Source organism: Cygnus olor, chromosome 1 (genome assembly GCF_009769625.2).
Source record: "Cygnus olor isolate bCygOlo1 chromosome 1, bCygOlo1.pri.v2, whole genome shotgun sequence".
Lineage (NCBI taxonomy): Eukaryota > Metazoa > Chordata > Aves > Anseriformes > Anatidae > Cygnus > Cygnus olor.
Genome location: NC_049169.1, coordinates 67,748,249 through 67,820,337, shown reverse-complemented (window position 1 = coordinate 67,820,337; position 72,089 = coordinate 67,748,249). Strand labels below are relative to the sequence as shown.

Here is a 72,089-nt window from a genome sequence, read left to right as displayed (position 1 = left end):
AAGTCCAGAGAGGAGTCAAAGTACATAAAGCAAAATGAATTTTAAGACGTTGAGTTTATAATCATTACTGGAAGAGTCCAGTAAAGATAAGCTTTCCTTCTTATAGTACTACTGCTCTGCTGTAGTGGCACAAGAGAATTATATGGCTGGAGACCAGGCTGGGAGGTTTCTTGCTACATTGCCACTTCAAAGACACAAGGAGGCTTGCAGTCAGTTTAAGTGAACTACCGAGAAGACACAGGGCTGATAAAAAATATATAAACAGAAGATGCCAAGGTATTTGTGCAGACAAGAGACTCCTAGAAGTGAACAAGCAAAAATGTTACAGATAATGGAAACTGCATCGCAACTTAAGTAAGGATCCCAAGGAATGCAGAACAATAAGAAGTCCTCTTTTTGGATTCCCTCCTTTTCCCAGTTCTGCACGTATATTCTTCCTGGTCAGATCATCCACTCAGAATCTTTGTCAGCCTTTATTAACTGTTTTTATTTTCAAAAAAGCCACCAATAACAACCTTCCAGGAAGCATCCAGAGAGAGATTTGTACTCATTCTCAAAAAAAAAAAAATTGTCAAGAATTTCTCAACTCTTGAGGACCACAGTCTCCTATTATTCTAGTCCACGTGTGTTACTCAACTTTGCGTGGGCCCAGAAAGCACAGGCTTCTTTGCACAGAGTGAAGAAATAAATATAAGCCCATCTGATTTACCTACTCTTTGTGAGGTGGGGTTTCTAGGTCTGTTCCGTGGGCACTTCCTTGCTAAGCTGCCATAAAAATTAAGAAGCAATTCCTAGCTTCACTCACAACTACCTCTCTCGTATGTGTGCTGCAGCCTTTTATCAGAGCTGTTGCTAGGCTGTGATTTAGCCACAGATGGGAAAGTTTGCTGCTGTTAATGGCAAATCTGTAACAGGGAATCTGTGATGTATCCCATCTCAAAACGCACTTTCACAGACTAGTTAATTACTTCAGCATCACATTGCTGAAATAAAGCTAATGTTGAGGAGAGGGAGGAAGACGTATTAGCGGTTTTGCACTTCTATGACAGACTTTGCAGGTAGAGAAATTGAGAACCCTCTAGCATCTGAAATTTAAATTACATACAGCATTTTAGATGGGTAGAATGTAATTATTGCCAAGCTGGAACTTTGCTAAGTGCATTTAAGTTCTTCAAATGTCAGCTGTGGCTATTAGAGTGCCTGCTACACAGCAGACTGGAAGTTGGAAAATCCAGGTTTGTAGGATGTATTTGGGTAGAATTAAATGAATTTTCAAGTGTCTGTGATTAGCACAGCTGCAAGTGTGAAATCCTTTTATCTATTCGTAAAGCCAAACTGTGCAAGTCTCATCAACTTCATAACAACTACAGTATAGCAATGCTATCTCAGATCTAAACTTTCCTCCTCATTGTCCAGAGCACTAATACCAGCTTTCAGAGCATGACACCGTAACTCAGTGCTGGACAGACAAATCATTTAATTGTGCTATTCAGTTCTGATGATCTTAAACTCAGAATGAGTGTCCTGCTGTTCCATTTCTGAAATTCAGAATGATGAGGCTTGAAACCAAAGAGCATCAGCAGTGCCTGAATGAGAACCAGTCTTATATGTTGCACTTAAAGTTACCTTTGCGATGAGGAGGAAAATGAAACTAGTTTCAGCTTCCACCACTTCATTAGCCCTGGGCTGGTTGCTGGTGCAGGAAAAAGACTCATCAATAATGGCTGTTAGGAAAGAGCTTACTGCCCTGTACTTGTCTATACCCAAATAGGTGAAGTTTTAAAGTCAACTTTGAAAGCACTCCGAAATCATACTGTGAGGTTTTTAAACTCATGTAGATGTAGGTATTCAAGTAAAAGAGTAAAAGTGCTAGGCACTGTTGGTTGAAGCAAGTTCATTTTTTCCTGAGGGTGCTGAACAGCTCCGTAGTGGTATGAACCTTTGGTCGCTGATAATCTTAACTGGGTTCATATCACGGATGGATGTGAATAGGCTCAAAAGCCCCATTGCCCATTATGAATCATCTAAAATTGGAGTTGTGTACACAATGTTTGTATGCATATCACTGATGTGATGTGAACCACATGTAGCTAATAGAGCTGCTTCTGTCTGGCAGTTTGGAGATACTTACAAGAGCTGAAGGCCGACAAGGAGAGGTGCACTCCTGCACAGGTGGTTACCTTTGTGGAGTAACCATCTGAAAGAAAGAATTCAAGTGCTCCATGTAAGCAAGGTATCGATCAGTAATAATCACCTCTCCTAAGCCTCTGTCCTGAGCTGTGGGTAGCCAGCTCCACACTGGCACAAATCACTTACCTGGTAGGAGGACTGTGGGGTGGGATTCTGTCCAAATGACAGATCAGAAGAGGTGGGAAGAGGAAACAAGCACCCCTGCTTTTGGGTCTCTGTTGTCATGCTGCAGGAAATGAAGACTAGAGATTCCTGCCTTAAGCAATTCGGCTCTCCCCAGCTCACAACTCGGAAGAAGTTGTATAATGAATGCGAAGTTAGTACCTGCTGTTCAGAGAGGACTGGGTGCCCACAGAATGCTCATCTGGGATTTAAATTTGTGTGCAAGTTGTGCTTATTTAAGGGTTAAGAGGCAAACTGTGTAGTCAGTGAGTCAAACATCATTGTTTTAAAAAATCGATTATCTGCAATTGCAGGGCCTACCCCAGCAGTACCTTTGCAGTATGCAGAGACTTCCCAGGTAGCACAGCTATTTTTATTAGCAATCTCCCTTCCCCCAGCTCTCTGCACTGTGCCAAGTTTAGAGTCAGCAAAATGACTTGGAACCAGTACATTTTATCCCCAACAGGCCAACCAACCACAATTAAACTGTATTACCATACATTAGGCTTTAAAGGGGTTCCTCTCCTGCAGTATATAAAACTGTAAGGGGAGAGAGAGAGAAGGAAAGGAAAAAAACAAACATTTTGCATGTAATGGGTTAATGTCATCCTCAATGTAAGTCTGTTGACTTCAGTTGGCTAGGGATGAATACAGACAATTCAATATTTAACAATCATTTACAACTTTTGCTTAGTTGGCAAGAAAAGCAACAATTTAAGGTCCAAAGCCTTCCCTGTACTCTTTCTGTCTTCCTGAATCTTTACTTGGTTGCAGTAGTTCTCTGCTAACAGGAATGACACTCTGCAGGGTTGGCTGTTGGGTATTTTCTGCTGCGGTGCAAGATTACTCCTCATGATTTTATGGTGCAGTCGTAGACTTTAATAGTCACCTGGGACAATTATTCAGATACTGTATTGTGCAGTAAGATTGCCTTTGAACAGCTGCAGAAATACTTAGCAGAGACATGCTCCCTAAAGCCCTGGGATGGGAAATAAAAACAAACAAACCACAGCAGCAAGACAAGAGTATGTGTCTTGTTCCATCTTTTAGCTTGCGGAAAAATAAATAAATAAATAAATAAATAAATAAATAATTTGCAAATGATTTAAAAGGTAATTGGGGAGAAGACCATTTTTCATTTAGTGGCCTATATAATGCTATAATGCCCAGTAATAGGCTACAAATTCATATTCAGTCACTACACAAACACAAACCCTCTCTGGGCAACGTTGTGACCCAGCACATGGTGCTTTGCCAGGCAATTCTCATTAAAAAGATGAAGATGTGGTAAGACAGGGATGCAATTATTCTCTCTGGTACTGATGTTCTTTGGTGCAGTCCCATTTACAAAGAACATCACAAAATCATGTGTTCTTCACTCTGGTAGAAATGGGCAATTTTCTTTTGCGTAACTTCAGCCTTGCCATTCTGATGAGTACTATGCCTTAACAAAAATACCATTTCTCTTTCTTTCCTCCAAGCCATGATAACCAGCGTTTGTCTGTTACACTCTGTTGCAACTAATTATTTCTCTGCCATTGCAATTCTAACTAGTCCTTTTGAAAATCTATTGGCCCATATAACCCAGTTGTGACTTAGCTTGATGCTCCATGTTTTAAGTCTCATTCTACAAAGGGATATTCAGCTGCACTGTCTTTTTAGCTTGAAAAAAAGAGTGCTCATACACACATAAAATTTTATGGAATCTTTTAATAGCTTTCATCGTAGCTGTCTGGTCATCAAATCCTGCCTCCAGCTCTGGACTCAGAAGGGATTTGAAAGTACAGCAAAGGGACAGCAGTAGCCTTGCTTAGTTTGGTCTCTGAAAAGTGTCCCTGTTTCTTTTTCCCTGCAGATGGGCAGTTGGTGGGGGCTCAGTAGGCTCTGCTAATCCACTTCTCAACTGTATCATAACCACTTTTTCTTTTAAGACAGAGTTTGAACATTTCCTTAGCATTTTCTTCCAGGATGACCCTGCAGACAAAGTCAAGCTGGGAAAGTGTTTTATACTAAACACAGTGCGTGATATGTTGGGAATTTGGTGGCTTGGTACTGAAAGACTGTTTGTTCACTATTCACTGATGTATGCTTCAGTGAAGTTGTTCTTGATTTATAGCTGGATAAGCAAAATCAGAATCAGACCCTTGCTGCTCATTTCTGCAGGAGCAGGTCTGGGCCTTATATGCTCTTGCGTTCATTATATACCTCGGTCTCACAGCTTTGATTCATAGAGTTCTCTTTAATTTGGTACATGCAGGCTTCCAGACTAGATCACATAGCAGCAGGATAACAATCCTCAGGAGAGCATTTCAGTTAGAGAAATTCATGAAGAGGGTGACTTTGCTGCTTACTTTCAATGACACTTGTGGAATAGGAAAGAGAAGTGAATGAAATGGAATTGCCAGCCTGTTTCCAAATGCGTGCTCTATTATACAGCAGATGACAAATAGCATCCTCAATAACATAGTTCTAGTAGCTATGCCAGTTTTTGCTGGGTTGTTGTTTTCTCCCCTCTGTAATCTTTCTTTTCACATTTAGGGCAAGGTTTTCTTATCTGTGCACAGTGCACATAGGAGCTTTGTACTACTCTCTTATGCCCTTCTGCAGAAAAAGTATTCCACTGGCCTTGTCTGGAGTGGAGGTTAGCAGTAGGAACAGAGCCTCCTTCTGCCATGCAGCAGGGAAAGGCCTTGAGTTCACCCCTTTCCTCTTCCCTTCCCATCTCCTGCACCCTGACCAAGAGGATTGGATTCAGAACAGGAGAGAAGTCACCACATCGTGAGATGGTACAGATCTAGGGCTGGTCACTTCTTCATGGAGCAAAACTGTTTTTCTTCCTGCTGGTTTTCTGAGCCATGGAATATCATATGTACCTCTCCTTACTCAGGAAGGATCACAAAGCAATAACTTTGCTCTTTTTTTCAGCAGTAATGGGCCATCTCCTATTGGCTAAGGCATTTTACTATATATTGAGTACATTGAAGTTTAGGGGAACAAAAAAAGGCCTTGACAGTAGCTATAGTGACTCACCAGTACATATATGTGTATGTATATGTGACTGTAGGAGCTATGCAATAATTGAGAATTGGAAAGCGTTCTTAAAAAAAAAGAAAAAAAAAGAAAAAAAAAGTAACCAGGTTACTACTCCAAGGACAGGAGGATTTTGTCCCTTTCCATGGAAGAATGGCTTCCCACCCTGGTAGCTACAGCAAGAGTATTCAGAACTGAGCTCCTTCTGCTATTTACCCTACCCTCATTTCCACACACACAAATATTTTCAGAGGGCAATATCTGATTATTGCCCTCTAATGGTAGCATGAATGGTCTTCACACTAGAAAATTACTTTCTTGTGAAGCTAAATAAGGGATTTTGGTGAATTATGCGTTGAAGAGATAGTAGGAGAAATGTGATTGACTGTATCCTAAGAAAAGAACAAAGCAAAGATACCTGACATAAATCCTCTTCCTAGTCCATGTCATATTGTCCTGGGAAAAGTATCCCGATTGTGCTGATCGTGAACTAGACTTATAGCTCTGGTGCAGTAAAGAATCTACAAGAAGCTACATACTGAGGATCTCTATATTGTGAGGGAGTGTGGAACACAAAAAGTGAAATGAATTGTAGAGAGCCATTGTGTAGATACTATTAGAGTTGTCCTTTAAATGTAATTTGCCTTCACCGTCCAAAAATACAGGGTAGAATACAGTCAGAGAAGGGATGGGATGTGTGTTAAGACAAGGGAAAATTCTGGTAACATTACTTTAGTATTTCTAGTGAAGTTGCATGACTGCTATCAGATAAACCATGTCTGGGTGGATACATATTTGGGCACTGCAGTCCTATAGAGTCTTGGGTAGTAGCACACCCCGATTTCAGAATTAATTCCTTTGCTTTGTTGAGTTTTCCTTCCATCATCACTGCTTCCTTTAAAAGGTTCTTTATTTTGTGATGCATTTAATTTCCTGTTCACTGGCCCCTCAAGATTCTCTGTGTGTGTGTGCTCATGCTATTACTGTTTGTAATGTTGTGTGCTTGAAAATGGTGTTTGTGGTAACAAAAAATAAATAGGCATATGTGTGCAAATCCAATCATTTACTGCCTTGTCAAAGAAACTCATTTGTTTCTGTTTCATGAGATCAGCTTACTGACAACAATTGTCAAAAACTTATTCAATAGCAGTCATATTCATTCCTTTTACATATTTTCTTCTTGAAACTTTATAGACCATTTGAGCTCAGAGTAATCATCTACCAAACAGATCTTTTCCAACAGAAGTTTTTCAAAACCTCCTTTAACCCTTTTTAGGGACTTAAGGTGTCTATATCATTTTATATTTTGTACTGTACTACTCAGACTCAGCAAGAGACCATGAAGTATAATTATCTTACTCAGTCATGCGCAGTATGGAGCACTGTACATACAGTCACACTGAGACCACTTATACCATAGTTTATGAGATCCAAACAAATAAAGGATGTTTTGAGAATCATAATGTGGTCCACATTGGCCAAATTCAATTTCTAAGGCTTTGTACTGAGTGGGGAGTTACTTGATTAATCAGATAACTAAACCTGAGGTAGGGCAGGTAAATGACAATCTTCCTAAAAGGGCAGATAATATTTAGCATGTTGCTCCCACCTCCCTATTCTAAGGACAGGAGCAGAAAGGCTTGTTATATCCACCTCAACAATGACCTGAATGAACTACAGGAAGAGGTGAGAGAAGAACTAGTCAGTGACAACAACTCAGTTCTTGATCCCTCCTGTGACACCTGACTAAAATACTGGTGCGACAGTCACATACTGTCATTTGCTGGGAAGCGAACTAAGATCCTGAGCTTGTTTCAACAGCCAACTGAACAATTAATTGTCAGACGATGACTTCTGGTCACTAGTCATCCTGATATGCTGATAGCAGGAATAAAGATTTCATGCTCCACTTCTAGCCTGTGGGCTTCTGTTGTGGTTTAGCCCAGCTGGCAGCCAAACACCACACAGCCGTTCGCTCACCCTCCCCCCTCCCTCTCCGGGATGGGGGAGAGAAACGGGAAAGTGAAGCCTGTGAGTTGAGATAAAGACAGTTTATTAAGACAGGGAAAAGAATAACAACAATAATAATAATAATAATAGTATTAATAGTAATAATGTGTACGAAATAAGTGATGCACAATGCAATTGCTCACCACCCGTTGACCGATGCCCAGCCTATCCCCGAGCAGCCGGCCCCCCCCTCCACCCCGGCTAGCCACCCCTATATATTGTTCAGCATGACGTCAGATGGTATGGAATACCCCTTTGGCCAGTTTGGGTCAGCTGTCCTGGGTCTGTCCCCTCCCAGCTCCTGCCGCATCCCTAGCCTGCTCGCTAGCAGGACAGAGCGAGAAGCTGAAAAGTCCTTGGCTTGGTGTAAGCACTGCTCTACAACAATTAAAACATCAGCATGTTATCAGCGCTCTTCTCATCCTAATCCAAAACATAGCACCCTACCAGCTACTAGGAGGAAAATTAACTCTGTCCTACCTGAAACCAGGACAGCTTCATACTCTGTGCAGTAGCTTTCGATCTTTCAGATGGTGATCTGAAGTCTACCAAAGTTAATGAAAAGACCAACTACTTTAGACCTTGTGTTCAGTAAATGTTAAATATCCTTTCCCGTTATGCTCCATATCTAAGCTCAATTAAAAGCTCAAGTTCATGAATCACACAGCGTCCTTCTAGCTCCATGTCTACTAGATGTTGGTGACCCAGAAACCAACAACTGTCTCACCTCAATAGCTCCACTGAAGCCTGTTGCTGAGTACCACATGCAGGTTTTCATGGGGCAGTTTTTCACAGAATCACTGAATGGTTGAGGTTGGAAGGGACCTCCAGAGATCATCCAGTCCAAGCCCCCTGCTCAAGCAGGGTCACCTCGAGCATGTTACACAGGATTGCATACAGGCAGGTTTTGAATATCTCCAAAGAAGGTGACTCCACAACCTCTCTGGGCAGCCAATTCCAGTACTTTGTCACCCAAACTGTAAAGAAGTTCTTCCTCATATGGCAATGAAACCTCCTGTAGTTCAATTTATACCCATTACCCTTTTTCCTATCACTGGCCACCACTGAGAACAGTTTGGCCCCATCCACTTTACATTGTCCCCTCAGGTATTTATAGAGGTTTTACTCACAAGCATGTCTTAGAACACTTGATCTATCCCTAATGAAGGGCAACCTTTTGAAGAGGAAACTTCAGCCATTAAGCTTACTCTAGGACAAAAGCCAAGTTCTATCCTCCCTTGTGCTGAAACCAGCTGCTCTTTGTAGGTAAGGCTGCAGGATTTCCCCTTTAACTTCTTAGACTTGTAATAGAGCTAAGTGACTATCCCTCGTTTGGGGGGATCCTGCTTTCATTTTTCTCAGCTTTTGGCACTGCACTGCATGATGCCCTCAGTCTATTCATTACCTTTCTAGTCTACAGCAGTCAAGGCAAACATAATGTCCAGCGGCATAAATGAACCCTTTTATCTCCCTCATAACCTGATAACCCAAGGGCACATTCTAGCACCATATATTTAAATTATGTGTATGTTCACCATTACTCTTGATCCATGTTTTCTTTTAAATCTTTCATGAAGTTACTTCAGTCATTTAGTTCTGAATTTTCAGGTGCACTCTTTGATTTATAAGCTCTAAAAAGCCTATCTGAAGTTAATACCCACTCTACTTTTGAAGCCAGTTCAGGGACTCTTATCACCTCTACTTACCACTCAGTATTCCCTCTACTCTACTCATGACAAGGCAGATAAATTGATATTAATGCTACATAAGGGAGGTCAAGGGCACATTACAGTTGCCTGATTTGCCTGAATGTGGTCTTTCTGCTACCAGTCTTCCACAGAAGGTCTTGTTAAACTCTATGGACATTCCATTCAATCATGAGCATCAGCACAAGTTTCCTTCCTTTACTAAAATTTATTGAATAAACGAGTCACCTAGAAAGTTTCGTGACCTTTTACTATAAGTTCAGAAACACATAAAATATAATCATTGATTAATGGGCTGATACTCACTTAAAGTCAAGTCTTTTGACTACCATTCTTGCAGAAATAAGCAGCCTTAACACTTCCACAGAAGTGAGATTGTCTAACTAGTAACTGTAAACTAAATGCCTTATCACTACCAGTGTTCTGTAAGTGGATCACAAAGACTTCAATTATTTGTATGCTTTTGAAGAATAAGCCCAGCCACAAGCAGTGGCACCTTCTTTAAACCTGAATTTTCCTTGTGATTAAGAAGATTAATAGGGTGGATGTTGAATGAGTAGGGCCTATCTGGAGGGTACGTCTCACAACTGCAGAGAGTGATAGCAATGGCATGTATTTCCTAAGAACTTTGCCCTACAACAGTTAAAGATAACTTATCAGAATAAACACTAATGGGACAAAGTTTCCATCTAGTAAGTCCATGCCAACCAAGAACCTCAATATGTCTTATAAAGTAACAAATTTAATTTTTGCATTTTTTTTGCATTTTGCAAAAAAAAAAATAAATTGCGTTTTTGTGCAATAGTTTTAACAAGGAATACTGGTCAGCTCACTGTGCAGATTCCTGAGAGAATCAAAGTTTATTATATAACACTGGAAATGAGGAAAATAATATTGTACTGTAGTGTCTTGCAGTATCTTACAGCAGAGTGATGGTTAAATTGGTTTGATTTACATATAGACAAGGATGGAGGACTAGGATAGGTTGTAATGAAACATGGTTTAATTTCTGTATTTTTTGCTGCAATATCAGTGCTTTAAATGTAGCATGTTTTATTAAAAATAGCATGAGTACTATTATTTGATATTTTAACTGGAGCAATAGCTGCATGTTCCAGTTAAGCTAGGTGCTTTAAAAACAAAGTCATACCTGTCACAACAACTACATCGGATATATATGTTTAGCTATGCAATTTCATTAACGTCAGTAATGTGTGTACTGTGCCCAGTTTAAGGCATGGTGATAACTCATTGCAAGATTCAGGCTTAAGTTGGAGCAATAGTAAAAAGTCAGTTCAACAAGCAATAGAGGGGGATGGGAAGATTCAAATTTTATACCCACTACATGCTGAGGATGTATTACATACTGTACAACACAGTGATGATTCCTGTTACATTTGTGGAAAAATCTGAAAGAGACTAAGAGAGATTTGGGTGTAAGGAGTTCAGGTATTTTTGGAAGCTCTCTGTGGTGGCCTTTATGGGGGTGGTAGGGATGAACTTTTCCCACAGTGCTTAACTTCTTTCTTACAACCTGCAGGTATTGGCATAAGCAATTCAGCGTTGTTGACTGTTGTGATTATATTGCAGGTTCCTTGATTCTTGATGTTTTCCTTGAAATTCAAATCCTTCAGGTAGGTGATTCTGTGAGAATTTCTGTTGGTAGTCCTTTGTGCTATGAGAGAGTTAAAAAATGTGACCAAGTGCACCCCTAAAGCTCAAGACAACAGAACACATAGAATCATAGAATCATAGAATCATAGAATATCCTGAGTTGGAAGGGACCCATAAGGATCATCAAGTCCAACTCCTGGCACCGCACAGATCTGCCCAAAAGTTTAGACCATGTGACTAAGTGCACAGTCCAATATCTTCTTCAATTCAGACAGGCTTGGTGCAGTGACTACTTCACTGGGGAGCCTGTTCCAGTGTGCGACCACCCTCTCGGTGAAGAACCTCTTCCTGATGTCCAGCCTAAACTTCCCCTGCCTCAGCTTGACACCGTTCCTGTGGGTCCTGTCACTGGTGATAACAGAGAATAGGTCATCTGCCTCTCCACTCCCTCTTGCGAGGAAGTTGTAGACTGCGATGAGGTCCCCCCTCAGCCTCCTCTTCTCCAGGCTGAACAGGCCCAGTGACCTCAGCCGCTCCTCGTATGTCTTCCCCTCTAGGCCCTTCACCAACACTGACAAACAACTATCTAATTTAAAAAAGGAAAAATCATTAGAAATGTTTTCACTCATAGAGTCTGCTTTTTTAGACCTGTTTTTTGTTTTGTTTTATTTTAATTTGGTTTTCTTCTTGAATCAGTTATTTTGGTTTTAGCTTAGGTTTGGCAACTGTTTCCTCTATTTTTAATTTGACTATCCCTGATTTTTACATTCTCTATTAAAAGAATATTAAAAGACTGCAAATTATGCAAGGCCTACTTTTCTGGTCAGTACAGAGTGTCCTCACATTCCATTGCTCTTAATGGAAATTAATTTTATCAAGCCTACAGACCTTAGAGCAATTTTGTAGATATTAGATACTTAGACATCTGTGGTGTTTTATTATTAATTAAAGAATGAGAAGAAATCTCATGGCTTAAGACCTTGTGCTAGGATTTATGAATTACTTTTTCCTATGTGACCCTTGGCAGGTCATTGAATCTGTCTTTCTGTTTCCCGTCTGAGAAGCAGGCAATAATGATGATTTTCTTCTGCTGCTCTTTGTCCATTATGCCTACTTAAATAGCTCGCTCTTTGGAACAGGCCTTGTTACCTGCTAGTAAAAAGAAATCCCATTCTGAGTTAGGACCTGGAGTTGTAATACAAATAATTAATACCAGCATTAAACAGTCAAAGGTATTACATCCAAGATGCATTTGGCCTGAGGCCCACATAGTTCTTAAAATGATGGATTTTTAATTGATTATTTGGAATGAGACCTTTTCTCAGACTAGCTAAATCACTTAGACCCACGCACACCAGCTATATTTAGAGGTGAGGAGGTGGTAGAGTAATTCTTGAAGTGCTCTGTTTCTAATAACCCGGGTGACTGACAGTCTGTGGGTGCTGCCTCTTTTAAAACAAACATGACTCATAGCCCCCAGGCGGCAAGCACGTGCAGGTTAGAAATTGTACTGAACTGTCCACATTCAAGAAACAATGAAGTCTGGTCATAATAATAAACATTTCATTTATTAATTTTAGGTTATTACAAGTGGGAAAGTATATTAATGGCTTGGCATCTGTAACAAAAAAATGCAAAAGGGCTGTGCAAAATGTGTTAGAGTTTTAAGGTAAGTCTGGAGTAAACAAGGCAAAATTTTCATCCCATACCCATACCCTGATGCTTTCAGAGTGCTGAGATGTAGCTGGCTTATCAGACATTGTAATGAATTCTGTGTAAACTAGATCTTTATAAGAATAACATCATTTCCAGTGTCCAAATCAAACACAAAATGTAAATGGCCTTCTAGACACAATGATATTTAACTCTCATCGAAACAGACCTCCACACATAGAGCTGTTTCCCTGGCACTTCTTGTCCAAAACAATTATTAACACACTTGAATGATCTTTCTCTCTCTCAGAGAGCATACGTGGTGAAATGAAGCCACATCCTCAGAAGCTGCCAGGGAAGTGCAAAGGCGGAAGAGCATACCAAGAGCATACCACCCTGGCCTTTGTCGAAAGCAAAGGAAAAAAAAAAATCCCAGCATGAGAATTCCTCTGTCTTCTTGAAAGATGCTTTACATCACTTGTGCTTCTGGGAACAAAGGGCCCAAGTGATTATTGTTTTGTGTCCTAAGCTCATCACTGACCCCAGCACCCAGCCACAGTGCATTGTTTTCTGTGACTACACTAGTCACAAGGCAAACTCATCTCCAGGAGTTTAAGACAGCACTGACAGGAGCTCCCGCTGATGCAACAACTTTCTTTCTTTATGACCTGCATGCTAAACACACACTTTGGTCTTAACTTCAATAAAAACGCTGGCCAAGTTCAGCAATAGCTGCTTGGTTGTTCCACTAGATTCTCATTGTAGAAGTCAGTATTTCTCTGTCTGTGAAGTCCACGAAAAATAAAGCCAGTTGTAACTCCTTACCTTCTTAAGGTAGTTTCTCTAGAAATTAGATATGGTCCTTCATGTCCCAAATCATGGGCTCCTTTTTAATAGCTAACAAGTTTCATTTCCATGAATTTGCATTCAAGGAGCATGAAGTGACCTTTATGTACAGTTTACCAGTTAGTACAATACATGTTACAACACTGAAAACAAGTTAAGCCCAAGAAAAAATGCAGCAGCTTTGGTTCAGCTTGCTTCCAGCAGCTTGCTTCCTTGTTTCCTTTAGAGCAAACACAATACTGATTTTGTATTTGCCTCCTAGTTCTGTTTCTCAGCATTTCACCCGGTGGCAGGTGAGAGCTAGGAATAAAACCTGCTTAACAGCAAGTCACACACAGCTCTGCAACTGGTAATGAAAACTGCTAATGTTATTGATAATGAAACAAACAAACAAACAAACAAACAATATCTGGTTATTCAATGGTTTTGTACCAGACAAGGAATCTGTGTGTTTTAAAACATCTTCATGCAGACTTAAGGGAGGGAGCCTGGCAGCCCTGGAAACTAAGCGCCAGTATCGTGTAGCAAGGAGTTGATTGTAGAAGCTGTTCAGCGTCCTCACACCTATCTGCAAACATGCCTTCAACTGTGACCCACTTTACTGGGTGGCGTCTTGTGTAGTCCTTTGTCTTTTTAAGAGCTACATGTGTAAGTAACTCAGTGATAATAGTAATCTCTTCTATCAATGCGAATAGACTGCCGAGCTCTGAAACTACCAGCGTGTACTAGATATAAGGTTCATCTGCTTCCTGGGGGTATTGTACTAGCAAAGAGCAGCTTAATAAAGTGACGAGAACACTGAGAATTAGTAATATCTGCAAGCAGTATTGCTTTATGCAGTATCTCTTTAATTGGCCGTATTCCATTCAAGTTATTGCATAAGATTCAGACTCTGCTCTACTTTCAGAAGTTCCTTTATTTCTACACCAGTAAAATTAACTATTTATTGGTAGCTAACCAAGTTAAACTACTTGTTTTCTTTGTCAGTTTGGGCTGGTGAATTTACAGTTGTTAAATATCTGAAATATAAGATTTTATGTCTTTTTAAAACATTTGTTCCACGTAATTAACAACTGCACATGGTTTCATTGTCTGCATAAATGTCCACTCCCTTTTTGTATCTTGTCAAGTTCTTGGCATCCAAAATAAATTAATTTCAAAGTCTAATTATATGCCATGTAAAAAGGTATTGTTTTTATCAGGGTTGGACTTTATTCTTCCCAATGGCATTGAACTGAATTTGTCTTCTGATTCTGTATTACAAGACAGTGAGAAAATAAGCTCTCTATATCTTAGTTACTGATACACATTTTCAGGATTATCCTTTTTATAAAGGACAGCCTTATTATCCTTATTCAAATAAGAGACAACAATTTCAGGGATAGATGCAACAATTAGGAGATGAGTCATGCATACATTTTAAGCAATATCGCTAGATTCTTTTTCTTCCTTAATACTTGCTGCTGTCACTACCAACTTCCAAGAAAGTCTTACATCTACTGTCAGTGACCCACAACTTTACCCTTGCTATAGTGAGCCCTTCTCCTCTGACAACACTGGCTCCAAAGTCCAATAAAAATGTGGAAAGATTCCTATTGATTTCAAAAGCCTGGAATCAGTTCATGGTGGTGTAGAGCAGTTTTAAAGGAACAGGTCTCTTTTTTTTTTTTTTCTTTTTTTTCTTTCTTTTTCTTTCTTTTTCTTTTTCTTTTTCTTTTTCTTTTTCTTTTTCTTTTTCTTTTTCTTTTTCTTTTTCTTTTTCTTTTTCTCTTTCTCTTTCTCTTTCTCTTCTCTTTCTCTTTCTCTTTTTTCTTTCTTTTTTCCTTCAGTCTCTCTGCCCAGGATTTAGTTTTATTAATGTGTGTAATGAGTACTGCACTGGGAGGACAAGGAAAATACAGCTTGATGGCTGATGAATGTTTGAGTCTTTCTCCTTATGAGCAGGACTATGATTTTCCTGTATTGCAGTAAAATGCTTAAAAGCTAATTTAGTCAGGATGTTGCTGGTGGTTAGATGTGGATGCTTGACCACTAAAAACTGAACTGGCAAGCTACACACTCCTTTCTCCTTAAAGTCACTTAAGAGAAGGGGAAATGATTATCTAGAGTGAGCTGTCAACCTTTATGCCAGCTTTCCTCCTGATATGATTTATAAAACAGCTAAGATAACCTCTTGGGGGGAGCTTTGCAATGGAAATAGCAAGTGATTCTTATTCTAATGAACATAACACTGTCACAAGTTTAAAGTTCAAGTATGAGGTATGAAGGTTTGGGGAAAAAAACAGAGCCCGTAAAATATGAATGTGACAGCATATGTGTTCATTGCCTGAACAGTGTATGAAACAGGAGAAATAGGCAAACTTTATATTTCTAATGCGGTTTAAAATATTTTTCAGCCTTTATCCAGCAGAAGTTCCTCAATACTGCTTTTTTTTTTTTTTCTTTTTTTTTTTTTTCTTCACACTCTCCCTTATGGAGACCAGGCATTTTTCTCAGAGCAAGTTTTGCACCCTTTGGTCCCTCAGCATTGCAAAATGTGCTGTCACAATTGGCACTCATTAAATAAGCCTTTGTTGGTAGCTGCAGCCAGCAGGCAGAGGACAGAATGGACTTTAAACTTGTGGAATTTAAACTCCTGGAGAGGGCTTGTCCTCAACAGCATTTAGAAACACCAAATGGGGATTTTTTGGAGAATTTATTTCCTCCCATTCTACTGAAAAACAACAACAACAAAGGAAGAGAAAGAATCCCATTACTGCGTGTCTATCATTGATATCTAGCTTACTTCAGAACTGCTTTAAAAGATGAAAGCAGACTTTTATAGAAACTGTTTCAGGCAATAAACACATATACACAGATATATATATATATATATATATATATACAAATATATATATATATATATATATATAAAGTTTATGAGTCTATGTCAAGTTAACCTGCCCCCGAACTTACTCAATATATTTCTTATGACAAGAGCTGTATGAATACAATTTAGGTAGTTGGTGAACCATAGTATCTGCAGGTTTGCAGAGGCTGATAGCTTTTCACTGTCTGGTCAGTATCTTTCCAGTTCAAGGCTAGAGTTGCGCTAGATCCTCACTACCAGCTGGAGTAGAAAAGTTTGTGCTCAGTGGTGGTGACAGGTGCAGGATGGCCGTGATCGTATAGTGGTCAGTACTCTGCGTTGTGGCCGCAGCAACCTCGGTTCAAATCCGAGTCACGGCAGAAATTTTTTGCATTGTAAGGAGGATCCAGGAAACTCCAGGCCTGTCAGCCTGACCTCAGTGCCAGGAAAGGTGATGGAAGAGGTCATCTTGAATGCAGTCACACAGCCTATGCGGGACAACCGGGGGATCAGGCCCAGCCAGCATGGGTTCATGAAAGGCTCGTGTCCTGCCTGACCCACCTCATCTCCTTCTACGACCAAGCGACCCGGCTGGTGGATGAGGGAGAGGCTGTTGACATAGTCTACCTAGACTTCAGCAAGGCCTTTGATATGGTCTTCCATAGTATTCTCCTGGAGAATCTGGCAGCCCATGCCTTGGACAGGTACGCTCTTTGCTGTGTTAAAAACTGGCTGGGAGGCCGGGCCAAGAGAGTGGTGGTGAACGGAGTGAAATCCAGCTGGCAACCGGTCACCAGAGGTGTTCCCCAGGGGTCGGTGTTGGGTGCCCATCCTCTTTAATATCTTTACTGATGATTTGGATGAAGGAATTGAGTGCACCCTCAGTAAGTTGGCAGACAACACCAAGTTGGGGGGAAGTGTTGATCTGCTGGAGGGTAGGAAGGCCCTGCAGAGGGACCTGGACAGGTTGGGTTGATGGGCAGAGGTCAATGGGATGAAGTTCAACACGGCTAAGTGCTGGGTCCTGCACTTTGGCCACAACAACCATATGCAACACTACAGGCTTGAGGCAGAGTGGCCGGAAAGCTGTGCAGAGGAAAAGGATACGGAAGTACTGGTTGATGCTCACCTTAACATGAGCTGGCAGTGTGCCCAGGTGGCCAAGAAGTCCAACGGCATCCTGGCTTGTATCAGGAATAGTGTGGCCAGCAGGACCAGGGAGGTGATCATCCCCCTGTACTCTGCTGTGGTGAGGCTGCAGCTCGAGTGCTGTCTTCAGCTTTGGGCCCCTCACTACAAGAAGGACATTGAGGCCCTGGAGCATGTCCAGAGAAGGGCTATGAAGCTGGTGAAGGGCCTGGAACAGAAGTCCTATGAGGAGCGACTGAGGGAGCTCGTTTGTTTAGTCTGGGGAAGAGGAGTCTCAGGGGAGACCATATTGCTCTCTACAGCTACCTGAAAGGAAGGTGTGGGGAGCTGGGGGTCAGACTCTTCTCCCAGATAACTGGTGATAGGACCAGAGGGAATGGCCTCAAGTTGCGCCAGGGGAGGTTTAGGTTGGAAATAAGGAGACATTTCTTCTCAGAAAGAGCAGTCAGGCATTGGAACGGGTTGCCCAGGGAGGTGGTGGAGTCACCGTTCCTAGGAGTGTTTAAGGAAAGGTTGGACGTGGTGCTTAGGGACATGGTTTAGTGGGTGACATTGGTGGTAGGGAGATGATTGGGCCAGGTGATCTTGAAGGTCTTTTCCAACCTTAATGATTCTATGATTCAGCTGAGTAGAAAAGTATACTGAGATAAGACTTTAACAAAGCTCTCATTACACTTAGAATAATTTTGTTTATTAGTTAAGTGAAGGTGTATGTCACTTTGAAGTGCTGTATTACTATGAGGCTCACATGTTGTCCTAGCTCCTGGGTGCATTGCCCAGTTGGAAATGGTGTGGTGGTGTCTTGTGGAGTTTTGTGGTGGTTTCTTCCTCAGTGGCCCAGCCATCCCCAGCCAGGTACTGAAGGGGACAACATAATGTGTGACAAACTCCTGCAAAGTGGAAGCATGGAATTTTTCAGTGGGATATCAGCTGAATGCTTATGACCTGGAAGCAATATTGAAAGTACCAGAAATCCAAGAAATCCTTTCTGCTGGCTTCATGTACTTTGCCTGAGTTGTATAGGAGGAGTTCACAGCTAGTGAGAACACATCACTGCCTTGTGCTTGCTTTCTGTGGAGTCCTGCCAGGTTGAAGTTCCATAACTAGTGGCAATATTAATGTGATTTTGCTTTTTTCTCTTTCTTATACATATTCAGTGTGCTTTATTTTATGCAGGGTGTGGAAAGGCTAAGTACTAAATAGTCTGAAGAAGTAAAGAGTTAAAAAAGAGGAAGTGAAGAGCTGTTATGTTCTCCAGAGTGACATATGATAGCAGCTCACTTTCTTGTGTTGTAAAAAAATAGAATATAGTCTACACAACTTAAAAAAAAAAAAAAAATACTTGGACAGTATTTTCTTATGCCTGATATGCTAAAATAGCTAACTAATGGGACAGATAGTCCTAATGGGACAGATAGCCTGATCCACCTGCTGGTTGTTTTGATGTTCTTCAGTAGCCCGATTCTTGGGCACATGAGCATCTACATGGCGTACCTTTACAACCAGGTTCTCTACCCAGGCAGCAATATCTTGCCACAATGCAGCAGCCCAGATGGGTTTGCCCCTGCGTTCCCAGTTGTTCTGCTTCCATTGCTGTAACCACCCCCACATGGCATTTGCTACCATCCATGAATCAGTATAGAGATAGAGAACTGGCCACTTTTCTCATTCAGCAATATCTAAGGCCAGCTGAATGGCTTTCACTTCTGCAAACTGACTCGATTCACCTTCTCCCTCAGCAGCTTCTGCAACTCGTCGTGTAGGACTCCATACAGCAGCTTTCCATCTCCGATGCTTTCCCACAATACGACAGGACCCATCAGTGAACAGGGCATATTTCTTCTCATTTTCTGGGAGCTTGTAGTACAGTGGGGCTTCTTCAGCACGGACCACCTCCTCCTCTGACGATATCCCAAAGTACTTGCCTTCTGGCCAGTCCATAATCACTTCCAGGATTCCTGGGCGACTGGGGTTTCCTATTCGAGCCCGCTGAGTAATCAGTGCAACCCACTTGCTCCATGTAGCATCAGTTGCATGATGTGTAGAGGGGACCCTTCCTTTGAACATCCAACCCAGTACCGGCAGTCGGGGTGCCAGGAGGAGCTGCGCTTCAGTACCGACCACTTCCGAAGCAGATCGAACTCCTTCATATGCTGCCAATATCTACTTTTCGGTTGGAGTAGAGCGGGCCTCAGATCCTCTGTATCCCCGACTCCAAAACCCCAGGGGTCGACCTCGAGTTTCCCCAGGTTCTTTCTGCCAGAGGCTCCAGGTGGGACCATTCTCCCCGGCTGTGGTGTAGAGCACATTCTTTACATCTGGTCCTGTTCGGACTGGCCCAAGGGCTACTGCATGAACTATTTCCTGCTTAATTTGTTCAAAGGCTTGTCGTTGCTCAGGGCCCCATTCAAAAGCATTCTTCTTACGGGTTACTTGGTAGAGCGGGTTTACAATCAGACTGTAATTTGGAATATGCATTCTCCAAAACCCCACGACACCTAGGAAAGTTTGTGTTTCCTTTTTGCTAGTTGGTGGAGACATAGCTGTTATTTTGTTGATCACATCCATTGGGATTTGACGACGTCCATCTTGCCATTTTATTCCTAAAAACTGGATCTCTCGTGCAGGTCCTTTAACTTTATTTTGTTTTATGGCAAAACCGGCCTTCAGAAGGATTTGGACTATTTTCTTCCCTTTCTCAAAAACTTCCTCTGCAGTGTCACCCCACACAATGATGTCATCGATGTACTGCAGGTGTTCAGGAGCCTCCCCCTGCTCCAGCGCAGACTGGATCAGTCCATGGCAAATGGTAGGGCTATGTTTCCACCCCTGGGGCAGCCGATTCCAAGTATATTGGACTCCCCTCCAAGTGAAAGCAAACTGTGGCCTGCACTCTGCTGCTAGAGGGATGGAGAAAAATGCATTAGCAATATCAATTGTGGCATACCACTTGGCTGCCTTTGATTCCAGTTCGTACTGGAGTTCTAGCATGTCCGGCACTGCAGCACTCAGTGGTGGCGTGACTTCGTTCAGGCCACGATAGTCCACTGTTAGTCTCCACTCACCATTAGACTTTCGCACTGGCCATATGGGATTATTAAAAGGTGAATGGCTCTTGCTGATCACTCCTTGGCTCTCCAGTTGACGAATTAGCTCATGGATGGGAATCAGGGAGTCTCAGTTGGTGCGATATTGCCGCCGGTGCACAGTTGTGGTAGCGATTGGCACTTGCTGTTCTTCAACCCTCAGCAACCCCACAACAGAAGGGTCCTCTGAGAGACCGGGCAAGGTAGACAACTGTTTAATGTCCTCTGTCTCTAAGGCAGCTATGCCAAAAGCCCAGCGGAACCCTTTTGGGTCCTTGAAATATCCTCTTCTAAGATAGTCTATGCCAAGGATGCACGGAGCATCCAGGCCAGTCACAATACGGTGCTTTTGCCACTCATTTCCGGTTAGACTCACTTCATAGTCCTTATACAAGAATAACTGGATCTCCAGGAAACCCGCGTGTCCTCTTTGATTTTTTGAGAAAAAGGAACATGAAGAGATCCTATCATACTCCAAATGACAGACACTGCCTCAGAATTAAGAGATTGTTATTTACTCTGGGAACCTGGTTGCATTATGGGATCTACCTGACTGACATTCAGGGAAAAACAGCCAGGAGACGAGCATCCTGTCCCTCAGTGGCAAAAAATGCACACTGAGTAGGAACTATATAGCTTCATATATCTTTTTACAATGACTCCTGAGATACGGTCAGCACAGCTCTGGATTAGGGAATAAAAAAGCTCAGTATCACAGCTTGTAGAGATTTTGGAAAAACATTGGTGAATCATTATTTAGGATTGTAGTTTCTCCTCTGATCTTATTTAAGATTCTTCGTTTACATATGTGTCCCTGCTGTTGATTTACAAGGGGGGCACAAATTCTCTGGATCATAGTTGACCCATCTATAATGTGGGAAATGACATTCCTTTCCTATCTGACAGAAATGTGCCAGACTTAATTAGCAACAGACAATGTTTTGAAAAGTGACTAGTTAGACATATCCTGTGAAAATTGAGGCTCTTGAAGACTATCAGGTTGAACCTCTGGATATACATACACATTTAAAAAATCACAAGTAAATTTTTGAAAAGCAGTTGGCACTCTGATAAGATGCATTTAAAACACTATTACAAATCATAGCAAATATATTAATGGCTACTTTCATACACATGTTCCGAAACATAACTCTTATTCTTCCCCTTATCCAGTGCCAAGGACTTAAAATCCTACCTGGTCTTAGTCAATGTATTCCATTTTCTCCATCTTTCGCAGGGAAGGGCAAACTCTGTCATACCTGCTGAGGCCAACCTGCAAAATCCAGAGGTAAAACACACTGTGACTATGAGCAGAAAAAAGCTGTAAAACTTAAGATTCAGTCTTAGATCTTCTCAGGACTCGACAACTCCATTAAAGCATGCTTGTGTGACTGCCAAAATCTTTCACTGGGAAAAAAAAAATCATCATGATTTCATTACTAAACTGGAAGCAGCAGCCTCTTGCACAGCACACATATGTGCTATACAGCATTTTTCATTATGGATCTCTTGCTTGCTTGGTGACCTGATTTCAACTGGTGTCAGCTCAACACAACACTGTAAACTTCTTTGGATGATTAGAAAACATTCCTCTGCAGTATGCGAATAAACATGAGCTGCAAGTGCTGTGTTGGAGATTATCTTACAAATGTAACATCTCTGCACCTCTGCATATAACGTTGCTATTTTTTCCTCCATCAGCTGCCTGAATATTAACAGTTAGTTGCAATCTCATTAAGCATATGCTCGCCATTTTTTCAGCAAGAAGCATACTTCTTTTCTCTTGGAAGGAGACAGACCTAGTTATACGTGCTATCAATGATAAATAGATGTTAAAAAAAAATCTGAATTCAGTGTTTATTTTGCTGTAGTGAGGTATGGTAATTTGGGAGGCATAAGTTCATTGCATATCTTCCATGGAACCTGAAGCTGAAATTATGGAAAGTTGCTGGCACCAGCAGAGCTTTCCTCATCCCTTGAAACACTTGCCAAATATGCTAAATATGTGGCTGTATTTAGTAACTGTATATTCCTCTGAAATCACAGTTTTATATGCCCAGGAAGGATTGCTGGATCTTCACCTGCATCTTCAGAAGTTTTTATTTGCAAAGAATACACCCCATCCCCTCCCTGCTCCTAACCATGTACCAGACCACATACAGCAGCTACATGTGTTTTTGCTGGTTTTACTACTTCTGACCATCAGAAGGTGATGGGACTCTGGGCACTGGAACACCAAGGAGAAAAACTCCATTTCCCAACTGTCCCAGATAGCACCCATGCAGCCTGCAGTGTGGAAAGGGTTAAAAAAAGTAGAGACAGAGTTAGTCAATATTTTTGAAGTTCTGTTTGTGGCAACTTCGGAAGAAGGCCCAAAAATTTTAAGTTCTCACCGATGGAAGCAGTGTTCCCATCCTGGTGTGCTCCAGCTGTTCCAAACTCCAGATGTTGGCCTGAACCCTGGTAGATGGTTAGAGCAATGTAGGCTCTGGAACATCTGTAATTCCTGACAGATTGAAGGCAGTCCAGCACCAGGCTGCCACAGGAGTGGCAGACATGAAAGCAGGCAAGTTTTGCATGGAGTCTTGCCTGACAAGCATAATTCTGTCAGTTTTTATACTACATAGACAAGTAGTGTAATCATTCAACTTTTAAAGTATTGTTATATTTAAGAAAATTAAATTCTCAGCAGCTTATCTCTTTTTTTTTTTTAACCTCTTTCTTTACCTCTCCATCCTCATCAAAGAAAAGGCAGCAATTCTGGATGTAGAATGGGAGACTTAAGAAAAAGGTAGTGAAAGAAGGAAGAAGGAGTCTGGGAATAGACTGAAGAGGAATAATGATGGAAAGAGGTGGAGAGTGGAACGGAAAGGTGGAAGTCGACTGGATCTCCTTGGTCAGGGAGTCAGTCCTTACGGGTAAACCTTCCCACACCCTGCATAAAATAAAGCTGAGTTTTATAGAAACTCTCATTTCATGCCAGTTATTCCCAGAATAAACGCATCTTGTGCTTTGAGGTTATTAAGAAATTTTATTCTTTAATTAAAGACTATTCACAATGTACACAAAAAAAATCTGAACGTATTCTGCACAGGTCATCCAAAGTTTAGCACTTGCTGCTTCTAAAGTACTTGCCTTAACGTCTTACTGTTTTCTTATGTATGTTTGTAGTGCTTTGTTTGGGCAAAGGGGACTGAAGGGAACTGTGTATCGCAGATAGAGAGATACTGTGGTGGTAAAAATGAAACAGTCTTTACTAAAACTCTGTTTGCAAGATGCTGTGGTACTGGCTCCTTTTGTATATGTGCAGACTGATTTCTTGGGTCACTTCCTGACATATTTTTCTTACAGCCTGATGTCTTACCTCCAAAATTCATGCACACTCTTACACAAGGAGAAAAGCAATCATTTTGGAGATATGACTGTAACGTTACTAAATACTGTAGCCTGTGTGGTTCCTTTGTGCATTGCATTGCACCTAAGTTTCTATTTGACTTTTCCAATTTGGCCAGAGGAACTGGATAAGGAAATTAGGGGATCCTTTTGTTCTTCTTTTCTTGTTAAATCCTGGTGTGATAACCAAAACCTGGTTTGCATTCCTCCACCTTCATTTGTTCAGCCACAAATATAATTACTTGATATACGTCTCAGCAAGAGATTTCATATCTAAAATCTTCAAAAAGTCTGTCAAGGAGAAAGCAAGAGGGAGGAAATCTAAGAAACTGAGATGTGGTTTTAGGTCAATATGTAGTATGAACATGACAAAACTTTACTGAGGCACAAATGCTTGTGTGTCTAATTGTAAAATGTGAGCACCCAATGCCAAATTTATTTCTCTTTGTCATTCTTTTTCATTTTTTTCCCTGTAACAGTATCAATTATTTTTCAATAGTGTCTTGCATCCCACTCTTTCTCATCTCTTTTTCAGTACTACCCTTTTCTCTGCTAAATCATCAAAGGTATTTTTGTTCCTTTACCTATTGTGGCAGAGTCTGTAAACACAATCTTACAGAGAGAATTTCTAAGTGTAAGCATTTGCACTAAAAGCTTTGAATTGCTATCTTTGATAAAGCTATTTGGTCTGATTATACTGTTTTGGAATCACACATTCAAGCACACCTCTCTGGAAAAAAAAGGGGGGGAGGAGGCGTTCAAAATGTACTATACTGCGTACCTCAGGGGATTATTTTTAAATACAGTGTAATCCATGTAAGCAATTGTATTTCTATCCTGAAACACAGAATCAATTAAGAGTGAAAGTTAAAGTCCAGTGTTTAAAAACCAACAACACTTAATCTTAAGGATGTATCAAACATAAAAAGGTTAATAATAATTATTCCGGGTTTCATTCTCCAAATTTGTTTCCATGCTTTGAAGACTGAACAGACAGATATTGCAGGCAGTTCTTGTATCAACCATGACAAGCATTCTGCCTGAGCACTCAATAGCAGGTGTAACAGTCATTGATGGTTATAGTTTATATTTAAGCAGGAGATGGAAAAAAAAAATACAAATACAAATTCAGATCTCAGAGTGGAATTTAAATTGAAGTAATTATACTTTTGGAAATCCAGTGATATCTTTCAACTGCTGTAAGTAGTCAGAAAAGCGTGCATTCAAGTCATCAAATAGCAGAGGTCAGAAGTACAGCCTGCTATGAAGTTACACTATGTATTGGTTTCACCATTTTAGGCGTGGACAGATGTTCCTGTTCCTTTCATAAACCTTTGCAGCTGAAGACATCACTACCCTGGGACAGACATCCCAGCTCCCACCAGTTCCACCAGTGGCAAGGATTGTGTCAGCCTTCTTTAGTCTGTTTCAGTCAATATCAGCCAGGTTACGCAGTAACTGAAGCTGGAAAAGTTAATCCACTATGTTTAGGTTGAAATTTATTGTCAGGTTATTTTTTTCCACCTGCCATATTCAGTGGCAAGACATCCAGAGGAATTAAATCTAGATACTGCCCATACTTATGAGTTAACAAAATTGTCGCAGTCTCATGTATCATCAGTACAAACCACTGAACATACTGTCATAATGTCCACTGATTTTTCAAGAGCACCTTCCTGCTGGAGTTGAGCACACTTTACTGAGAATGCAAGGGTGCCTTTAAAATCATGCATCTGCAATAAAACTGCTTAGACATGTACTTTTTTATTTTTATTTTTTATATACTTTTGATAGCAACATATTTTTTTCCCTCTCTACTAACTTGCTGTCTGGCACCACTCTTCTTTTTCTATGTATTGATGATTTCAAAACAAAGCAACTGACCTTACTTTAATGAAAAAGCATGCTTTGGTTGAAATGATAGCCAAATCACTTTTAGCATATTACAGAAACTAGTGTGTCAGAAATCAGTAGCACACATGCTGCCTTAAAGACAACTCAGGGTGCTTTTTTATAAGCTTCGTTTTATTCCAGCTAACTAATGAAAGCTAGAGAGCAGAGTGAATCCAAGTTTTTCTTCTCCTTTCACCTAGGTACAGTGTACTCAGCCTCCCCACCGAAATCTCTTTGGAGAACTGTAGGAAGAAAGTATTAGATGGATTCAGTGACAGCATTTCAGTATGTCATTTGTGAAACTCATAAACAATCAGCAGATGACTTGGTTTGTGTTGAAATCTGGAGGTTTAGGTGACAAAAGATTGGTGTCTAAGGGCATCCTGTACCTTTCTGTGGGCACCAAGCAACCATAGTTTGGTTGTAAGTGCTTGAGTGCCTCTGACAAGGCAAGCCAGTTCCACGTTGAGGCTCATGCTTGGACCAAGGACATTGCCTTTTGCTGAGGTTCTTGTGTGCTACTGGACTAATTTTTGGAGGCTGTAAAAATCCTAGAGGCCAATATGGAGAGATCTAGGCCTCTGCACAGCCCCTATCTCACTGTGCCATCCAGGCAGAAGATGAGCAGGAAGAAGGCTTCCTGTTAGAATGAATGTATATCTACATCTAACCATACGGGAGTAACATGAAACAATCCTCTCCAGCAAGTGGAGAAACTCCCAATGACCTACCTGTTGCAAATGAGGGATAAGCCTCATTCCCAGTCTCTGAGGGGTTTTAGATATAGAATTTTTATTTGGGCTTATTTTTCTTCACAAGGGCTTCAGAAACACTGGATTAAAAACAGGAAAAACTCAACCCGAATAGTGTTGTCAATAGTATCCTAACAGAGCTTTTCATTTCTTATTTCCATAATTAAAAGTATAGCTGTAGCTACATATTTACCCTTCTTTATGCTGGATTAGATCCTAGCAGTAGTATTTTGTACTAGTTGTAGCTTGTTAATTGTGTGTGCTGGGACTTCAGCCAAAGGTCATGACAATAGTTAAATACAGGTGACATAACCGTGTGCCAAAGAAACTAAGAAATGTGCCTTCTCACTTCAGAAACATGTAGTTTCTACATTAAATACCAAACGTTAGCTTAACGAAGTGCCTGCACTTGGAACACCACATCAGGATCCAAACCTGCCCAGACCTGTTCAGACTCAAGGTTTCAGTTCAGACCTACATCTAGAAGATTAATATTGAAACCGTTAACAAAAAAAATCTGTTTTTGGATCATTCTTGGTACAAAATTTCAACCTGTCTGCCTTTATTTAAACTGTAAAAAATGCAGAAGCAAGAATAAGAGCTATTTTTGAAACACTAATAGTGTATATATCCCCTGATTTGGAGTATAACTTCAATGTCATTAATTTTAGGCAAATTTCTGACAATGGAGGATATTGTACATAGTATGACAGATGTGTCCTTACCAGAGCTGAGCAGAGTGGAAGGATCACCTCCCTTGGCCTGCTGACAATGCTGGCACCTTTTGTAAAAACTGAAAACTCTGTTTTTCCATTTAAAATAATAATAATAAGAAGAAAATATTGTCCCTCACAAGAAGAAGCATTATCAGCTCTGCCAGTTTCTTCCAGACCACACAAGGTGCTACAGACAGGGTCTCTAGTAATTCACACAGTTTTCAGCTTTTTGGACATGCAGCATTGCAGCTGAATAAATAAGTTATGTGATGTTCTTTCCTGTATCAGTTTACAAGGCTGAAATGTGTATGAACAGATGAGGGAAACAAAATAGGTTTCAAGATGGCTATCTATCTGAAACATTCTGTTGTCAACTTCTGTGTGATCATCTGTTCATGAGATTTTCATATGGACAGATGATCTGGGTTTCATATGACCACTGTCCCATCCCATGAAAATCTGTGAGATTCCAAATATTATTTCACAGGCAAAACTGAAAACTTCCAAGTATTTCTTTTCCCTTTGTAAAAGGATGCTCTGCTGGCTCTTAGCATTCAGCTCTCATTTTCTACCATTCTCCAATGTGCCAAACTGTGTTTTTCTCGGATGGTGCTTTCTTGCTCCTGGCTGTTGATCAATTGTTATGATCAATTTTGTTGACATAATTAACTATTCATTGACACAGAGCCTTGAATTTGCCTCTCCTCAGATTACAGGAGAACAACCGTAATCTCTAGGTTACAAAGTCATCTTCCCTACCACTCATAAAGCTTTACTCTTTGTGTAACAGCTCCAGCAGGAGAGGTTAAGAGACTGTCTGGGCAGTGTGGTGTTTGGAAAGCTCTTCAATGAGGTGGGAGATCTGCTGCCAGTCCCCTATTCTGACGAATATTTGCTCCTAAAAAAGATGCTAACACCTTTTAACGGCTTCTCTGAAACCAGTTAGGTTGGATCAGGGACGAATTTAGTGCAGAAATTCTCCCAATATGTACTACTTATACATGTATTTTAGAACACTAACCACAGTCTACTAAATGGACTTGAATATAAATGAACTGTCACTATGGGAGAATAGTTGAAATAATCTTGGATGTACAGATAATATTGTCTCAACTGTGCACACTGCTTTAGAATCTCATTTCAGTCTGTACCTAAAAATCTATATGTCAAAAGAAAATATCCTGAGTGCCATCTTCAAACTATAACATGACACAAAAAAGCCATCTTTCTATATGATAGAGCTACTTCTAATTTTCCCATTAGACCAAACGACATCATAAAGAATATCTGCCAACAACATGATATAAAACTGTACCATGCATCATGAAAAATAATTGCAATTCAATTACTCATGAATTATAAAACCGTCAAATAGGTGTAATAAGACAAGAGCCTTAGAACATATGAAAAACTGCTTAGCATAGATAATTATATATGTTTGAACAAAATCCCCAAAATAAAAGATGTGCAGTTTGAAGGAACAGGGTAATCTTGCCAAAATAATTCTCATTTATAGCAATGGTTTGAGAATCAGCAATTTTAAAACCATTTCCCTGGGAAAAAAAATAAAAAAATAAAAAAGTAAATTAGGAAACCTTTCTCTCCATTCACTTAGGCCATACCCAGCAATGGGACAAGAACTTATTTTCTTGCCTCCATCACCCTCTTCCTCAGATTCTACTTTAGCAAAGTATTCAGTGTTGCTGCTTTGAATCACAGAATGCATGAGGTTGGGAGCACCTCTGGCAATCCTCCAGTCCATCACCCCCGCTCAAATCAAAATCACCTGCAGCAGGTTGCTCAGCACTGTGTCAAGTTGGGTTTTGAGTATCTCCAAGGATGAGGACTCCACAGCCTTTTTGAGCAACCTCTTATAGTATTTGATGACCCCGGAAATTTTTATTTATGTTTAAAATGAGTTTCCTGTAACTCAGTTTGTGTCCTTTACCTCTTGTCCCATCACTAGACACCACTAGAAAAACCATGGCCCCATCTTCTTTACATCCCCCACAACACACATTTATCCACACTGATCAGATCCCCCTGAGCTTTCTCCAAGCTGAATAGCCTCTTTCAAAGAGATATGCTTCGCTCTCTTCATCCATCATCTTCATGACCCTTCATTGGATTCACTCCAGTATGCCCACATCTTGTACTTTCTTGCATTTGCACTTGCTTAAGTACTTAATGATACATCCTGTCCACTCTTTGACTGCCTTTGCAGCTTAGGCTTAGCATTGTTTATTCATAAAAATATTTTGTCTTTCTGTAATGCTCTCTATCTAAGAATAAGAAGGCCACTGTAAGTTTTAGTGAATTAAACCCTTAGCACCTCTGTGAACTAATTCAATGCAATTTCTGTTGTCAAGATGCCAAGATCCCAGCAAACTAACACGGCTTGTGCACAATCAGAGAGGCAATCTGTGGAAAAAAGCTATGGAGGTTTTGCTGGATGTCAATTCTATCCTTTAGCCACACTCCATGTTTGAACAGGGGAAGGAGAAAGAAAAAAAATAGACTAGGGAAGATGTAGGACTCAGGGAGAAATGGCTGCATCACTCTTTCATAGAACAAGCAGAGAACAGTAGGCTTTTTGCAACAACAATGAGAAAGCTTTCTGCATTCCTACGCATTCCTGAGAGAAAGGTTCAATTCACTTTCTTGGGGTGTTACCTTCTGGCAGAACAAAGAAAATTATCTTTCCTACATCCTATTTAATTATGACTACAAAAAGAAAAATAAACAAATATACTTCTTAAAACATAGCCTTCCCATAAATAAAAATTCTCACGCACTTTCTTTTTGCGTGAAAAATTCTTGCACTTTCACAGACAAAAGATGCCATGGAACAAGACAGCAGGAGTTACATCTCTCCTGCAGAAAGGCAGAACTGGGCTTGTGTTCCAAGCTGCATCTGATTAAAGTGTGGAAAGTTTTGCAAGAATAATTACTAAAGGGAGAATAAAGTTGTCCAAGTGTGATGTGATACCATAGTTCCAGAACTCCCCAGATAATTCCTCATATGATCAGAAATTTTAATAACTGGTTACTTCATAGATGTTATTTTTCAGCCTTCAAAGAGTACTTTTACAACATGTAATACATCTTAATGAAATACAAAACAGTTTTATTAGAGTAGATTTGTTAATCTAACAGATTTCACAAATGAACTTTCTCAACCTCCTTATGACTACATTTCAGTTTCTTAATTGACCTTTTACATTGTTGACAGAGCACTTGGGTTTTGTGTGCATTTGTTCTAGTATGTAGTCAAGCAAATATTCAGGCAAATATTAGCCCACACTTTTTCTGATGCTCACAAAGTTCTTCAGAAGCATCAGATCCAGATTTCAGATGCTGTGAACTCCCAAACAAACACTATCATGTTCTGGAATCGGTTCCTGTTCATCCCAGTACTGACTTATGGCTATCTGCGCAGTAGTCCTCCGAGACTGCAGTGACAGGCAGTGCAAAAATCTCTAAAGTGGTTGTCCAAGGTAAGATTTTAAGTAGAAGAAGTTTCATTATCCCCCTGTGAAACAGGATATAATAAACAGGATATTGGCCAACAGGGACACCAACAGGGTTTTTTTGTTAGTTTTTTTTTATTTAAGTTCATATTGGAAGTTGAATCTATTTTTCTGAATTTTTACTTTATGTAGTCCTACTGCCTCTTTTATTAAGGACAAGGGATTGCCAGGTGATTAAACTAAAACTCAATTAAAACCACATCAAGGAATTAGATAACCTATAACTGCTGCAAAAGTGATTAAATAAATAAATCAAGAAAGATCACATTGTTCTATGAAGTAATATATGGTCTTAGTGCTGAGGACATTAACTAATTTATTGATTGTGATCTGTGACTGTCATAACCACCACACCTATAACAGCCACATGCAAAGACAATTCAAACTAAACAACAATGAAAATCACCCAGCTCCTCCTTTCTATGGCATTTATAAGGGTCAACCAATTATTCCTTTTCCTTTGTTTGCTACCCAAAATTAGAATAAATGAAACCACATGAGAACTAAGATACAGTCATCCTAGCTAGTAACTCTGCTGTCTCTAGGGGTTCCCATGATATGATTCACTTTGAATCGCTAACGCCCATGAGAACAGGTAAACTTTACACTTCTAAAGAAAACTATTTTGTAGGAAAACAGGCTATTTAATACTGAAATATCTATAGGAGTAAGAGTATAGTTATCCTAATTCTTTCTATCTGACTCTAAAATATAGTCATATTTTCTTTTTAAAAAATAAAGAATTTTCTTCATGAACAGTTAGATAAGAGTAACTTCATGCAAAAAATAAAAAATAAATCTACCTGCCTCTTAGTCAAAATGTTGTCACTCGTATTTAGATTTAGAGTTTGCTTCACTAGGCTTTGATGGAGAAACTAAACTGAGTTACAAGTGATTTTTAGGTTGGATTTCTGTGCTTGGTTGGTCCAAATGATGATCACATCATCTTCTACAAGTGAGAAGACAGAAGCAATTCTTGGTTGTGCTACAAGCTACAGCCATTTTCATCCCCAGCCGGACTTCTCGGGGAGGGGAAGAAAAGAAAAGAGCAAAAAGAAATTATTTGGTGTCCGAGTTCTAGCTTTAGACTTTTATTAGATTAAAAACATATATATTTTGGAATTATTTTAGGGAGCCATCTTTTGCTACTTAAACCTAGATTTCATAACTTCTACTTTTTGCATTTGAGTCATGGATGCTTTAGAAACGACCTAGGGAAGTAAACCAGAACTTGACAGCAACATTCTGAGATTTTTTTGGAGGTAATCTTGGAATCTGTCTTTATCCATACTGATTATATACTATTGTGCATCTATTTTGGGATGTAGGAGTCCTAATAGATCTGAGGATGTAGAACTTGAGTAGTTATATAGATGGATGGGAAAAAAACAGCAGAAATGGTGTTTCAAAAAGTGCTATCAGTGGTGTTGAGAGCTCTGTTTAGAGAAGCAGGCCTGATTTACCACTGCATTGTATACATTTATGTTTGTGCAAAATGGATGCAAAATACTTCTCATTCATATTTGGGAGTATTTTGAACAAGTGTTAGTGATCTCAATGAACTCCATAAAAAGGAAAAAGTGATCTGGGAAATCTGTAGACTTCTCTGTGGATAAAGTATTATCCACAGAAGCATTAAAAAGCATTATTTCTTTGGCTCTTTCTAATTTCCATTCAAGCTGGTGATTGCTTTTTGTTGAGAGAGTGTGTTGTTTGTGGTCCTGTCCCATATGATGCATTGTAGCACAATATCTGGTTAGAGAAATAGTTTTGGTTTAGGTTACTTTCAGATTGCTTTTTTTTCTTTGGTAATGTATTTAACTTACTGTCTTTTAAAACTTGCTTCTCTAATTTAAATGTAGTAGCATTACTTATTTTTACAATTAACTTTCTTATCTGAATTTCAACCAAATATAACAAATCTAATAGATTAGATATTGTTAACCTTAAAAAAATGTGCTTGCTCTTTCATTTGTTGTCTAATTAAAACACCATCTTATTCTATCCAAATTATTTTCTTGATCTATTATTTGAATTCCACTGAAATGTTAGCTTTCCCATGTATTTAGACCTTTATCTTTAACATATGTATAGAGTTGCACATATTCTATTGAAATCACGTAATTTAACAGGTAATATAATTTGGGGGAAAAATCTTTTTCATCCCCACATGGATTAATTAAATGAATGGATTGAATACCTGAATATTGCTAAATGTAGAAGTTGAAATGTTGATAGAGATCATTTATTTATTTATTTATTTAATGCTCTTTGATCCTATATGTAATAGCACAAATGTGACAGGTGCCCTAAGAAATAGTAGTGGTGAAGTGTGGAATTCAAAGTGAGAGCCTTAACAGTTTGCTAATTGCAGTGGAGGAGAACAGAAGTATACCTGCAACTTAAGCTGCCCTACTCAGTCCACTATGAAAATGTCAAGCATGCCTGGTGCAGACAGCAGAGAGGTTCAAGAGAAACAGCTTTGGGATGATGCTGCTGACAAGGAGCAAAGACTGACGCCCAGTAAACGCAACCGTGCTGGAAATGTGTCTCAGCCTGAGAAGAAACTCCAAGAGGCCATTTGTGTGCTGCTGGTGGAGTTGTGTGAGAGATTCACATTCTTTGGCATTGTCTGCAACATGATCCTCTTTTGCACTGTCAGACTTGGCTATCGCAACTACCAGGCAGCTATTGTCAATATGTGCTTTGTAGGCACCTCCATGTTGACACCAGTGTTGGTTGGCTGGCTTGCCGAATGCCTCGTGGGAAGGACCAAGCTTGTGTGCATCTGCATGTTTCTACACTTCCTAGGTAGGTGACAGCCTGGTGACTATTTAATGTTTTAATAATTGTATTACAGAAATACATTGCTGAACACTGTTTGAAATTTAATAATTTTCTCCAGCCTCATGGCCAACTTTGCTAATAGCTAATTACTTCATTTTTCCTCTGTAAAATGTCTTGTAGCTTTTTGTGTATGTCATTTTGTGAGGCAGTACTTTGAAAAGGACTAGGAAACATTTGCATGTATGGCTTACGGATAGCTGGCACGTGAACTTTACTCCTCTGAATTGGCTTAGCTATTCAGAGCAGAGATGCCCAGCTCTTTCTTAAAATTGGTCATGTTAACAAGCATACGTTGTTATTAGTGTTTGGGGGAAAATGTGAGATTTTAGTCAGTTTGAGAGAGAGGTTGGAAATGGTTTCCCAGCTGTTGGTACCAAGACTTTTATTCTATGGAAAGGTATATGACTGTTGTAGTTGGACTAGTGGGAAAGATGCATTTAAGTACACGTCAGTATAAACAAACATTGCTGTAAGTACAGAGGCTATATCCTCATACATATATTGAAAGCCTGATTTCTGATAGCGTATTCTGAATCTTCCCCACCTGTTTTTCTGAAGATCTTTTGTATAAGAGCACTGCTCAAACTAAGTATGACTCTTCTGTAGCAATTAGTGCATTTCACAGCTGGTGGTTGTTCTGTTGGGTTAAACTGAGCAGATAGAAATTCTTCTTACTTGCACCAATTGTTGAGGATTAGCAGGTGTGACTTCTGCAATAGCCAGCCATGATGTTGTTTAGACATGCAACAAACTAAGGGGAAAAAAAAGTCATTCCTGAAATCATCTTCTCTAGTTTCCTGAATGCCCTTGAGTTGACTGCAATACCATTGTGTAAGCAGCCTGGAAAAATGACTGTTATTATGTTCCATTGTCGTTTTTTTTTTTTTCCCATGGGCATCTGGGTTGGAATCTTCTTCTGCAATTTGTCCTTTCAATACACATCTTGAAGTAGGAGACCAGTGACACTGACAGAATTTGATGGTTTTGGGTGTTGTTTTAAACTGAACTTTTGATGAAAACTTTTTTTGATTGACCATTATATATTTCTGATCTGTTTGATGCAGAGTCATAGTCTTAGTCTCACTAACATTGGTGGCGTTTGTACACTGCTGTATTTTGAATTTAGCCTCCAATTAAGACGCAGAGAATCTGTAGCTGACCAAATCTGAAAGACTTGCTTTGCAGTCTAGAGCTGGTAAATGCAATTCATTGCAGTGGTCCTATAGGTAAAGTCGGGGGGGGGGGAGGAGAAAAATTCCCTGAGGCTGCAACAGAAAACGAGAAAATTCTCTTCCTCCCCCCCACCCCCCCCCCCAAAAAAAAAAAAAAGAAAAACACCTTTGAGAATTTGTTTAAGTTATAGTTCTCATTAAAAGTCTGGGTTTAAAGAAGATACAAAACAGATTTTTGTTCCACAATGAGGGGCTTTTTGGCTGTTCATTTTTTTGTCGGGCAAATTACATGCCTCACCTGGTCCCTTCTGCCAAGTGGAGAGCCACTGCCCTCTACACGCAGGCAATGGAGAAGGCACAATGTGAAGAGATGCGTTTCCAGAGTGAGCTCTTCAATTGATTGAAGGACCTGAATCCTTACAAGCATTTGGGGCAGAAAAGTGCTTTCTCAGAGGCCTTTAGTCATCTTGCCTTTCTATATTTAGTGATACCCAGAAAGGTTCTAGATCTGTGTGGGAGTAAGACCCTTTCTCTTTGCACTCATCTGTTGTCTTTGATTTTTTCATGTCTTTTCAACATAATTGCTTAAAAATTCTAATTTATCAGTCTGATTTTAATCTATTTCAAATAATTTCCTTCCCATTCCAGGCACAGCCCTGCTACCTGTTGTGGCTTTCCCATTTGAAGACATTTACATTGACAGACGACACATTCTTCTTCATACGCTAACAAAAAAAGAGCAGAAAATAGTATTCTACTTTGCACTACTCACAGCTAGCCTGGGAATAGGAGGCATAAGAGCTATAGTTTGTCCGTTAAGTGCATACAACCTTGAGAACTGTGGACCAAAGGAACTTCTTTCTTTTTTCAACTGGTTAGTAACTAAATATTAGCTAAATATCTGTAGAGGATGATACAGCATTGCCTTGAAATTTACTTGCAGACTTACAAGACAGATTCCAAGATGGTGGGTTTTGTTTTGGGATTTCTGTTTAAACTGCAGAAACTTTAGATTTTGGAATAATTTCTAAGAATTTCTGTAAAAAAAAACTTTTGCTATAGTTCTCATTTTGCTAAAAGTGATCATCTATTTTGGCCTCCATCAGAAATCTTCAGTTGGAATTAGGATGAATTGATTTGCCCAAATATTCAGACTTGATAACCTAGCTGCTGTTAGGAAACCAAATGGAATATAACGTTCTACCTTTAACATGTCTATACATTGAGGATATTTTGCTATTACTCACTGACGATGGCAAAATTCAATAATACGTTAAAGCTTGCATCAGAATAAATTTTTAGAAGTGACAGCAGTAGTTCGCTGGTTTATTGGAACTAAGTATTGTTAGTAGCCTCTAACCACTAAAATCAGTGGTAAGGATTTGCTGTATTATTTCAGCTCAGCCACTGTGAAGATTTAGCATGAGAGAAACTATTTGACATTTGTGTTTCATTTGGAGTATTTCATATTTTTTCAGGAAAACTTTGAGAAAAATTTCTGGGAGGTAAAATGCTTCCTAAAAAATCATTTTTTTTTTTTTGTTTCAAATTGACTATTCCTCTCTGTGTGTCAGAGGGGTCACTTTTGGTCATATGTTTGTATTTATTTACCACTTTTGTAGCACTAAACATTCACCTTTACTTTCTGGTAAAAACTGTGGAATGAGGATCAAAGAAGTAGCAGTGGGAACTTCTGGATTCCTGCTTAAAAGCAGGGTGAAACAAGCTCTAAACTGCCCCCTTTTCTTTCCCTTCCCTATGCATGCACGCTTTTAAAATCAAAACTGAGCACATTTGCATATTGACAATATAATGCTGAGGAATCAATGAAGATCATGAATCAGATCTCTCTTCCTTTGCGAATGGCTCTCCTGGCTATTCTTTTTTCCTCCAATTATGTTAATATCAGAGTTTTGAATTAAATTCAAACTTGAGTGAATAAAGCAGCTTTACCAAAGGTGGATGAGACTGTTTAGTTCCTTAGAGCAGATTCTGCCTCCTTGACCTGCCCATAGGAGAGATGGGAAAAAAAAATCCTTCCTTTTTACTCTAAGTTTTAATCCTTAATTAGCAACACCATTTTGATTAAATAAGACTCTGGGGGATTAAGACTGGAGAGCAATCAGTTGTTCTGAAAGATAGCTCTAGAGAATTTAGTGTACTGTGGTCTTAGCCATTCAGAATTTTGTTTAATCAAAATGACATTTCTCAGTGTTGATTGCAAAGGAGACATAATATGAATAAAATGTTCCTTGGGGGAATCCAAATGGGTCAATTCTTGGGGCTTTGGAAATATTAAGAAAGGCATGTGTGCAATTTTAAAAAATAAAATAATTTTTGTGATGACATCCAAGGAAGGGCTACTTGATTGCAATCTCAAGATTTTTTAAATGGGGTTATATTCCTAGTGATCTTAATCTTGTTGTAACCTCTCAGAATATAATCATTTTCCCTTGGTAGCCTGTTTTCTATTGCTAGGTGTTTTTCACAGGATTGAATTTTAAAGTAATAGATGAAAAGAGGTGGTTGCATACTCTTGATGAGCCTATGTTCTTAGACAAGTTCTATTTTTTTAATCAGATTTACTGTGTTAATGATAAAAGAAATAGTGAAGTACAAACTTGTAATTATCTATTGTCTTCATGAATGGAATTAGACGACTGCTTTGCACATCAGGGCCTGGGTCTAACCTCTAGAATGATCTATGGCTGTGGCCACCTAAACAAATCCTGTCTACAGGAGTAGAGAATAAGTGCAAAGGGTACAGTCCAGACTAAGGATAACTTACCAGTGTAGTCTTGTCTTATTGATCTGCTGGAAAAAAAAATAATAATCAGACAATATGGGACCAGTAATATTTCTCTTCTCTCTTTCATTCTACCCGTTCTGTTTATTTTGTTCACCTTGTCTTTGCAGAGAATTCCATAGTGCTTCTGAAAAATTTTACCACCTCCTGAAAAGTTGTAGTACAGAAAAATATATAGCTTGGATACTGGCCCATTCTCATTCTAGGTCTGAGTCTAGATAAATCAAAACTTAAATCGTTAGAGCTCGATGTGCTTAAAAAATAAAAGCAAATAGTATTTCAAGTGGCAGGAATACTTATTCAGAATATATACTTATTCAGTATTCAGAATGAATCCAAACAGTGTTGAAAGTTCAATTTTAGAATGTTTTCAAGGCTTTTTAAAATCTAGATCTATTTTCATTCAGCAAGTTCATAAGATTGTTATATTAAGTAAAAAAAAAAAAAGTTAACAATACTTTTAAAAGTCACCTGGATAATACTACTTAAGTTATCATAACGAATACATTTCCATAAGACATTCTAATAAAATTATTTTCTTCTGAGCATTTCACAATAACATTTCAGTTTGTATCAGTACTGCTTTCTTGAGGAGACCTCAGACTGCAGAAGCTGGGTTCCTTTTAGAACACCTAACCACAAAAATGATGACATATTTGGTACCCTCAAGCCACTAGCAGGCTTTGAGTCTATAGGATCAGATTAGAACAACAGTGAAGTAAAGTTCTCAATGTATATAATGTGGACACTGGGTTCTTGATGCAAGATAATTGGCTCTACAAATCCACTCCTTTTGTCTTGCAAAGCAGATTTTACACCAAGGATTTTCCAAAAGTATGGTGCAATATCTGAAAAGGGGTATCCTCAAAGCAGAAGCTTTTCACAATAACTTAATATTTTAATCAAAGTCCTCCATGGACTTCTAAGGCTGAAGGTGAAAGTCTACTACCAAGTGATTAAACCACTTGCCCAACATTCGTAGTACACAGTTCACTGTTCCAGTCTGCATAATCCAGGCCAATACATCAGAGCTACAAAACAATTCATACCCCAAGCAAGTTACCTGAACATTAGATCACTGGCTATTCTAAATAGATTAAGTCCACCTCCTCCAAGTAGGAGGAAATATTTTATTTCACACCAGAGGAAATAATTGAAGGGTTGCTATATACATTGTTATTTCTCTGTTAAACTTAAAATGTGGTTTCATTATTTTGCATACATAAAGCTTACATTATCAGGTATTAAAAGTGTAGATGGTAAATGCTGATATATTTAATTCTTCTTATCCACAAGGAGATTTCTGGTACCAGACTGATAATTTGTTCAGCTCCACTGCCCTAGTACAGTTAGTTTAATTGTTTACCTCATGGACCTGAAACATTGAAGTGAAATTTGGTGCAGCTTCTGTGTCAATGTGTGATGCTGTCTACAGTTGCTATACTTACTGTGCATTTAGTTTCTTGTTTTAAATTTTATATTCTCTAAAGTCTATAAATTATTCAGTTTCTCCAATTTTGTCTCTTCTCTCTGTGTGTACTAGGTTTTATTGGTTGATTAACTTAAATTCAGCGGTTGTCTTTGTCAGTATCTCTTATATCCAGCAGTCTGTGGCCAGGAACCTTGGTTTCCTTATCCCATTTGTGTCCATACTTATGTCCATGATCACAATTCACATGGTGCGTGGTGAAATGATTTACAAACCCAAAACAGGTAAGAAGCAACTGTCTCTTAGGAAGTATTTTTAGAGATTATTTTCATAGAAGAGATCAACTTACACATATAAACAAGGTCTTCAACAATACCCTGTTTTGGCTGTAGTTACTTGGGTCTCTGTGTAACTGACATCCTCTGTAATGACAGACATGCAGATTCAGTATAGGCTGAAAAAATTGAGAACAGTATCTAGTAAACTTATGTACACCTTCTGCAATGTTGAGACAGGTTCAGAGCAGTTGTCTGTACAGGAGCAGGTACTATATGTGTGCAAGGGAATGGATGCATAAACCAAGTACCTGGGAATATCATAGGGATGGATAAACTAGAAAGATTTAGTCAAAACAAACAGACCCAAAGAAATGCCTTCCCTCTGTGTGCACGCATGCACATTAAAAAATAAAAAATAAAAAAAATCATGATAATATCTGACTCAGGTCTGTACTGTAAAGGCTAGCATCAAATTAGGTAGCTTTTTGTGGAGAATGGTGGTTTTCTGGCTAACTGGGACTCACTAAAGGTTTTACAACCTGAGAAGCTAAAAACATTCTTTAGTATCTATCCCCAGGCTAAACTTTCATATGGACTAAATCTGTAGTAGTTTATCATCTAACTAGTTTAATTTTACTAAGTGAAGTAACATAATCCTGTAGGTAAGTCATTGTATTAGTCATCCATAAATCAAGCAGAATAATTTTTTTTGTCAAGAGATTTTTCCCTATGAATTTTCCCTATGAACGTTGTTCAATTTTTCATGTTTTCCACACTTCTGTAGAATGCCTATTTCTAGACTAACATCTGCAAAGTGTTTATCTCCATTGTCAAAATAAAAGATAATATACTTTGTAACTTCCAGTAAGATGGCTAAATATGAAATTCATCATAACTGTTATTAAAATACGTAGGTGACCTCACAGGATTCTTATATATGCTACCTTTTTTATTTTAAGGTAGCTCTTCAAATATGGATCATGCATTCAATTATGTTTAGCTGTCAAGCATGGACTTCATTTGCATTTCTTCCCACTGCTATAATTTTTAGGACTGGCAGGTGACCAGAGATGAGGAAGAAATGTGCATCTACCATCTAGGGTGCAATATAGGATTCTTTATTGTTATTATAATAAAGTAGCATAGATATTCATGATTACATCAAGGTCAAAGTAGCAGAACATTAGAACCAAGGTCTGAAGTATAATGGAGAAGGAAAAATGCTTTCTCAAAGTTTTAGTATCTATAGAGATGGATATTTTTAAGAAAAGATTAGCAGTACAAGTATAGAGTGTATGATGTTTAACTACTCTGTGTTCTTGAGTAATCTGAGTAATTCACTACTGTGGAGTTCTGTGGGGTTTACTTATTTGCTTTTAAAGAACACGTGAGATACTTATTCTAACTGTATAATTGGCAAAAACCTCTTGATATAGATTAGGTCTATGCATCACTCAAGTTGCTATCTGAAATATAATGTCAAGCAGTTTTATCTTCCTCGTTTACTAGAGGTTATAATCTGCTTAGAACTCCATGCTAAGAAATGCAGCTAAATAATGTATTTGCCAGTTGTAACTCATAAAAGTGATGTTTCTGAGGTATTTGACTGAAATTTCATTAAAGAGGGCCTCAGCTAATCCATTAGGAAAGGCACTGATATGTCAGGATTTTATTTCTATTTTAGCCTTTCTTTCAATGAGAATAAGCAGGGAAGAACTTGTCCTACATATTCCAATCCAAAGGAAAAGAGATGGTCATAACTATATTTGAGACTAGGACAGAGCCATTGCATTGCTTTGTCTGAGAGATCTACTGTGTCTGATTGGGGGTACTCTGAGCATATCCTAATTTCAACTCTGACTGTGTCCAAATATTTGTAGACTGGTAATAGCACTGCATAACTGCATTTAATTCTTTCTTCATGAATGTTCAGCCCATCACACAGGACGAAGCAAGAGATTATCACTCTGACCAAAACCATGTAATTACTATGCCAATAATTTGAGTTGATACAGATTTTTCTGCTACCATTTTTTTCTTACTTCTGAAAATAAATTGGCTTTGATAAGATCCCTAAGTCCCACTTATTTTCTGATTACCTTCTTAGTCAAATCACCCTGGAAGACTAAAGACTTCTTTGTCTTCAGGTTCATTCTTGAAAGGTTCATTTTTGAAATATTCTAGATCCTAAACTCTAGCAACGTTTACCATGAGCAGTAAGAATACTTGCCTAGTACAGTCAGAGAATAAAATCTGTACCCACTTTTTGTTTTGGTAATGCTCTCTATTTCAGATTTTATTCAACAATGTCAACAGTCTACAGGTTAATGCCAAACAGTCAGTTTAAGTATATTTATATTTAATTTCCTTACCTTAGTACTCTTAGTATCTGAAGAACTTACTGTAGGTGTTAGATGGACACTTCTAGAAAATATATTCTCCACCAGAAATAGTAGAGAGACTTTTTTTCTTCTACCATCTTTTTGGTTTACCTTAATGTTTAGACAGCGTGTATTTTTTAAAAAAAAAAAAAAGGTTACTGTAGTGTTTAAACACTTCAGAAAGGCAGACATGCTATAACCCCAACTCTCATGGATGGCCAACTTACCAAAAGTAAATGAATTTGCATCTTTGAGCCCAAAGCTAACAGTTCTGTCCATGTTTTGTTTCTGTTTCTACTGTCTCAGAACCAAGTAAGCAATTCCCAAGCCCAATAACCTGTGGGAAAATCTTAATATGCCAAAAAAATAGATTGGAAACTTTTCCTCTTCCACTGCATGCTACTTGGAAGTCCTGAGATAACATTTCTGGCTTTAAAATGCATCCCTCAAGATTTTCTATCCCATCAGCTCTGTTTAGGACTCCCTTTCCTTCTCATTTTGCTACTGCTGTCTCCTTGCTGGACTCCAGTAGATGTGCAATATTTCATTGTTGTCTTGAATTGAAAACTAACATCATTCAATCAATAGAAAGCAAAAGCAAAGGAGGGTAATACTTTACCTTCCCAACCACAACAACAAATTGCCATGGTGTGTTAAATAACTGCTAGTAAAAAGCACTTTTTTCTGTCTCTGTGGATGCTCAGCTGGATTACTTTTTTTTTCCCTCTTAAGTAGTGAATCAAATGACTTCAAAACAGAATGCTTTTGAACAGATCCAGACTTATTTTCTTCCCCCTTTCCCAAAAGACATAAGGGCAAATATGTTGGATTGTATTTTCTATTCCAAAGTGATTTGTTTGTCTTGTTTATTTTGGCAGCAAATAAAAATAAACCAATGGCTAATATCTCTGTTTTCAGACAGTTCCCTTCTGACGACTTTTGGGGTAATTGCTAGTGCACTGAAAACTTGCTGTGTGCGGTATCGCTACTTTGGTGGAGGTGTAACAAACTGGCTAGATCACGCCAAGGAAAACTATGGTGGTCAGTACAGTGAGATTCAAGTGGAAAGCACAAAGTCACTTGCCAGGCTCTTCCCACTGTTTGCTTTCCAAATTCTATACAGAACGTGTATTATGCAGGTGAGTAAACAGCTTAAAAAAAAAATCAACTTGAAAAAGATTAATGTGTTTAGTACCGTGTTTCCAGGCATGTTTAACTGTTGCTTTGCCAGCTGAACCACTTTGCAGAGTAGTATTAATTGCCTGAGATTATACTTTATTTCCTCTCATCTCATTAAATAAGCAAAATCACCTTGATCAATACTTGTGAAGGAGCTTGTGTGGCTTCTTGCTGCTCATTTATATGCATCCTTATTGGTTGAAACACCTAGTGCTAGGGAGTCTTGTGCTTCTCATACTGCTTTATGTTATCGGAGACTCAGGTTCAGTATTCTTTTAAGAAACTGGGAAATTGTTTTTCAAATGTTCACTCACTTTTGGGGCAAGACATAAATCTTTCTTTGCTGTTTTAGTTGCATATTTCATCTACTGTTTTGGTGGGATTATGCAGCTGGTGTACCTATGCTGGATATGGATGGTTTTCCATTTGTGGAAAGAAACAGTCCTTTCAATGCCTCTCTACCAGGTTATGTGACTCTTTCCACTTTTGAGTGTATGTTATGTAAATGTGTCAGGAAGTTACTTAAGCTGACATGATTCCTTCAGATTAATTTCTGACTGGATGATCCTGGCTAAGCAGGAGTTTGAAGCAGCTTACCTTTTGGCAACTGGCATAACAAATTTGAGCTGGTTTAGCAATTCATTTCTACTTACTCATTTTAAATTGCGTGCATAGGCTGCTTAAGGAAATTTTTACAAATATGTAACACATACTGTTTTATTGACGCTTTCTTGACATCATTCTACATTCCTATCCATCTGCCTCATTCTTTCTTCTTTTCCCCCATCCATGCCAGGAATTTAAAAGAGAGGAGAGGGAAGGAGAGAAAGAAAAAAAAAAAAAAATCCCCCCCCGACACACATGGCTGAAGCGATGCATTAATGACTAGATAAAAAACAAAACCAGGTATCAATAATCAGAGCTGTAATATCCGCGAATATATTTAGAAAAGAGAAGACTATTTGCACTACTGAAAGAGTACTTTCAGCAGAATTTCTGTTACGTCTAAGGCTCTTTCTTAAACTAGGCAATCGATCAATGTTTTTTTCATAAGGATTAATCTTTTTTCAATATTATTAACTTAACAGATTTCATTGCCTGTGATTCATGTTGATGATAATTTAATTCCTATTAATAAGTCAAGTCAATTCTGATTTGCAATAAGAAATAGAAATGAAGAACCAACAAAATTTGGCTCGGTTCTGATTTTTCACAGTTCTGTTGCAATTTATTCATCCTTTTACAATTTCTATCTCTTTTTAGAGGTGAAATATAAGTGAAAATATTTTTATTAAGAACTAGCACTTGAGTAATTCTTTAGCACTGAACAGACTTCCAGTGACCGGGGTTGAATATAGCTGTTGATGGGTAACCCTTCATGAACCGGGTTACGAACTATACTTGAATTTTCTGACAGCTATAAATAATATTCTAACTGTTTTTGGTATTGCCAGTCATGCTGAAATGCCATGCAGGATACTGCAGAAATCTAAAGTGCACTGAAAGCAGAAATGAGAGTAAAGAAATCAGTTCTACATCCCGCTCTGTCATGACTGAATTGCTCGTTACCTCTTTTTCCCATTGGTCTGTAAAATGGAGTGGATTGTAACTGTGTGTTTCACATGGTGAATTAAGCATTGAAATTTCAAGCTTCCTCAAAAAACACAAGCAGAAAAATTGGTTGGTAGAACCAAATGTGGGCTTTTATACATGTGTAAATAAACTCAACAGATCTGTAGCCTCACAGAAGCAGGAAGAGCTATTTGCTCTTTTAAAGTGAGAGACGGTCTTACAAGTCTACCTAACTTCATACCCTGATTGCCGTTTGTGGGTTGCTCATCTTCTGATGATTTGTTTCTGGTTTTGAGTTCCAGAAGTAAAATGAAGCCCTTTGCATATCTGCTATGGCTGTCAGTCACGCTAAGCTGCTTCTAAGACCGTGACCAAATACGTGTAGCTTTTAAAGCCATGTGTTGGTAAGAGTGTCCAAAAATTTCTCTGACCTAGAGCACACAATTAGAAATTCAAAACATCTTTGTATCTTGCTATTCTCAAATGAAAAGGGAATTCTGTTCTGTTAGTGACTTCTTCGCAGAGTGTTTAAAGCACTGAGCAGAATTATTTAGTGTGTTGACTGATAGTTTATTTGATCATCCCTAGTTAGAGCTAATATGAACTGACAGGCTGATGTTTAGATTTTTTTTAAGTGAGGAGTAAACGAAGTAAGTGGAAAATGTTAAATCCTGGCAGAGAATGAGAATATTACTATTTGAAAGTCTTTTTATCATGAATGGTTGTTCCATTTGGTCAATAGGTAATTGTTTTTTTGACTTTTTCAGAAGGAAAAGTGACAGTTTCAAAATATAGTAAAATTTTATCCATGAAAGGTAACTGGTATACTAATGAAGTTGGTTTGTATTCCACAATACAGATTCCATCAGGATATTATCTCCAAACCATGAATTCCAACTTGAACTTCAGTGGATTTGTCTTGCCAATTGCAGCAATGAATGTAATAAGCATCGTGCCACTACTGATTCTTGTTCCTATTTTGGAATGCATTAACTCATGTCTCTTCAGTTCCAAGGGAAGTGGACGTTCTCCTACAATTTATATCGGTATGTTAGAAAACCCATGTGTTCACACAGTTTTTATATGTATTCTCTTTCTTGAAAGAGAAGCTTCGTTAGGTGATAATGATCTTATACAATTATTTCAAATTATAGATATTAAGCCAGACTTGTTTTGGGATAGCTTTGAGATGAATGTTTCAAAGAAATTGTGGAAAACAGTCTTATTAAAAAAAGGTATTAAGGAAAAAATGCCTAACTTTTGTTTAGGAAGGCGATAAATATTCTTCTGACTAGGTATTGAAACAAACATTTGAAAATAGATAGGAGTCATCTAGAGGAACTGGTGAGAAAAACAGTACTAACCATTTAAACTTGGGACTTCAACTTCGTTATCTTCTATATGTTTATTTAGCCTTTAATTTTGGAAAGTTTATTTTCTTTGGACGGTGGTATGTTTTTTTTATTTTTGACAGGGGAGGGGTTCTTTCAGTTAGTAGCTCTCTGATATCTTAAGAAAGGTGCTGTTCCTCAAAATGGTGAGTTTGATTAATTAAGCTATAAATAGAGGCTATCTCTGCATATTTTATGCTACACCTTTACATTAGGAGTGCAGCTTTTAAGAAGGAAACTGTTGTCACCACTATAGTTCATTCCAGACTCTTTAGTTGAATCCAAAGTGGGGAAAAAAGTTTTGTCTAGTTCTGTCTGCAATATGTGTTTTTAGAACTGGCAAGCTATAGGAAACATACAGACAGTTGTGTCTAAAACAAAACAATGTGTATCACTGGACTGCTATTCCCAGTGAGCAGGCTCAACATTCAAAATGGAAGATTTCTTGGAGAGGAGAAGGCTTCTTCTCTAGCACTACAATTTTAATTTGAATATCCAATATGGAATACTTGTCTAGGTGTCTAGGATTTTAATAAATAAAATTATTAAACTGAAACTTAGTTTAAACACATCTTGCATGCTTCGCTTCTATAAAGTGAAGCAGAGGGGGATCTCCAGAGCTGAAGTGTTATCTTTTTCTCATAGAAAGAGTGTGAAGAATTCTTGTCTTTTATTAGTTCCAACACTTTCATCAGTAATCATGTAAGCTCAGACTTGTGGATTGGAGCTCATCTCACAGAAATTCATAGCCTAGAAGCAATGATGGCTTTAATATGGGTGGTGTCTTACAAAGTTGGGCTTCCTTCCTTTGACATTACTGTCCTTCTTCCATTGCCCTGTTCCCTACCCCAACGTCCCTGACCCCAGACCTCCTATGTTCTGGGATGTGGAGGGATCCTATGCATTTACCTACTGATATCAGCTACATCTAATTCTACTAGAAAAGCAGCTTCCATTCTACATTTGCTTAGAACTATTCTTTTTTGGAGATGCTCTAATTAAACTTCCTACATGTTTTATCATCTGGCCTGCATTACAGAGCTCAGACAAAAATATTTATAAACGACTATTTTCTCAGTGTGCTACTATTAATTCAGTGCCCCATGGCAAGCAGCACAGTGAGTACTGACACACACAGAGGTATTAATCTGACTAAATTAGCCTAATTAAAAGTGTTATTAAGTTTTATATAAACCAGATGCATATAACGCAGCAGGTTGCAATTACCCTAGTTTTTAAAATAACATCTGCATTAAACCACAAAAAGCACATTCAGATAATAGTTTTTTCTTAAAACCAAGGAAACTTCAAGTTACTATTGATGTTGTATCCTGTTACGTTAAACAGAAGTAGAATATATGCAGTGGTTTGTCCTTAATAGTTTCATTTATTAAAATACCCTCCTGTTAGGGGTGATAAATTACCTGAGGCATAAAAAATACCTGTGAGTACAGGCAATGACTTCAGATATCTAAGCATATGACTGCAACTGCAAATATGGTAGACCTCTAAGTGCCAATATTTTTGCCAACAGTTAATTAGGTTCACAATTGTTTTCAGGAAAAAAATTGAAAGTATAAATAGGATGTTGGTGTTAAGCCAGTTTATAACTACATTTTAATGCAAGCTTTGTAAGAGAAGGAAGTTTGAAGACTTATATTCTTAACATACTGAGAGTTTCAGGAAATTATTCAAAGACGAGCCATAAGACAATGTTGAACTATCTGATTGCTCTGTAATAAGATCTATGTAAAAACTGCAATCTATGTTACTTTCTCTGAAATTGTTGGTTTATTTGTAAATTTGGTATGATATAACCAATATGGAAAATCTTAGTGAATTTAGTTTGTGTTGCAAATATATTGAATATTTGGACTTCATGAAAAACATGAGTTTTTGGAAAAGTTAGGGCTTTTCCAGTTTTTAGATTGTTATGCTGCTTGATTTAACCAGCAGTACAGAAGATTCAGCAGAGAATGGATTATGTCTTTGCTGGATTGCTGTCCATCAGTTACAGTCAATTTGTTCACTAAGGAGGACGTTTGGTAGCTTGAGACCACAGAATACTGGACTGCTGCAGCTTTGCTCTTCCTATAGCCAGACCTTTCATTGCTTCCCTACAGCCAGTGTTGATGCTTTTGTGATGGCATAGAGAGTTAAGGGTTAAGGGAGTAGATCATTCTTACTGAAACTGTAGCTAGACATTTTAAAAACAAAAACAAACAACAACAACAACAAAAACTGTGGGAGCATGGAGAGATTTATTAGTACCCAGTGATAAGTACATGACTTCTGACATGGGAACCGTGGGCTCCATTGTCTAGAAATGACAAAAGGAGAGAAACGTACGAACTTCCAATTCCAGAAGGCTTTCTGATAACAGAAATGTAGCTGATGTATTTTCCAGGCTGATGGTACCCACACAAAGGTGGTATATAGCTAAGGAGCCTTAGCCTTGAATTTTCTGCCCCTTCTGTCCTAATTCCCAAAGAGTCAGACTTCAGTACATATTATAAATATAAAATGAAAAAAAACTTTGGATTGTCAATGTCAAAACTAATAAGTGTAACTATTTCCAGTCATTAAGTGAGATGAGTCCTCTTAAGACAAGAGGGAAACAATATGTGGTCCAGGTATTTGAGCCAAAGTTGTCAAAAGAAAACAAATCCTCATGTCTGTACTTACATCATTGCTTTTAAGGGCTGAGGTATTGCAAAGTTGGTCAAAATCAGTGGGAGATCAAAACATCAGAAGGTTAAATGTTTCGGGTTAAAGTAATTCTAGATCCTTTTGGTAGTTTATTGGAAGTTTTGTCTTGCACTGAGGCTACACATACAGCTTTTTTCCCTGTCCTTTGTTCCTGTGCTTGTGTGGTATTTATGCCTTACCACTAAGGCAGCTGGTAACACTCCATGCTTTGCGTGTACAGTAATATATTGAACAAGGTATTTTGGATCATGTGCTGATACTTCAGCACAACTGAAGAAAAGAGGCAACTAATGTCTTAGGTGCAAGCACTTAAAAACCAGAAGATTTTCTCTTCTAGTAATGCAGCTGATCTTATCCTAAAATGTTAAACAGCCCATCAAATGCACTAACACTTTCAAACACAGGTCAGGAGAACTCTGTAGTGGAGGGAAAGGGAAAAATGTAGGAACACTTGATCTCCTGATGTGTGGTCTGCAGTGATTAACTTTTTCTCTCCCACCTACCATGGCCTGCAACTTTAGTAGCTTAAGTGACTGGACTACTATTTTTTTGTACAAAAAACAAAGGGGTAAAGCATACAGGGTATATGTATATTTCAGAATTTTACGGCTGCTTGAACTGGAGAATTTCCCTCTGCTCTTGGTACCCAATCTTTTGTGATATCTGGAAAAGCTGCCTTCCCTTCTTGCCCTCTTCTCTTAACTCCCGTAGTCTTTCAAAATTATAGTTATAAAATCTCCTTTTTGACTTTGTTCTTCAGAAAGGTTTTTCCTCTCTTGTTTGTTCTGCACCACTACATTCTTTGTGTGCTGAGCTGCTGTCCTTTTAACATAGATTTAGAATTAAGCTTGCGGGTGTAGGACGTACTTTTTTTTTTAAGTCTGTTTCTTTGTCCAGAGAATTAAAACAAACAAAACCAGCCCCACCCCCCCAAAAAAAAAAAAAATCTGACACTACTTTTGCGTGCATTGGGTCTCTGACTCACTGTAAATATGTGGTAATCCTGTAACTGCAAACTTAGTGAATACTCTCTGTGCTCTTTACCCAGTTGTAGGTCAGTTATCTGCTGCACTTTCTGTGATGGTTGCTGGTTTCTCTGAAATACACCGAAAGCATTTCCCTCAGGTGGAACAGACCCTTTCCGAGGAGATTCTCCTGGTCTCCTCCATGCCTTGCTTCCACTTAGCTCCTCAGTATGTCTTACTTGGAGTGGCTGAAGCCTTGGTAACACCTTCCTGTAAGTAAAAATTAATAGGTTAAAGCCAGTGTGTCCTGGTTCGCAAAGAATGATATCAATTCTTAAAAGTAATTAGACTATCGTGTAATATTTTTATCCCTGACTCTATTCCACAGGCTTAACGAGCAGATTTATGCTTTACCTGCTTGAAGTAGTATGGTTTGTCTTGCTGGATGTAATGCAGAGTGAGCAATGTTGTTCCAAATTAACTGGAAGGTTCTGCAGCAGCCTGGTCAGATCCCTGGGTTGTGTAATCCACCACTGGGGGGGCAGAGGGGGATGATGAGAGTGGTTGAGCTTGGATGCATGGCTGGCCTTGAAGTGGAAGCTGGTCAGGCAGTGGGATGATTCGAATGAGCTCCTGAGGTCTCTTCATCTCTTCTGTTCTCATCTATTTTGTAACTGATTTTCCTGAGACTGAACAAACACATGCATGACAATTGAGCTGTGGTTACAGTCTTTAAGCCCTTTCAGGCCACAGCCAAAGCAAGGTGAAGCAATTTAGCTTAACCCTTTTCATTTGAGGACCCAGCTAATAAAATTACTATGTTTTTCACTAACATACAGCATATGCAGGTGGGTACCACAATTCAATTGACATGGTAACTTGAGGAATATTGTAGGTAGATGCGGGACTTCTGTTTGTGCTCCAGTCAGGAGTCATGCAAAGATGCCTGCACAGAGCATGATGTCATAGTTTATGTAATGGAGCCAGAGATAAACATTCCTGTTTTGCAGAGCACAGGCACAGCGTAGCTCACGCTTACCATCCATAAACTATGTAGACATACTCCTGATTACAAATCTGAACCTTCTTTTCCTTTTATAACTTATCTTTCCAAAACTGCACTGACATTCCAGAGATTTGTTTCCTAAAGAGCACAAAAAGTCTTTACCAGTGTTCTATGATCCAGAGGTTACTTTTGTAATACTAACCTTTTTTTTATCTAATCAACTTTCATTTAAATAGACACGGGTAAAGTTGTGGACTAGCTGATTTCCATAAGCATTTCATTTTACAGGTTGAGTGTCTGTTGTTCCAGTACAACCTCAGAAATATTCAAATTTATTTCCTGCTGTTAAATAAAAAAAATTCTTAGCTTCATTATTATACTGTAAGACTACTCAGAGCAGGTCATGTTCTGACACTAAAAGGGTAATTTCCCCTAGTTTTAAATACTTAACACTTTTCAATAATGCCTCTTCATCAGATAGCTCTGAAGTACTTAACAGAGACAGGTTTCTCAACAGGTTATGTGGTTTCTAGGTTACAGGCTGAGTTTAAAAAAAAAGTGACCTCTGTTTAGCTTAACAACAACAAAAGATAGGAGGTGGCTTGCTTACAGTCTTCTCATGCTTCTGCATGAAAAGAAAATTTCTGTTAGAATAAGGCTCTTACCTAGCACAATGGGACAGAACAAAGTCCAGTGACTGGAAGATGACATTAGCCTTTAGAAAAGCTTTGATATTGTTTTTTGTTTTTGTTTTTTAAGGATTATCATTAGAGTGTGGTAGGAAGCAAAGTAGTGCATTTCCTCTTAAAATAAAGACTAAGCATCTTACTAAGAGCTGCGGTTATAGGTGTGATTCAAGAACACTGTGGCTAAGTCTGAGTTTGAGATTTGCATGGAAAAAAATAAAGGTAGGTACATGAACACGAAATTGGTTACTACTGTAGCAGTACTGTGGTCAGTGGAGATGCAGGCCTACATTAATTTGCCCACTGGTAGATGTCTGGCACCTTTTGTGATGGAGCATCAAAGACGTGCAAGGCAAGCAGGTTACTTATGTTACCAGCTTGGCCTCCAGCTGCTGCTAGAGTAGAGCACAGTTCTGCAATATGTTCTGCATCTTATGGGGCAGCCCCATGCAGATGGCTGAGGCACACTAGAGCATTTTGGGCAGCAGTGGGCATCTGTATTCCTGCTACTAAACTGAGCTCTAGTTTTCTACTTCAGTTTGAACTGAATTACTGTTGAGGAACCATTCACTGGATCTGCATCAATGTTAATGACAGCCTAGACACTGAAATAGTTATTTCACCTTTCCTGACATTTTACTGCTGTATTATGGAGAAGGTCAAATTCAATTATGGTAATAATTTACTTGGCCTGGAAGTACATGATCCAAGTTGAAGACAGAAATGTTCGCACCTGTAATTAGAAGGAAGTGAGGAAGTATCTCGGTTTTGAAGTGCTTAGTTAGAGGAGCTAGATCTGGCATATTGAACTCTTTATCTACATTTGAGCTCTGATACTTACAATTGTGTTTATATGATATATTTCATTATCTTGTTGATAGGAGGTTTGCATAATCACCTGCCTTGAGTAGCATGTGCATCTTTAAGAATACATAATACCAGTATTTTAATGTTTTGCTAATGCTGAAGTTCTGTTTTAAAGAAAGAAATAAAATGATAAAAGAACTGCTCTCCTTCACAGTGTTAGAATTTAAGATCACACAGCTTGAATTTGCAACCCTAGCTTGTTTTGAATAAGGAAATTACTTTCCTAAAGCCCAGTGCTTAAAAAAGAGGGGGTGGGGGTGTGTTGTGTCTGTCTGGTGGAACACTGCAGCAGGCATTTGCTGCCACAGTGCATGAGGTTGGTGATGTGGAGCTGTCCTGCTGGCCACAGCAGCTGTGGTGCATTGCCAGTGTCCGAGCAATCAGGTGCACTGTAGCTGCTTGGCCTACAAAGGGTTAGCAGGTTTCTGCACAGAGAACATTTCTCTGCCTGTCATCATTCCTCAAAGCACTTAGAAATGGGAAGCCTTGTAACAAACTGCTCTGTTAGTTAAAGGATATACCGGGGATCACTTCACCCACCAATGAAGTGCAATAATCTCCAGGGTGAAATGCAGCAGCTGGTTAATAGTTCACAGCAGCACTGTGGGAGAAGTGAGGAATAGAGTATGCAATTGAAACAGCAGGGATAATTTACGTAAGTAGGGTACAATTAATAAGCAGAACTTGGTCAAGATGCATGCTTTGCACCCCTGGTTTGGGGGTGAATGGGGGGAACAAACAAAAAGCACAACCCAGTACCTTCTAGGCTCTTAGAGACTTTTAAAGTAGCTAGGACACCGATTGTCCAATGTTTCAGACTGTACTGTTGTATCTACAGATGGTGTCCTAGGCTCACCTGCTTTCTCTTGCCCTCAGGCTTTTGGTACCTATTATGAATGAGGAAAAAGCGCTGCCCATGGTACTTTTGAATTTTTTTTTAGTGTTTCCAATGCTCTCATTTGGACATCCAAATTAAAAAGGGTGGGAGATGGTAATTGCAGTTTCATTTGTATTCAGTAATGCTTCAGGCAACTCAGCATCCAAATAGGCTTCTCTGCTGACAAGTTTCTCAGGCTGGAGGTCATTCAAACTCCAGTAATAAAGCAGATTGGGAGACACTGGGGCTTGGAGAGCTAGTGTGATTGAGAGCTCAAGGTGTGAAATTATGAAGTGAGAGGCTTTGACCAGGGAAAGCTGCTCAGAGAGAACAGCTGTTAGAAATGCTTACTGTTACTCTAACCTAGTTTAGCCAAACTACAACTGGTGGGACTACAATAATCCAGACTACTACTGCATGCTACAGCCCGCTCCCCCCCCCCCCCCCCCTCAAGTTGTTGCTTTTTCAGGTTTAGTCTTCTAACAAGAAAGACAACAGGTCTTAAAATAGCCAGTGACCTGTGGGGTTTCTGTATGGGGATTTTTATCCAGCCTCAACTAAGGCAAATTAACTACCCAAGTTAAGGCATACTCTGAACTTCAGAAGCATTCACCAGTGGCCTTGCTGCATTAGCTCTTGCCATGTAAGGTCCTGTAGTTAAATATCCCATCTGCTTTCTTTCCCCCTCATGACTGTGATGGTGGTTTTCTTTGTCTTTTTATGCTTCAGGTTTTTAAAAGGTGAAAGTGACTGGGTGAAAAATCGTTATGTGCTTGTGAATATCATTAGTTGTATATAGGGTGGTTTATTACGGAGATTTATTTGAACAGTTTAGATAATCCATTTTAACAGGGTACATACCAACACATGACTGCCCTTCTGCTTCAGGTAGGTTCTATTAGTAAAATGTCAAAAGTCCCCACTTTGGATTTTTTTTCTCTCATCTATCTTCTACTATTACTTAAAACAAAAACAGCAACAACAATAACAACCTGTAACTGTATTTGCTTCCTTTTTAAAGGTTCATTGCTATCATTCTGGCTTGTGCCAGAAAGAATTCGAGGTATTTCCATGCATTTTTTAACTGTCTTCAATGGAGCTGGCTGCTTTATGGGAGCTTTCTTTGTTCAGACAGCCCACACAGGCACTCAAGGTAAGAACATGCCCATGACTGGTGTTCCTGAGCAGTTTGCTAATCCCATTGATTATTGATTTGGAGAATTAGACATCAGAATTAAAGGAGATGCCAAAATTGATTTGCTTTCACAATTAAGATGGAATTAAGATAGGAAATAGCCTTGCAGTTGTATTCATCCAATTTTAATGAGTCATCTTAGTTTTGATAGGTAGAGTAATTAGTGAATGGCACCATGCAGGAAGCCCTCACCTCCAATCTCTATACTTCTTCTCTGGAACACAAGAAAATAAATGTTCTTGTATGCATTTTTTTTATGTTCATGGCCAAGTATGACCATATTAGCCAGGCTCACATGGAAGTTTCTGGCCACAAGAGTATGATTACTGCTTTAGCAAATGGACACTTTTCCCCAACTACTGGAAGAACAAGATTCTGTGACAAGATAATTTCATTGTTTTCACCCTTCTCCAGACAAATAATGCCATTCCCAGAGAAACTGATGTTTCAAGATGAGTTATTTCAGATTCATCCTGTTAAAGAGTATTTAGTGCAAGCCCTGAACTAGAAATTTCTCTGGGTTGCTGACTTTGAAGAAAGGCAGAGGGTTTAAGCTTTTTTTCCTTTGCTGATAAATCTTCTTTTAATACATAAGACTTGTTTCATAAGTAAATTAAAAAAATAATGCACTTGAGTCCTTGAGCTGAAGGACAAGGATACCTTTGTTTACATATCTGAAATAGGGCCTGTTTTTAAATTCACACTTCAGTTAAATACTTTAAATACCAGGCACAAAAGCGTCACCTGGAGATGGTTAAAAAGTAGGAATGCTTACCCAAATGAATCAGGCAAAGAACCATGAACTACTAAGACATCATGGCAGAGAGCAGAGCTGCTTACATTTCCATCAGTAGAATAAATTTTTCATTGAATAATGAGGGTTCAACAAAGCTAGCACTTTGAGAAAGATTGTGTTAACTTTTTTCCCCTCTATTCTCCTCTCCCCCAAAAGTATGGAAGCTATTAACTTTGATAAAATTGAAATATTTTGTTTCAAAGCTGATATTGTACTTCATTTTTACTTTTGATAGAATTAAATATTTATAAAAAAAAAAAATTAAGCATGATGTCTGTGTCAAAACATTTTGACTATGTGGTGCCACTATATATGTCATTTATTCCTTTATAGAATATTTATATAGAGCACCAGAGGAAACTTGACATTTGTATTTGGTTTACAGTTTGGTAGATTTTGTCTAATTCTATATTATTGATTTTTCTGTAAGTCTATATGAAAATATTTAATTATTCAAAAAGAAAATGTGTTTCTTGCCAGAAATTCTATTTTATTAGAGCTTTCAAATTTTTATCCTGACTGGGACCAAAAAAACTTGTCAGAGAATGCAATTCTATGTTCTAACCCTTTTTGCTCAAGATTCTCAAGCAAACTGGAGAAGTTTTGTTTTTTGTTTTGTTTTGGCTAAAATATTTCTCACTTTTAATAAGTTGTGTGGCAAAGATCTCCACTTAGCTTATGGGGGGTGGGGGGGAAGATATAACTTATGCCTTTACTTACATTGGCAGACCTGCTACTCCTATACTCCTATCCACTACTGTAAGTGGATTGACCACACTGTCATCCTGAGCAAAAGTCACTCTTAGAGTTTCCAAAGACATTCAGCAACAGTTTGTATTCAGATTAAGGTGTTGCAGCTGGACTGAATAAACCCCTAAACAGAGGAACTCCACTGCAAAACATGAAAAGTTAGAGGGAAAATATAATGAAAGATGTTTCATGCTTGCTCTGTTCCTCTAATTAGGAAAAGTAACCTCTAAGGGTTCTATTAGTATGTAAACAAACACATTATTGGCCTCATTTTTTTTCTAAAAATAAGTGGAACCTCACTGGGTATCTCTTTCCAGGTTTTCACATGCTAGAGTGAGATAAATTGTTCCAAGATGCCACAGTTCACAGCTTGATAATAGTGGAAAAATTCCTGTATCTTACTTTGTTATAATCCTCCAGACTGAAGAGATCTCACCCCAACAGACTTTTGTCTTGCTGAGTCATAGATCAAAGTAGGCCTGGGATCAGCCTTCTGAAGCTGGGTAGAGTGTAACAAAACCAGAGAGTCATTTAGACTTCGTTTTGTTTTTCTCCTAGTTTGAAAGAAAACGTTTCCTATGAAATTCTCTTGTTCTGTATTTCTTCAAACTCTTCCATTGTGCTTCTCATGGGGTGTTCTTTGATGCTTGTGGTGAAAATCTTAAGATCAGCAAAGTAATAATTATTTAATTTATAAAGACTAGTGGTTACTTACCGAAACTTCTAAAAGTCACCACTTCAGAGAATAAAATGGTGACCTCTCTGAAGTCAGATAAGGTAAAATGACATAAATTAAGCTCTCACTCTTCGCATTTGTTATTTTTCCAGCTCTGTTTTAAGAGCTTCTAAAACACTCAGTACCTGGACAATTTATGAAACCTGGGGGTAAGAAAACCATTCTGATTTTTTTTTTCTGAAAAGCTAAACTGATTTAATTATACTGAAAGATCAAAATGAATTCCCTTTTCCTGAAAGAAGATGAGCGTTTATGCAATATTTTTTGTAAGATTTAACAAGGCTTAGCATGTGACTCTTGGGCTATGGGTGCTTTTGCCTCATCCAAAGATTCTTGTTTCACTAGAACCTGAGCCAAGGCTATTTCTGGTTCTCCCATATCTAAGCAATGCAACCATGATTGCTATGAAGCAATTCAGGATACAGTAAAGAATATCCTCCTATGTATATTTTGAAGTACAGCATGTTGAGAAAATTATTTAAACCTTTTTATATCCTATTTCAAGTCACTAGTTTAGAATTTTATTTAGGTTTTTATTGGCAAAGTTGATCAAATATCAGTCACAGTCAAAGCTGCATTAATCATTTTTAACGCATCTATGGAGGATGGTGTGAATACGACAAAATAATACTTAAAAAAAATATCTGATGAGTGCAAACAGATGATGGGTGACAGTGATATTTTCAGTACAAGCTGGGAAACTGCTTTCTTTTGGATCTCTTACCTCTCCTAACATTTTAACGGAAGAAGATGCAAGACACAACCTGTCCTGCTATGCCAATCATTTCAAAACACTTTTCTCTAAAAATATTAATGTAAATATGTAAGGGGGGGAAAGGAAAAAGGTCAGAGGAAGGAAACTGCCCCGGACACATTTGTATGTAGATAAAGTTTTTTTTCTATTTCCAGTTTGGAGCCTTGTGTGATTCTAAATACCAGTGATGATATTGCTTGCAGTCCAGATGGTGGTGTCCACGGGTGCCTACTTAGCTATTAAGGATTAGAGGTAGACTGAGGCTTTAATTTGGATATGATTAAACACGAAATATATGCCTGCTAACTTGGTGAAATGATGGAAGGAGATACAGTTACTTTTTAAGACCTGACTTACATTTTTCTATAGTCACAGTCTAGGTTGCGGGATTATGTTAAATGTGGGAATTGTACATAACAGGCTAACCTCTATCTTATGTTTGTTTTGCTTTCTTCTCTATTTTCCTAGTGCTAAAATATGATATTCAGTAAACAAAGTGAGCCCCTTCCTATGCAACTTTGGGCTTCATTATGAATCCCTTGAAAAATTCAAGGGTGCCATCATCATAACAATTCCCTTGTGTGTACTAGCATATGTGGAAAAACTGGGCTACAGTCATTTCTGCATAATTTTTCATGGCTTATAGCAGTATCTGATTGTCAGTATTTGTCATCCACCACAAGCAGTATAGGAAAATGCTCTTGTCTGTGTCCCAGTCGTGGCTTCACCTACTTCTTTGCCTGTGTTGGTAGGATCAGGTGTTTTTTTCAGTGTTGTATAATATTCTTACTTGTACTGTCTGAGCATTTTTGATATAAAATTGATAGGACTGCTTAATGTCAGTGGAAGTTTACCAGGCACTTTATTTTAACAATGTATGGTAGCAGGCTTGAGGAACTCAGGCTCTTTCCAGGCTTAGTCTTCTAATTTATTCTAAATTTGCCATGAAATGCATAACCAATTCACCTCTAGCCAACAGCAAAAGGCTCCTTAAAATACGTGGCTAAAGGAAACTTCTGATTCTGTGGTGATTCATGCTACTGAGTATTTCCATTGTTGGAATAAAAATGGAAATCAGGAGCTTGTTGTAGAAAGTTAATTCCCAGTGAGCAATTATCTATGTGACAAGCCAACCTTGTAATTGGCACTTCTGTTGGCAATCTCCATAGAAAAGTAAAGGATTGACAACCCAAAGGCAGTGTCTTGGGGAAAAGTGAATTGTTAGCATATTGCATGCTGATTGAAGGATGCGAAAGTTCTGAACTCCTCAAACACAATAGTGTCAAAAACATCTTATTCCACCAAAAACAAACAAACTGGCCCAATAAGTTCTTAATGTTAATGACTTAGAGTAAAATCCTGAAAATATGAACCAAACCCCCAGCCAGTGCCCCATTCTAGGGTCTGCAGATGGCTTGTGGAAGCTTTTAGTGGGGCAAGGAATAAGGTGCCTAAATGTAGTTTCACTGACTGAAACACCTGGTTGAAGTTTCAGAGTGGATGGCTGTTCTCCCAAGGCTTCCTGCCAGCTGAGGATTCTCTGTGCAATGTATCTAAGTAGAAGAAAATGTAGTCCAGTTCAGCCCCCTCTTCCGTGGAAAACCAACAGCCTTTAAAAAGAAAAAGATCTTGAGAACCAAATATTTTTGGTTGAAAACAGGAAATTATTAAATTAATCTTGGCTGTACCCACTGATGAAAATGCCTATTGATCAATCATCTTTGACCCAGGTCCTGGAGGGGGCCGGTGGTAAAGCGGGGGCAGAACCCAGATCTCTTAATGCCCAGGCTGCCATTCCACCCTGATAAAAGCAACCAATCTCACTTTCAATGCTTCAGTGTGGCGCCTTTCCTAGCATTAAAACAGTTTCCAAGGTCCATTTCACTCTGTCCTCTTAGAAGCTGCTAAATATATATAAATATATATAGCTCGAAACTATTTTTAACTGCATATTTTCCTGTTCAGATTCCATTGTAAACTCCATTCCATTAGGAAACTCCTGCTGCTCATATAGTTAGATTAGCCGATGTAAATAACCTAGCAGACAGTGTGAACTCTGCTTTGACAAGCTGTAGCACCGAACCCCATGCATGCTTCCATTTCATCAGATACACGTGATCTCTCTGTGAGCTCTATTGGCCACTGGGGGATGTGAAATGAAAAACTACCTGATTGTGAATTATGACAGTAAAAGTTTATAAGCTACTAAAATGAAGTTATAGCACCTAGGAGCTCAGTCGACTGACAATGTTAAATGATACGTTTTAAAACTGGCTTTGAGATAATGCTACAAAAGGCACTGCACACGCAGGTGAGGTGGTACTGCGCTGTGACAGGCAGAAAGGTGACATGACACAGAGCAAGCTGCGGAGGAGTTGGGAGAAAACTGCTGCGCGCTGATGGCAGGTGTTCCCTGTTAATCCCAGGAGAGCTAGAGGTAACTGCTTTGAAAAGAAACATCTTTACAATGCCAAGATGTGGAGGAAAAGAGAAGAATGTACATGTGTGTGTGCATAAGCCTTTGATTGTTTTTTCTCTCCAAATCTAATTAGAAAAAATTGACAAGAATGGCATTGGATAGCTAAAGATGGCATTAGTGGTCCAAAGATTGGTTAAGGCTATTTGCTTTGTATGAGACAGCTATACCACAGAAGGCTATTTTTCTTCCTCTCCTTTTTAAGCTAGTTAAAGTGGTGAATAGCTATTCTATGTAGATGGGAAGGACTTGGTACCAGAATTTGAGGGAATGAAGAAAGGGATCTTTGGGTGCACCAATGCTAGTGTTTTAGTTCAGATTAGGAGTGTGCTTTTGATTTGAATCTCCTGATCATCTGTTTGTTTGTGCATTGATTTGCATCACTGTGATCTTGAACCACAAAAAAATCTTCTGGATGAAACTAAACTCCCCAAATGCCTGTGCTGGATGCGTTCCGGCTGTTAACAGGAATTAGCCTGATACAACCCTTCTGAGCTGTGTGTAGTGTGGACATCAGATTCTCAGCTCCAGCTGAGTGTTCCTGTTGTACTTCACTACTTGCTAATGAAGACAGTCTCTCCTTCTTCAAAGGCAACTTGTACTACCAACTAATGTAAGAGGTTATGGCACTGTACACCTTTCTCTGATGTTCTGTATCTACTGTAGTTTCTTTTTCACCTTGGTTTTGTTTTACTGTAATTGATTATGGTACTTCAGGTACTGACTGTCTTCAGATGTAGACAGACTGGGGCTTGCTTTCCTGTTAAGCATCTTGATTTCCATTGTAATCATTTATCACCGGAGCTTGAATTTGTGAGGAGCAACATGGAAAGCTGACAAGAATTTTTAGGTATGAGAGACTCAAGGGTGTATATATAGGTATGTGCATATGTATATGGCACTATCCTCCACTGAAGGGAGTCTATGCTGCCAGAATGTCACAGATACTGTTGCCTACAAGCCTTGGTAAGCAAAAGGTCTGTGATTCATGCAAAATGAATGTGTGGAAGACAAGCACGTGTTGCAGATTCTCAGTTAAAGGCAATAAAATATAAAGTAAAATGGCAGGTAGCATCTTGGTAACGGAGCACCGCCCAAGGCATTAAAAAAAAATGCTTTTTTGAAAAGGGGCCTGTTAAAAGCATGGGAGATGTAAATAAAGACCTTAATTCTAGCCCTTCTAAAACTTGTGTATAAATAGATACAGAGAGGTTCAAGACAACTGTGACTATCTTATACAGACTTACCTTCATGCCTTTCACACAAGCCACGTCACGTCTTATCCTGCAAGGTAAACTAATTCTACTTCAAATGTCTGCTTTGCCAGGCAACTGGTTTCCACACTTGCTACATGAAGGTAAATTGGAGAGATTCTTCTTCTTCTTGGCTTCCTTAATGATGGTGAACACCCTGGGGTTCTGGACCATTGCACACAGGTATGTGTGAGGAAATGAACACTTGACGTTTCATTTGTAGATAGGGGTAGAAATGCTTGCGAAACCTGTAAGTTAGTGTGTAATAAGGAATTGGTAGTGATAGATCATACGGTGTTGTTCAGGGTTCAGGCTTCAGTGTTGTTTTCTGCCTTGAGGGGAGAGAAGGAGACTTCACAGTAACAATTATGATAAGATTTTAAAAAATAAAAATTGAAGTAATTAGCTTTAAATATTTAAGGAGCCTCATTAATACCAAGATAAAAATACCTCCAAGAAGAGAATCCTTTCCTTTACTAAAGGACATAAATATGTTGGCATGGGATTAAAACTATAGCACTTGGCACTGTACCAAAATATGGTAAACATTGCTATTGTCCCTATGAGCTTCCATCTTTAGCATAGGACAGTAGGTGAGGGGCTTGTAAGAAAACAGCAGAATGCTTCTGGTTAATGCTTTGTGCAGTGGTATCAACAGAGCGATGCTGAAATATTTTCTGATGCTCTGCTGGGTAATGAGATAAATGCAACTTTCTGCTGCAGACTGTGGAATTGCTCAGCCCCCATGCAGAAAGTAATTTTATGTCACCTGTGGAGCCTACGTTTAAGGCCCACATATTGCCTGTAAAATGCAAGGAATTCACATTTGCATTCCCCTTTTACATCCAGAATGGCTTCTGAGTTGGCCTGCCTCCTGTATTCTGGAATATTTAATCATAGCTAACTTTGTTGTCAGTGTTATAAGGAATACTTGTAGCTAAGATCAGAGAGGGAAGCAACCCAGGTCATGTGCAAGTGGCATTCTCTCCTACACACCGGGCTGCAGTTCTATGAAAATCTTTCAGGAACCTTGACAAAGTAGTGATTTGATAATGACAATAATAGAAAATTTCCAAGGGCGTTGTACTTCTAGACCTCTTTTTTTTTTAAAAAAAAAAACTTTTTTTTCCTGTTACCTATTAGTCTAACTTTGCAGCATACAGATTACTGTAGCATCTTGTCAATCACCTCAATGTAACCTGAGGCTTAAGTGTTCATTTATATAGATGGTTAGTTCTCAGTTCTGTTTTTTTTAACGGTGACCTGAGTCATGGTTAGAACTGTTTCTCTTCTGTATACTTTGTCTTGTCCTTTTACAAAATGGGTTTTTACTCTTCTGTAAAATTAAATCTTCACTTATTTACCATTGAAAACTGGAGGGTTTTGGCTGTCAAAAAGTGGTCATAAAATTAGGTTAAGCTCAACAAATAATTTTGCCACAAATTAACACGTTTTTGAAAGTCAACAAATTTCTTTGTCTTCCTATTTAATATATATATATATATATTTCAAGTTATTTACATTTTATTATTTTTTTTAAATTTAATTTCAAATTGGCACTTCACTTCAATATCAAAGTACCTTATTTTTCAGTAAGGCAACCAAAACAAAGATGAAATGTCTTTTAAGGTTAAATGTTACTTATTCATTTTGTGCCGAGTAAAATTCACCTGATTGCAATTTTACAGAGTGGAGGGAAAAAAGGGTGAGGGCTATTCAGATAAGCACCAATTTAAGACTAGGAGGAAATCATCCTTTAAAAATCAGAATTACAGTAGACTAAAATTTCTGAGAAAAGCATGCTTGCAAAACACTGAGTATCTTTTGTATTACACCAGATATTAATTGCTGTTTCTTTTTAAAATCTATTTAAATGATGAATTATTACTATTATTAATCTGTGCATCCAGGTTGGCACTTCTCATCATGATGTTCTGAAAGATTCTAAGAAAGTAAAATAAATAAAAATAGGGTAACAATATGTACTGCTTAGAAACCCAGGATACAGATAGCACTCTAACTTGCAAAATATCACCTGATAAACAATGGGTGAAATTGATGCCATAAAGGAAGACTGTTTTAGCATTTTCCTTCCATATTCTTCCTCCCAGATACAACAATCTGAATCAGGAATACACCAGTGAGTTCAGAGGAGCTCTTCCTGAGGAAAAACTTCTGAATCATGACAAAGACATCAAGCACTATGATAGTGTCCTGGATTGCTCTCCCATTTTGTCTCCTGTGGAGACAACCTGATCAAGTTTCCCCCTTGTTGGACTCAATTTTGATTGTTACCTACCAGCTTTCTAATGATAAATTATCTAGTGTACCTTTAGTGGAATAGCTAATGTATTTATTAATCACGTTAGCACTAATAGTGTTATTTAAGTTTATAAAAGAGCAGTTGGCATTGGATTTGGCCTTGTAGGATGCTGCACTGTTGTAATACATGTCGAGGACAATGAGAGCTCACTCCTTGGCATGGTTGATGGAGATAGGCTTTTAATCTGTACAGGGAAATAGATGGATATTCACACATTTGTACTTAGTTAAAAATTAATAAACTCATGTATACATTTGTTTAGCAAATTACTTTGTGACAATATCATTTGAAAACAATTTTGGAGGCAGTGTCAGCTGGTTGATACTTGAGAAGGTGGGAGCCTTGTGTGCTATGTCTGACTCTGTCTGGTGTCTAGCCCTCATCAAGTTGCTTCTTTACCTTAGTTTCCCCCCTCAGGAAAATGGGCACTGCATACTAACATTCTCAGGAAATTGCCTTGATCTACTAGAAACATGCTGAAATTTGTTGTGAAATATTTGTGCTGAGGCATATAGCCTTTGCTTTGGCAGAAGCATGATGAGATTTTTCATTCCTAAAGGATGATATACAGGAAACTTGCTAGTGGGAGAACTGGAGACTAGAATTTTTTAGATCAAAATTATTAATTGTAGCACAAGTGAAGATGATGAAAGGAATTGAGAAGAGTAGGAAAGGGTAGATACAGTTGGGAGTGGGGGAAGAAATAATTATCGTTCCATCTTAAGAATCTGCTAAGTTACATATTCCCAAAATTGTCTCACTTGGGCATTGTGAGTGGTGCTAATCAAGCTACTAATGCTTTTTTAAAAAGTCATTACTAAAGAGAATGAGGAAAGAATTAGGGTCCTTATCTGATAAAGAAATATACTGAACCCAAAAACTAAAGGAATACTTAGTTATAAAGATGATTGTATTGAAAATAGAAGTCAAGTCAGAATGCTGCTAGATATGAGGAACGCTCTACCACAGAAGAAACTACACTGAAAGCATACAACTTGCTGAAGTGACCCAAAGAGTAGTTTGAGCTGAAACTCATGAAAGACCTGATGAAGGAAATCAACTCTCTATTGTTAACCATGCTGCAACTATAGGATGGGAGTTGGAGTGGGGGGAAGAAAAATGTAGTAACTACATCTAAGAAGTAGTAAGGAAGGCAGTCAGGACAGCCTCAGAGCTGTTAGTTTGATCTCACTAGTATTTAAGGTTTTGTAAAATTTTAAAAGAATATTTAAAGTCATGAGATAAAAGGAAAATTGAATAAAATGCAACACAGATGTATCAAATGTACATTTTTCCAGGCTACCTTAATGTCTGCATGTAATGAGAATTCATTTTCTAAACAAAACGTAGTAGAAATGATCTGCCTTGATTTCAGCAATGCTTTTGACATATGTCTCAAGGGAAATAACTTATGACAGTGGAGATGAGGGTCAGCAGAAGGTGGCAACAGATACTGTAGAAAGGGGAGGCACCCATCTGGAAGCAAATTTTTTTTGTGGAACTTGTTAAATATCTTTCTTTGTGGTAAATAAGAATGTGATCTTGAGATACACTGGTGGAGATGAAAGAAGCAAGCAGATGTGCATTCTGACCAATGTGGGACTCTGACTTGATAACAGAGCTGAACTTATAACTCATTGTTTGCTCTGTAAGGAGTGTTGGCAGGGGTGGGGGGAGAAAGGCAGAAAGGCTGCCTACTTCCCTTGTCCTGACTCCTGTCCTGCTAGCAAGAGACAGTCTCTTTCCCCAGAAGTGTCTGCATAAGTTGGGCTGGCACACAAACTGTGGGCAGTGGGTGGGGAGTGGTGCTCTGGTTGAAGTCAAGCTTTCAGCGTAGAAGAGGAGGAGACTCCAGGGGTCCTAGAAGAGACCCTGGAGTTTGCACAACCCAGGGAACCATTCACAGCTTGGCCAACAAGGACAGTAAGGCTAAAGGACCTAGCCTCCAAGGAGAGTAGAAACTGGGGAAGTAGGCTAATTTTCATATATGAGTAAATCTGTACATCCTACCTGGCAGTTATTTGCTTGTAGCATGTAGTTTTCTAAATGGTATTTGCATTGCAATAAACCCACCTTTAAGCCACAGACACTCCAAGCTTCTTGCTGTAAAGATAAAGTGGGAAACTCCTGAATCCTTGGCTTGATCTCTGACTGGGCAGAGAAAAGCTGTAGAGATGCTGAATGTAGTTTGCTGGAGAGAGGTATGTGGTCCCTGTCAATGCATTTTATGGTTGTACACAACAGGAGGAGAACTATGTAACAAATGGATAAAATCTAAGATCTGAACCAGTTTGTAAAATTGGTCTGGAGATGCTTTTAATACTTAATGATACTATTTTTTTAAAAAACACAAAAATAACCATTTACATCAAGAACAGAAGAACAAGAAAACTAACTTGCTTTTAAGACAGAGGTTGAAATTATTATTGGAGACTTGTTTGGTGTACTTGCCTCTGGCAAAGAAGGTTCTTTCTCAGGCTTTTAGCTGCCACACAGCTGTGCTGAGCGCATGTGGGTATGCTCTCAAATGACCTGCATGTCCCTTTGTCCCTGGAGAGTGAGGCTGGCATATCACTGGTTAGTACTTCTCCCCTTTACAGTCTTTGAACTTCCTAGGAAAAATGTTTGGTAAGAAAGCTGCAGGTACAAATACTGTTGGGTCTAAGATAAACAGGCTGAATAAGTTTTTTTCTGAGTTTTATATTTTTCTCTGGTCAGCTGTGTGAAATGGAATCTGACTCACATTTTTGAATGGCATAGGATGAGAATCCTAAATCCATACTATGCAAATTCAGCAAAAAGGTGTGTTTTTTTTTTTAATGCAACTCAATACAGAATTAAACTCTAAAACTTGGTCATGTCTCCTTTTGACACATGACAGCAGAAGGATTTCCTGGGTCATCAAGTCAGGTTCCTAGTTGGTGAAAAATACATTTCACACATTCTCATTAATTAACTTAGCATTTAATATTATAAAGCCATGACTCTTAGTTGGACTACTCCACTTTGTCATTGTTTTGATCAGGTTTCTCTGAGGAGAGAGAGCTTTCCAAAACAGAAGATAATCTTTTTAGGTCTCTGGGACCTGGTCTGTGAAATTCAGTTTTTGTGCTCATCTGCTCTTGAACGTTAAGATTAAGTGTAAAATCTGCATGTTAGGGGTGTGGGCATGGCCTTCTTAATGTGTTAGCTTAATGGTTTCTGTCCAACTAATCAGTGGAGGCAGAACTTACTTAGCTTCTGTGGTGATAAGATCAACTTGTAGAAACCTGTGGTTCTGGTGATCCTGAGTTCAGTTCCACATTCTGAATATCTGCATTTCTTCTGATCATGCTTAGGTAGTTCGAGGCCATTCAGCCTAAGACTGCTTTTTCTCAGAAATCAAAATCTGAAAACAGATCACAGCACAGAATATAAAATATTATAGTTTAATTGTCTGAAGATCTGTAATTCTAAAAAAAAAAAAAAAAAAAGAGTATTAGCTAACTCCCTGTAAAGAAGGACCTCCCTAGCACACAGTCATGCAAAAAAGCTTTCAGCAATGGAGAAAGAAGCAGAAAGGGCAGCCTTCATAAAGGTGTATTTGAGTTGTATGGATTAGAATGGGCTTTGGGATGAATATTTGATAACTGAAAACTACCTTTTTCATGTGGACTGGAGGAAGACTTTCTATCAGATTTAGTTAAGTATTTGGCCTTTTGGGTGGATGTAGAGGGCTACTGATTGCTGGATATTGACTGATTTCAGCTGGTGGTGCAGAGGAAGAAGTATGAAAAAGTCTATCAATCATGCTCGCTGTTATGACAGAGCAATTTAGCAGTTATACCCCAACAGACAGGGATGCTTCTTGAACTGGAGCATTTGGCACTGCATACAAACCTAATGGAATTCTTTGTACTTTCAGAGCATTGCCTAAATTTTATAAATCTTGTCGCAGCACACAGTAAAATTAATGTAAAGGAATCTGTAGATTCAGTCTTGACTTTGAAAGAAGCTGCTTTTTACATCTGGGTTAATACATTAGAGGAAAAAAAAAAACACCGCAGGAGGAGAGAATAAATAAGGTGGTGTATATGCATATGAAATAATGTAATAAACACCTGCAAAATGTTAAAATAGCCTTTTATTCAGTATTTTATTGATCTGTGACAGTTTTGACAATTTTCATGAGAGAAAAACATTCAGATTTCATTGTCTGTGCTTGAGATAACCTGTTAATGTTGAATTGTACAAAGTAAAGGCAGATATGTGTTTTAATCCTTATCAAGGACTGTAGTTTTGAAATAGTGTGGAAGAAGTTACCTCTGAAGGGAGGTTCACAGGCTGTGAGTGAACAGAAATATCCCAGTTCAGTTTTGTAGTTTGAGTACTACCTAAGTTTTCCCAATCTTGCCTCAACACACAAATTAGTATAAAGGACTCTGTAGCCTTGACCTTGAAAGAAGCTGCCTCTGTCTACCATCTCTGGTTATAACTATTCCAGTGGGTGCTGTGCTCAGAGGAGGTCATTACTAATATTGAATACCCATTTGTGTTGCTGATTACTGGCAGTGCTGCTTTTTTAAGGGTTAAATGTGTGTTTTATTCTGTATTCATGTACGCACAAAAGAAAAAAAAAATTGTCCCAGACAGTTCACTGAGCACCCCAGTTAAGTCTAAATGCATGGGACACCATTTCGAGTACAGGAGGGTGAAGAAAGCTTTCTGGTGAAGATTAAGATCTCCATCTGTTAAGTTTGCATTGATGATAAAACACATGCTCCCAGTTGGAACAAGATGCATTAAAAGAGCAATTTCACTTCTACTGCCTAGCAACAATGTCATTGAGCACCTGCAATAGTTTAAACATTAAGCATAATTGGCTTTGCTTGACATAAATCTGTAGTTTTGTAAATAAGAGCAGTTGAGTTTCCATGTAATACCAATTAGCTATAAGGAATGCTTTGTTTGCTGAAGCCTGCAGCTTTGCAGAGGAAAGAGGGAGCTGTTAAGACTCAGCAGTATTAGTCAGAAGATAGAACCCAGATCAGACATTACATAGACTTCACAAGCATCCTTGTGCAAATTATTTAATCTGAGTTGGGTTCCCTGTCTGTGAAAGGAAGAATAACATTTGGAACTTTTTTTTTGTAAAGAACTCCGTGTCTGATTAAAATAACTTGCAAATAATTTTACAGCATTAAATTGAGCTCTGTGTCTGTGCTGGATTTCTTTTCCCTTCTTTTAGATGGAGCTAATATTGCATCTGGAAAGGTTGCGTAACTTCTCTAGAATTGCTCACTTTCTGCCAGTTTCAGCACAAAGTGGTGCACAACCCACCTGATACAAAAATCAGTCTTGTTCAGCATCTGTGGGAAATCAGAGTTGGAAAGATGCAGCCTTCCTCATGTCCCTACAGCAGAGCTGCAGAGCAGAACTAAGTCTTTTAGGCTTCAGCTTGGTGTCTGTTTGCTTCAACATATACTAGGTGTACCTTGGTGGGAACAAACGTAACTTCCAGAGGGTGTTTTGAAAGACTGCTTGTATTTAATCTTTAAAAATAAAAATAGGTCCTCAAGTTTCCTCACCACATCTCTATTCTTAATAGAGTAAAAATTACCTCTTGCTTGCTTATTCCTACTTGGTCTCTATGAAGTCTTACCAGAGAAGTAATATTTTATTGGTTTAGTACTTCAAATTATTCTAGTTTTGGTCTTTCTAACTCTAAGTATAGATTTTCTCAATTCAGAGAAAGTTGACATCTGAACCTTATGCAGTCTACCAGTACTGGTGTTGGCTTTAAAAAAGTTAGTTAATCAGTTCTTATAAATAGTGGGAGCTGAACTAAAAGGAATTTATCTGATAATGGTCCTTCTGTGTTTTGGGGATGCTTCATCTCTGCAGAGTGCTGGGGAATGCACACAAAGAGAAACAAATTGTAAAGACAAGCTATGTTTTTTTTGGGGGTGTGCATGCTCTCAAAAAGAAAAGCAAAAATGTTTTTAAAGTGACTAAAATGTTCTTAAGTGCAAAAAATTCTTAAAATAATCCTTTTTTTGGAGGTTAAAACAAAAAAGAGTAAGTATACCTATAGTTTGACTCGAGAGTAGTTTACCCTCTTTCCAAACACCAGGATTTTTGTGTAGAGCCAATATATGTTCAGTTCAACCATCTAATACCCTTCTGAGGGAAGAACACATCTCTATAAAGTATTTCAGTTATTAACTTTACAGCTTGGGAACTAGCATCCTTTCCTGTTAGTCCTGAAACTCCTGTTAGAGTTCTTGCTCTGCCACATTTGGTACAGTTTAGCTTAGAACAGTGGTTGGAAACTGAGTCTTATACCCAGCAGTTGGATGGAGATCAAATGTGGGTGTGTATTGTTCTGAGACTACTCTTTTTTATTTAATGAAAATAAAATTATTTTTCCTTTGTTCAACTCAGAAGAAGAAATGTTTTGAAATCTGAAACAAACAAAAAAGCAGTGACCAGGAAACAAAGAAAAAAACACTAAGCAGTCAACATTTGTCCTACCTGCTTTTATAGCTTGTGGAAAAAGCATCTTTTGAAAACAGATCCTGAATGCTTTCATTGTCATGTCATGTGAATTTCAGAAGCAAGATCTCTAAGGTTGGGGATGGTGGTTATAGGTGCACTTTAGTCTGGAAAAAATAAAATTAAAAAGCACAGAAAGTTCTCTCAGGTTTGCTTTTCAGATGGTCAATGAATGCAATATGAAGATACTGTCTATTTAGCTGGCTGGCAGAAAGAAGAAACCTTTGATATCAAATGAAATCATAAATTCAAAGCAAATCTTGAATAGTACAACAAAGGTTGCCAGAGGGTGCTGCTTGAAAGCTAATCCACTATTACCTGCAATTCTGAATTTCTTTACATTGGCTCGTGGTGTTTTCCTGTTGTCTTAAAATTGTTCCTTTTAAAATGTTCAGTATATCAGTTAAATGTAGAAACCTGAGATAATTTAATAACTTGCTGACAGATGATAACCCCTTCAACAAGCTTTGTCACTGTTTATAAAGAGTTGTCACTTAATGGAAACTCTTTTTAAGCTTCAACTCTTTAAACTTTAATGTTGGGTTTACTGTATAAAACCTTAAACACCATGAAGTCCTGCATGTATATTCTGTGAAAAAGAGGTAAGGGAACATTCATCACTTTAGGGAGACACTTCACTGCAGAGATCCAAATACACAAATTATGCAGGTTTTGCAAAAATAAGCAAATACCTTCAGCAACAGCAGCATACTGTACTAACAGGGGAAGAAGGGGATTATTACAGATTCACAAATGATGTTGCTTCATTATGGAAGAGCTTTCTGTGCTGTTTGGAATAGGAGATTCATTTTTATCAGAGTATGTGAGAGTGAATGAAGGTTACAACACACAGATTTTATTATTTTTAAGAGTAAATACCGTTGCAGTGAGGGAACACAAAATATTTATTTCTTCTACATGAACTTAAAAAGGATAGTTTTGTACTGTTGCCTGGAATAGTTGTAGGGTATATCTTAATAGATCCAACCTTTTTTTTTTTATTTTAACTTTTTCCTCTAGTTCCAGTGTAAATTATCAGTTAGGAGAAAATTCTTTACTCAGAGGGTGGTGAGGCACTGGCACAAGTTGCTCAGAGAAGCTGTGGATGCCCTATCCCTGGAGGTGTTCAAGGCCAGGCTGGATGGGGTTTTGGGCAACCTCGTCTGGTGGAGGTGTCCCTGCCCATGGCAAGGGGATTGGAACTAGGTCCCTTGATTTTTAAGGTCCCTTCCAACCCAAACCAGTCTGTGATTCTGTGACTGATTATTGTCTTTACAAAGTTTGTTCATCTGATTAATAGCTTAGGTGAACTGTTCTCTGCTCAGTATTTACAGCAGTTCCTGTTGTAAATATAGTCAACTACATCACGGTGACTTTGCTTTGGTTCTTTCTCCCAGTTAGCTTGTTCAAGCTGTCTTCCTATGCAGTCAGTGAGTCAGTGCAGTCAGTTGTTATGCCCACATTTCAACATTCTTCAGAAAACAATTTTCACTTTCATCAAGCCTTTTTAAGATGCAGTGAGTTTTAAATAATCGCTTGTGCAGATACTCATAATTTTTTTGAGATATTAGTGCAGTTCTGAAACAAGCTCAGGCATGTAGATCCTTCAGAAATGCTTGGAGAGAGTGTCCCAGTTTAAATTATCTATTGAATGCTCAAACACAAATTGCACATGAAATCCCCAAGCTTCAAGGATCTCTGGCAGGTCACATCCTACCAGTCACTCAAACATTTAGTCAGTGCTACCCCATGCACCTATGAAACTGAGGCTGTTTGACACCTCTGAGAATATTTCTCATGTTAGATCTGTTGTAAATGAGCACATGGTCCAGAATAATTAATGGTAACACTTCAGTCCTTTTTTGACAGAGTTGTGTTTCTTATGCAGTTTGTGCTGGTCTGTCTATTTAACTGCAATCAGCCATGCCTGAAAGACAGGAAAGAACAAGACGGACAAGTGTGTCAGTGAGTGAACCTCTTTTCTGTAATTAGAAATGCACAGGGAAATCTCTAAATAATTCAAGCTGTCCAGCTCACACTAATAATAACAACCCAAGAAGCAATCTGTTTATAAAAATTAAAACTGAATTTGTGAGACTAGTGCAAGAGGGTTTTGCTGTGTAGTCTTGTTCTAGTTTATCATGCTTACAGGGCTCTATCAGGGCATTACAAGTGCTGCTGGCTGTACTACACTGCGATTTCATGTACGCATTTTCTAGTATGTAAGATTAGCTAAAACTGCTTTAATCAGAGTTTAGCTCTAGCAACTCTGGGACAAATTTTTCCCTGCTAAATTAACAGTAGGTAGGGAACAAATGCCACAGCATTTGAGCAAACATGGCCTAAGTCTTTTTTCTTCTTTTGTTGACATCTTCTAATACTACTGCATTCATTGTCTTCTAACTTGTATGGGGCAAGACATTTTTTGTGGAGGTACTGCGAAGAAACCTAGCAATGGCTCGGTTCTTAGTTTCATTGTCATAAATATAATTTCTCTGAGCTTATTTGTATCTCTAATGATTAAGGGTT

The 72,089-nt window shown here is 38.5% G+C and overlaps 1 protein-coding gene and 1 non-coding gene across 7 annotated transcripts; both read left to right on the top strand.

Moving 5' to 3' along the window:
• Window positions 1-16,367: 16,367 nt before the first annotated feature.
• TRNAH-GUG lies at window positions 16,368-16,439 on the top strand. Its single transcript has one exon. It is a non-coding gene; the product is annotated as a tRNA-His (tRNA).
• A 14,588-nt stretch (window positions 16,440-31,027) lies between these two features.
• Window positions 31,028-63,307, top strand: SLC15A5 (solute carrier family 15 member 5). 6 transcript variants are annotated; one of them, XM_040563858.1, is made up of 11 exons: window positions 31,028-31,173; window positions 31,481-31,533; window positions 32,953-33,389; window positions 35,246-35,471; window positions 38,947-39,116; window positions 42,410-42,630; window positions 45,102-45,288; window positions 49,391-49,579; window positions 53,765-53,896; window positions 60,778-60,886; window positions 62,815-63,306. In XM_040563858.1, the coding sequence occupies exons 3-11, from the start codon at window positions 33,005-33,007 to the stop codon at window positions 62,957-62,959; spliced, it is 1,764 nt and encodes a 587-aa protein (XP_040419792.1). In that variant the 5' UTR covers window positions 31,028-31,173; window positions 31,481-31,533; window positions 32,953-33,004; the 3' UTR covers window positions 62,960-63,306. The 6 variants fall into 6 exon arrangements, with proteins under 6 accessions (XP_040419792.1, XP_040419771.1, XP_040419803.1 ...); XM_040563837.1 differs by lacking the exon at window positions 31,481-31,533 and having other exon boundaries at window positions 31,031-31,173; XM_040563869.1 differs by lacking the exon at window positions 31,481-31,533 and having other exon boundaries at window positions 31,032-31,173; window positions 32,939-33,389.
• The last annotated feature ends 8,782 nt before the right edge of the window (window positions 63,308-72,089 follow it).

Bases quoted from the DNA above. Each gene is read 5' to 3' on its own strand.
- SLC15A5 (XM_040563883.1), top strand. From the start codon at position 33,005: ATGAAAATGTCAAGCATGCCTGGTGCAGACAGCAGAGAGGTTCAAGAG. The intron at 35,472-38,946 runs GTTAGTAACTAA...TGTGTGTACTAG, and splicing joins CTTCTTTCTTTTTTCAACTG to GTTTTATTGGTTGATTAACT. The intron at 49,580-53,764 runs GTAAGTAAAAAT...TCCTTTTTAAAG, and splicing joins AGCCTTGGTAACACCTTCCT to GTTCATTGCTATCATTCTGG.